The following is a 72089-nucleotide window of genomic DNA, read 5'->3' as shown; positions in this document are numbered from 1 at the left end:
TGGTGGATAGTTATGTTGCACCCCGTGCTTATGTTGATATCATGCTCATGCATTGTAATTGCATCATGTTATTTTATCATGGCTTAGCATATTGCATTCAAGTTTAACCGTATTAAATTGAACTTGAACAACTGTTGGCTGAGTCATGGTGCCACCATATCGAGCTGACCAGTGCAGACACGCTTACCTTTATGGGAAGGTCCTAACTGGGTCTATTGTCGTGCCTCTCGCCGGTGCCTCCAATGAGGGAAGGTTATGGGCACGCGCTACCCTGGTCAGATAGGCGGACATAAGCCTTGTGTTCCCGTTGTTGTTATATGTATCGTTGTCCCCGTTTGGGACCGTTTTGCCACGATGGTGGCCGTTTTGCCACGACAGTGGCCGTTGGTGTCTTTGGTAGGCACGGGGCCACCCAGGACTTAGCCCAAAGGGGAGTTGGTCGGAGTGGCCGGGAGAGTGTCATGGCAGTAGGACGGTTTTGTCGGAACGCCGTTGGTCCACCTGAATGGGAGTGCGAGGCCATGGGTTCCGTAGTGTGGGTACAGTGTACTAACCTTTGCAGAGTGTATATTAAATCCATCAATAGCCGCGCCCGCAGATAAGGGCCCAGTTCGTGTCGGTCACACTGTGAGTCAACAGTAATAATATTAATGATGTGCTTAATAACAACCAACCACGGTTCGATGATGAGATAAGTTGCTTATGTGATCCGTGGATGATCACCATTTGGTTATGAGGTAACCCGTTGAGCCCGAAGTGGTTCCGTATGTGATCCGTGAATGATCACCGTTTGGTTACGAGGTAACCCGTTGAGCCCAGAGTGGTTCCGTATGTGATCCGTGAATGATCACCGTTTGGTTATGAGGTAACCCGTTGAGCCCAGAGTGGTTCTGTTTGTGATCCGTGAATGATCACCGTGGTATCGAGGATATCGAGTTGTTGGATATTCGTGATGTTGTGCAAGAATCATGGGTAAAGATCAAGCTCCTTGTGGTCATTTAATGATTACTATGGTATTGTTTATACCAAGCTTGATTTGATCCTGAGATGATCATGTGATGTCCGAGGTTGGTAAGTGATACCCGTTATGGTTACGAGGTAACCCGAGCAGAATAAATGGTGCATACAGTGTCATCATGTTGCATGCTAGTATCGTCAGATTTATATGCCAGGCTCATATTTTTCTAGCTGTATCATGTTCATGTGGTTTGTGCCATGTTATTTTGATGATCTCATGATAAATTCCTGGTTAATCTATAATTGCCATGCTGTTGTTTGTCTTGAATGCTTCTGGTTATTGTGAGCTTGCAAGTACATTCAATGTACTGACCAGGCGTGTCATGCCAGTTTGCAGGTCATGTCATGATTGCTTGATTGCTTGTCGTGGTTTCTGTTCGTGCGAGCTAGGATAAGCATTCCAGCCAAAGTCCCTGCGGAGTGGAGTTCATCACTCTCGTCGCTGTTCCGCTGGTTCAAGTTGTTCTGCTGCTTGCATTGAGCAACTGAGGATGGCATAGTGTCACTATGCCGATGTTATTCCTTGTAATATCGGAGACCTTGTATTCATATTCATGTAATAATAGAAAGTTGGTTTGTTCTATGCTAAGCAGTGCCGTATTCCAGAAGACTTCTCCTCGATCTCTGGGCTGGAATACGGCGCGTTTTGGTTTCTCTGAGCCAGGGTGCCCCAGGCTTGGTATCAGAGCAGGTCTGGCTGTACAACGCCCTAGTCAACGTGAGCGGTAGAAACCGGTAGAAATCTGTAGTTTAAAATCCGGCTTGTTTATTGCATTTGGTTGCTGCATTTGTTTGTTGCATAGCATGCATATAGCCTTAGTATTTGTTGCTAACGGCTTACCTGGTGAGTGTAGCTGGCATCGGTTCGAATCCACTACAGCTCAGCCGTTGCATTTCTCCAGTTTTCTTTTCTTGCTCGTTCTTTGGTGTTTGGTGTCATTTCTGTCCCAGCAGAGTGATGCCAAGTGATCTCGACACTGTTTGCAGAAATGGTGCTCAGGTATCGCGCCGATGTCCTCCTTTCAGCCCCGCCTATCATTTCGGTGATGGACATGCTTCTATCCCGAATCTCTCTTCATTTTGTCACGTTGGCAACCCTTAATGATCTTAGTTATCAAGAAAAGGGTAATGCCAGCTGTCGGTGGGAACGACACCTATGGGACCACAAGAATCCCTACTACGATTGCGGGGCGCGGGGTCGTGAGAAGAGCAGATCAAACAGATAGCACATGGTTCGTTTATCCAGGTTCGGGCCGCGGGGATGTGTAAAACCCTACTCCTGCTTTGGTGGATTGTATATCTGTGTTCTTGAGCTAGCTATGGGGCGTGAGGAGCTCCATAAAGCCGAATCCTCCTCCTGGTCGCCTCGGGCCTCCTTTTATAGGAAAGGGGTTGCCACAGTAGCACCAGGAGGTGGAAAGGGAACAGTGATGCAAGGTTATCCCTCGCATCACATGACAAGGCGCATTTAATGCATCTTGCCCAGGTGCCCTTGCTTTATCGGGGACGGGAGAGAGACCTGTCTCGTCCGTCGCCGCTCCCTCTCGTGTCGACACGCGCCCTGGCCAGCGGCGTCCGCGGTGCCATGTAGGCAAGCAGGTAGCTGAGGTGGTGCAACGGTGGGTCTCTACAAAGATCTGCATGCCGCCACGCAGGTGCCTGCCCAGCTGGTTGGGTCGGCAGCTGCATGCGAACGGTGGTGGAGGTTTTGACTGGCGTGGGCCTGATGGTGGCCCTATGGGTGTTCTTGGCAAGGGCCTTGCCGGGGCCCCAGCAAGGGTCTTGCCGTGCCGCCTGCTGTCATCCCCGGCAAGGCTCTTGTCGGGGGCCTTGTGGTCCTCCTTGGCTGGGATCCCGCCGAGGATCATCATCTTCTGAAGGGTGTATCTGATCTTGAATGTCTTCACAAAGATCTGCATGCCACCACGGGGATGTCTCCCGAATCCTTGCCCCATGGGGGCAGTGGACTCAAGGGTGACTCACTCCATAGGTGTGGGGCGAGCTACCACGGCAAGGGTCTTGCCGGGTTATCTAAAACCGCCTCCCGGCAAGGATCTTGCCGGGGGGGTCTATTTCTTCCCCTTTGCTCTTTGTGGTCTTGGTCTTGGCATCGTTCTGCTTCTCCTGAGCTTCGGCCTTACCTTGGCTCACCTCCCTTACCTTGTTCAGTGTGGTGGTGCCCGTGGCTCAGACTGCCCGTGCATAGTTATAGGGGTACAAAAAGCGCACCCCTCCTTTTGTACACCGACAGGATCCCCCGGGCCTGGGCCACACGTAAGCGCAATCGCGTCGTTGGGCTAGGCCCAAAAACGGTGCGCGGGCAGGTGGGGCGGTTTTTACCGCGGTAAGTCTCTTTGTGCGCTGTGCTTCCCATGCTTCCCGCGCGTGGGGAGGTGTGTGTGACATGGGCGGGATGCGTGGGGTTGCTTCCCGCGGGCATGCGTCACATCATAGTTAATGTGAAAGGAGGCGGCCCGCGTTTTTCCCCCATAATAAGGAATAATTGTGGGCGCGCTGCTCACTTTCTCCTCTTCCCTCGTGCCTTTTCCGATCTTAGAGCCGTCGTTCCCTTTCTTCCTTCCTTCCTAAGCTTTCGCTATCGCCCACCGCCGCTGCTTTGCCACCCCCCTTCCTCAGCCCTCTGAACTTCTTGGTCGCCATGGCTCCCAAATTCGCCAAGGGCAAGGGGGTGGCTAAGGGCGCCGGAACGGTGGAGCCGCCGGAGAGCGCACTGTCGGGGGACCGGACGAAGTCCGCCTTCTTCTTCCCCTCGATGGTTGATGTTCAAGAGCTCCGGTCCTCCTTCAAGCCCCTATGGGGAGTGAAGACGAGGGGAGAGGATTCGGGACACCCGGCTACGCGCATCATTCTTGCTGCTTGCGCTGATCCTGCCTCAAATCGGTACCCCTTCTTCGTTGATTACTTTTCTTGCGGGTTATGCCCTCCTTTCTCCGATTTCTTCTACGACGTTATGCGCACCTTCGGCTTTTGCCTCTTGGATTTTACTCTGAATGCGGTGGCGTGCATGGCTTTCTTCGCGCATCTTTGCGAAGGCTTTGCCGGGGTGCAGCCCAACACGGCGCTCTTCCGCCATTACTTCTTCCCTCGAATCCAGCTGGGAGGAGCCATCTCCGGTTGCGTCACCTAGATCCCAAGATCCAAGGGGGCGTACCCGGACAGTGCCGTGAAGGAGAGGTGGGAGGAATGGCGTGGCCGGTGGTGCTGGATTGAAGATGAAAACCCGCCGGAATTCTGCAAGGTCCGCCGCGTGCCGCCGGTCCACGACAGCGATTGGAGCGATGTCGACGCCGCCGATGGGAGGCTCACCGTCGCCACCACCAGGATTCTCCGGCTCACCCAGGCCGGACTCACCCTTGAGATGATCGGGGCGGACTTCATTCGCCGCCGGATCGCCCCGTTGCACAGCAAGGGGAGGCCAGCTTGGCTCTTCACGAACCCGGCTGACATTATGCAACTTCGCCCCGGCCTCGATCACAACTTCACAGTGTTGGCGCATGCCCACTTCTGCCAACGGCTTTTCCAGCTTGATGTGTGTTGCGATGACGAGGTCGAGCGGACCGGCAAGGCCGCGAGGGCTGCCGCAAAGGTTGACAAGGCCCTCAAGGGGCCATTTTTCAAGCTGCCAGCGGGGGTGGTTCCGTTGTGCAACAATTCGCGTCGGTCAGAGATCATCGCCATGATGCCGGACTGTAATGCGCACGGCCCTGTCCTGAGCTGGAAGGAGCCGAAGGTCAAGGATGTGCAGCAATTCTTCGACACCCTGATCGAGGTGTACGTCAATGCCGATGCCGAGCGGTGGCTTATCATGGACACCACCCAGGCAAAGCTGGACTACATTGCCACTAGGGCGAGGGAGGCACAGCTTGCCATGGAGGCCGACAGCGCTGGGGGCGTGGAGGACATGGCCGCAACGGCGGCGGAGGAAGAGGAGCTCTCCCGGTGGGCGGCGGCCTCCGGGGAGGTCAGCAGCGCCAACACTGGATCTCCGCTCGTCGAAGACGCGGCCGACAAGTCGTCGGGGGAGGAGGAGGACGCGGCGGCGGGCTCGACGCCAACCAGGGGAAGAGGGTGAGTCCCGCGGCGGGCTGGCTCCGGTGAGCCGGTCCGGCCCGGCAGGGCTGCGCGGCCTCAATTGACCCTGGAGGGGTCTGGGTGCCACACGAGGGCCACGGCAGCCAAGAGGCTGACGAAGGCCGCTGAGAAGAAGAAGACAACAGCCCCTTCCTCATCCGGGCACGCACAAACCCCGCCGCCTCCTTCGCCTCCTCCGGCAGGCGTCGACTCGGATGATGATGCGGAGCTCCCTTTTGATCTCGGGCCTCTCAGCCCGGAGAGGAAAAGGAAACTGGTGGAAGAGGAGGAGACGGATGACGAGTAAGTTCTCCATTCCTTACTGTTATTTCCATTTCCTTGAATTGGGTCGCTTGTCTTGATCCATTTTTGCTTCCGTAGGGAGACAAAGACGTTGGCCCAGAGGGTGAAGAGGGCGAGGACCTCGGCGAGCAGCCAGCCCCCGGCTGGGGCTTCAAAGACACCACTGGTGGTGCTGAGCAGCCCGGACAGCAGCCCCCGGCGCAGCCCCCAGCGTAAGTTCGTCACCCTCTTCTTACTCGACACGTGGTAGGTGCTCGATGCTATGATGCTGACCTTGCCGGGTTTGCAGGAGGGGAGCGGTAGCAGGAGGAGCCACAGAGGGCTACTCCTAACACACCACCCCCATCGACTACGCCGCCGCGGGGGGCGTCCCCGGCAAGGGCATCAGGCACGGAGCCCACACCTATGGAGGAAGAGGGGAACTTGGGCGCTGGTGGCTCTGCCACGGCGCCAAATGCTGGCAGAGAGGGGACTTCTGCTTCACAGCCTGGCACTGGTGAGTCGCCTGTCCTTCGTCTCTGTTTTTCCCTTATTCTTTTCCTAGCTTCATTGCTCCCGTTGCTGCCCAGGACCTCTTTCAACAGGTATGGAGGACGTGGATACCATTGCTGGGAACATTAGTGAGGAGGCCGCCAAGGATGTTGCCGAGGACACCGCGACGGGGGCCGCCAAGGCGACCGGCGAGGCTTCTGCCGAGGGCGCCAGCGGTGGACCTGCCGGTGAGGTCGGCAAGGCCTCCGCCGAGGAAGAGGTGGTGGGTGACCAGCCTCCCTCCTCCTCAACCTCGGGCCCCGGAAGGTATCTGAAGGTGGGCGACGATCTCTTCGTCCACCTCCCAGGGGCGTCAAGCCGGGCGCCCGCCGAAGGGGAAGTTTTGGACGGCGAGGTGCTTGCCGCCACCGGGATCGAGGTGGTTGATGAGTCGGGCGTTGGTGGCGACGGTTCTCCAGAAGATCAGCTTTTCCGTGCCATGGGGGCCAATTCCGGAAGCTCCAAGTGCTCTACCGTGCTCGCCTGGACAAGGTCAAGTCCAGGATGGCAACGGTGGACAACGCGGAGGTGGACTTCAAGGCGCGCGTTGCCGAGACGCAGACCTGGTTCCACCAGGCTCGCGAGGAGCAGAGGGCCTTTCAGGAGAAATTGGCCGAGCGCGATGTGGAGCTCACCATGAAGATGGCCGACATCGAGAAGGCCCAGGAAAAGGCGGCGAACTTGGCTGCCGCGGCCGAGGCCGCCCGGAACCAGCATCAAGCCACCTTGGATTCCCAGGGAGAGGACCTCACCGCGCGTGAGGCGAAGCTTGCCGCAGCGCTCCATGGCAAGGATGAGGAGCTCGAGGTCCTTGTCGCGCGGCGGACTCACGAGCTGGAGCAGAGGCACAAGGAGGCGCTTGATGCCCAGGCTCTCGCCCATGCCGGCAAGGTAAGGGAGTTGGAGGTGGCGCAGGACGAGCTGAAGGAGCAGGCCCTCAAGCTGTCCAACGAGAAGAGCACGCTCAACAGCGCCTTGGTGGAGGCGCACGGAGCGGTCATCAGCAGGGATGGGGAGCTCTCCGAAGTGCAAAACTCCGTCAGAGACCTCAAGCTGAAGCTGGAGGATCTCAAGAAGATGCTGTCGGAGAGCAGGGCTCGGGAGGAGACCTTGACCAGGAGCCTGGAGGAGGAGAAGCAGCTAGGGGCGAACGAGGCTGCCTCCCACCAGGATTATGTGGCGGGCGAGAACAGATGGATCAGCCGTCTGGAGGAGGTCGCCGGCAGGGTCACCTAATAGTTGGCCACCATGGGGATGCCACACGTGAGGTACGCCCCTGAGCGCAGCGGGACTGTCAACACCAAGTTAACCCTGTTCTTCGAGGGCGTCCTTGGAGCCTTGGCGTATCTTCACTCCAACAGGACGGCCACGCTGGCCGAGGAGGCCCGGCGACTTTGCCGGAGGGTCGTGACCAAGGTCCTCACCAAGACGGCGTACTGGAATCCTGATCTTGACTTCGCGGCCGCGATGAAGAGCTTGCCGGATGGTGCTGACCTCACGGTGCTCAAGGAGCACATCAAGCCCATCACCGACTGCATCAACGAAATCAAGAGGGTGGAAGGCCAGCACCGGGATTAGGCATCCCGTTCTTCTTCACCGCTGCGGGTTCCCGACCAAGACAAATTTTATCTTTAGTTAGAACCGCAGCTATGATGTGATGTAATATAACTTTGAAGTACTCTTAATTTTCATGCATGTTATTTCCCCGTTCGATTCCTCTTTGTATGCGTGCCCTACGTCGATCGGGAAGGCTTGCCGGCACGGAAGCCCCTAGCGGCGTTTTGGGGACGGATCCCCATGGCCAGCCGGGTACGCGTGCTGCCGGATGAGCCACCTTTCCGTTCTGAACGCGGCCGCTCAAACTGTCGAGCTTGACTCGAGTCAGAATCGGGGGCGTTGCAGAACGCGGAAGGCTACTCTGCCATTCTCGACGCAGCCGCTTGAGCTGTTGAGCGGACTCGAAATAGGGCAAGGGCGTTGCCGATCGTGGTAGAGCCCCCTGGCGTGCAGGTTTCTCATACAAAGCAAATATCTCCGGGGGGGAATAACCTCAAATAAGAAGGGTAGCACAAATAAGGGTTCAGTGCAACTTAGCTTCTGTTTGCGATCGCTCGAGTGTCGATCTTCTGGCCTCCTTTCTTCTTCAAGGGTCACGAAGATGAAGGAGTGCCGGGCTAACTGCTAGAGCCGATTCTCACAACTGCGCCCCCTACCTGGCGCGCCAAAGATGTGGGTGGGAATGACACCTATGGGATCACAAGAATCCCTACTACGGTTGCGGGGGGCGGGGTCGTGAGAAGAGCGGATCAAACAGATAGCACACGGTTCGTTTATCCAGGTTCGGGCCGCGGGGATGCGTAGTTTAAAATCCGGCTTGTTTATTGCATTTGGTTGCATAGCATGCATATAGCCTTAGTATTTGTTGCTAACGGCTTACCTGGTGAGTGTAGCTGGCATCGGTTCGAATCCACTACAGCTCAGTCGTTGCATTTCTCTAGTTTTCTTTTCTTGCTCGTTCTTCGGTGTTTGGTGTCATTTCTGTCCCAGCAGAGTGATGCCAAGTGATCTCGACACTGTTTGCAGAAATGGTGCTCAGGTATCGCGCCGATGTCCTCCTTTCAGCCCCGCCTATCATTTCGGTGATGGACATGCTTCTATCCCGAATCTCTCTTCACTTTGTCACGTTGGCAACCCTTAATGATCTTAGTTATCAAGAAAAGGGTAATGTCAGTTGTCGGTGGGAACGACACCTATGGGATCACAAGAATCCCTACTACGGTTGCGGGGCGCGGGGTCGTGAGAAGAGCAGATCAAACAGATAGCACACGTTCGTTTATCCAGGTTCGGGCCGCGGGGATGCGTAAAACCCTACTCCTGCTATGGTGGATTGTATATCTGTGTTCTTGAGCTAGCTATGGGGCGTGAGGATCTCCATAAAGCCGAATCCTCCTCCTGGTCGCCTCGGGCCTCCTTTTATAGGAAAGGGGTTGCCACAGTAGCACCAGGAGGTGGAAAGGGAACAGTGATGTGAGGTTATCCCTCGCATCACATGACAAGGCGCATTTAATGCGTCTTGCCCAGGTGTCCTTGCTTTATCGGGGACGGGAGAGAAACATGTCTCGTCCGTCGCTGCTCCCTCTCGTGTCGACACGCGCCCTGGCCAGCGGCGTCTGCGGTGCCATGTAGGCAGGCAGGCAGCTGAGGTGGCGCAGCGGTGGGTCTCTATGAAGATCTGCATGCCACCACGCAGGTGCCTGCCCAGCTGGTTGGGTCGGCAGCTGCATGCGAACGGCGGTGGAGGTTTGACTGGCGTGGGCCTGATGGTGGCCCTACGGGTGTTCTTAGCAAGGGCCTTGCCGGGGCCCCGGCAAGGGTCTTGCCATGCCGCCTGCTGTCATCCCCGGCAAGGCTCTTGCCGAGGGCCTTGTGGTCCTCCTTGGCTGGGATCCCGCCGAGGACCGTCATCTTCTGAAGGGTGTATCTGATCTTGAATGTCTTCACAAAGATCTGCATGCCACCACGGGGATGTCTCCCGAATCCTTGCCCCATGGGGGCAGTGGACTCAAGGGTGACTCACTCCGTAGGTGTGGGGCGAGCTGCCACGGCAAGGGTCTTGCCGGGTTTGCTAAAACTGCCTCCCGGCAAGGATCTTGCCGGGGGGTCCGTTTCGTCCCCTTTGCTCTTTGTGGTCTTGGTCTTGGCGTCGTTCTGCTTCTCCTGAGCTTCGGCCTTACCTTGGCTCACCTCCCTTGCCTTGTTCAGTGTGGTGGTGCCCGTGGCTCAGACTGCCCGTGCACAGTTATAGGGGTACAAAAAGCGCACCCCTATTTTTGTACACTGACACCAGCAGACTCAGTTTCCCCGCTATCCTTATTTCTTGGAGAGTGCGGATATTTTCCGTCCGCTTGATAAAAATGTGGCAGCAACATTCGTGTCCCACTACATGATTACCGAGTGCGTCCTCACCTCCGAGCTCGTCCAGGTTGCTACCTGGCTAAGCTAACACTTGGTGTAGCGCTGTTTACACCAATTCTTCCACACATTTATTCGTCCTCGTGCACCTCATCACAGCATGCTAGATCGTAGAACCAGAGATCCCGCGAGATTTGTGTGCTTAAGTAGGCCTACATATTGTGTGACTAGCAGTACTATGTGACATTGATTGTGTGTGAATTGATTGTTGTTGTGTGCTTTTGTTTAGTTGAGTTTTCTTTTGCTTCTTTATTTTTGGGCCCCGGTGAAAGATCGTGGATGTCGCCTAGAGGGGGGTGAACAGGTGCTTTAAAATAATTACGGTTTAGGCTTGAACAAATGCGGAATAAACCTACGGTTAATTTGTCAAGCACAAAACCTACAACAACTAGGCTCACCTATGTGCACCAACAACTTAGGCTAAGCAAGATAAACTACTAGGTGATAGCAAGATATATGACAAGAAACAATATGGCTATCACAAGGTAAAGTGCATAAGTAAAGAGCTCGGGTAAGAGATAACCGAGGCATGCGGAGACGACGATGTATCCCGAAGTTCACACCCTTGCGGATGCTAATCTCCATTTGGAGCGATGTGGAGGCACAGTGCTCCCCAAGAAGCCACTAGGGCCACTGTAATCTCCTCACGCCCTCGCACAATGCAAGATGCCGTGATTCCACTAAGGGACCCTTGTGGGCGGTCACCGAACCCGTACAAATGGCAACCCTTGGGGGCGGTCACCGAACCCATACACTTTGTCAACCCTTGGGGCGGTCACCAAAACCCGTCAAATTGCTCGGGGCGATCTCCACAACCTAATTGGAGACCCCGACGCTTGCCTGGAGCTTTACACCACAATGACTGAGCTCCGAACAACACCAACCGTCTAGGGCGCCAAGGCACCCTAGAGGAACAAGCTCTAGGGTGTCCAAACACCCAAGAGTAATAAGCTTCTCAAACTTCACTTCCACGTATCACCGTGGAGAACTCAAACCGATGCACCAAATGCAATGGCAAGGGCACACAGAGTGCCCAAGTCCTTCTCTCCCAAATCCCACCAAAGCAACTAATGCTAGGGAGGAAAATGAGAGGAAGAACGAAAGAAGAACACGAAGAACTCCAAGATCTAGATCCAAGGGGTTCCCCTCACTTAGAGGAGAAAGTGATTGGTGGAAACGCGGATCTAGATCTCCTCTCTCTTTTCCCTCAAGAACTAGCAAGAATCATTGGAGGGATTGAGAAGCAAGCTCGAAGAAGGTTAATAATGGGGAAAGAACACGAGCTCAAAGGATAAAGTTCACTAGGGAAGAAGACCCCCTTTTAAAGGTGGGGGAAAATCCAACCGTTATGCTCACAGCCCACACCGAGCGGTACAACCGCTCCAAGGAGTGGTACTACCGCTAGGGCGGTATTAGCCCTTTGAAACACAACAACGAGTAGGCATAAAAGCCAGAAGAACCGTCGGAGCGGTAGTACCGCTTGACCTCATGGTACTACCGCTAGGGGTAGCGGTACTACTGCTAAGGGTAGCGGTACTACTGCTTGCGAGCGGTACTAAAAAATCACTTCCGTGCCTACCACCGCTGGACTTGTGACGAGTTTTTGGTCCCGAGCGGAAGTAGCCACGGAAGTAGCCGCGGTAGTACTGCTCCAAGCAGTAGTAAAAAATTACATCCGCTCCTATCTGCGGTAGTACCGCTACAGCCTTTTCAGAACACCAAAACTACCACAACTTCTGCAAGCGGACTCCGAATTCGACGAAACCAAGTTTGTTGGAAAGCTAGCGACAAGGGCTAACACAATCTTGAAGGAATTGCCAATAATAAGAAAATGAGAAAATGCCCAAAAGAAAATGGTGAGAACCCTTTCTTGGAAAAGACCGGTAAAACCTCCAACACCGAAAACATCATAGAAGACGCATGCAAACTCCGTTTTCGATGAACTCAAGCTTGTCATCAAGATGACCATAAGCTCTAAGACTCACAAAGAGAACAAAACAAGAACAAAGAAACATGATGCAAGGATGCAATGGTTTGAGCTCTCGACGAACGATACGATCAAGCTACTCACTTGAGAGCCCCCTTGATAGTACGACAATCGATCCTATAAACCGGTCTCCCAACTACCATCATGAGACCGGTAAAATAGAAAACCTATCAAGGGAAAACCTTTGCCTTGCACATGATCCACTTGAGCTAGATGATGACGATCTTGACTCCCTCAAGTTGGACCACCTTTCTTAATTGTGTTGGCTCGATGAAGACTAGTTGATTGCTTCCCCATACTCCACTATGGGTGAGCCACTCTTCCGCACATCTTCACAAGTCCATTGTCACCACAATGGACGGCAAGCTTCAAGCATTTGATCTCTTTGTGATGCTTCACTTGAATTTGCACACTACAACCTAACCCCACAAAGAACTCTCACGAAGACCATGGGTTAGTACACAAAGTGTAATGGACAATGCTTACCATACCATGGGATCACTTGATCCCTCTGTACATCTTGTACGCTTTGTGTGTTGATCAACTTGATTCACTCTTGACTTAGTCTTGATCAACCTTGATTCTTTCCAACTCTCTTCATTTGGATGATGTCTTGAAGGTAAACATGAATGATCAAACAATCTTCTTCTTCAAGACATGCTTGCAATAAGCTCAACTCTCAAATGACCAATCTTTGGATAATTCCTTGAATAGCACCATGGTCGACACAAACTCTCCTTGAAACCAACACATGTACTTAAAGAAAAGCCTATGGACAAAACCTTCAAATATAACTCAAGGCAACCATTAGTCCATAGAGATTGTCATCAATTACCAAAACCAAACATGGGGGCACCGCATGTTCTTTCAATCTCCCCCATTTTGGTAATTGATGACAATCACTTTCAAGAGAGTTTATACAAGGAATTATGCATCACCAAGCAATGCAACAACCAATAATGCATGCGTATGAGATGCAAATGCTTAGGAACAAAACCAAAGCAAGGAGAAAACTCTGAAGACTTCTCCACAAAACTCTTTTAAACTTCTCCCCCATTGGCATCGATTGCCAAAATGGGCGAAAAGCTTAGAAGGCCAATATAAATTGCGTATTTCTCAACAAGAGAGTGGAATGCAATACACATATCCAACGGTAATACTTGGAGGAAGACCAACTATATTGAGGCACCAAGATTGCTAAAGGAAGATATGCCACAAGGACATAACAAAGAGAGACGCAAGCAATCAAGCGATCAAAAGATACCAATTGAAGCAAGCAATCAAAGGATATCAATTGAACCAACTAGACCAAAGATCCTATGAGCCACAAGAAAAAAGGATATTATGATATGAGCATAGGAGTGTTCTAAAGAAACTAGAGAGGCTCCCCATGATTTGTGCACACATAAGAATATTTGTATCTGGATACAAAGTGCACAAAATAAGATCATAGCTCCCCCAAAATCAATAGAAACTTACAACAAGTGAAACTGAGCATATAGGAAACCAAGCTTAGTACTTGCAACAAACACATGGTTGAGCAACAAGTAAAAGAGGCAACTTAAGAATGGGCTCAACCAAAATGATGTGTCTGAGTCAAGGTAATGCACTTGAGAAGACTAATGTACGGATGAGCATTAAGCATCAATAAAGTCTTGAAAGAATGAGGCACACGGTGCAAGGCCTATCATTCCCACACACAACTAGCAAATGGGTTCACAAGCTTACTAATAAGCATATAAAGAACCTATGCTTGTGACAACCCGTGGTGAATATAGAGGATGAAGGCCTCATCAAGACGAGGGATACCAATTAAGATGGCAAAAGCCTCGTAAAGATAAGCATGAGGAAAATAATCTTCACCACACAAGAGTGCATCAAGATGCAACGATAAAAGACACGCACTCAAGGCAAAAGCTTTCACGGAGCCACCAAAGAAATAACATAAGAAAGACAAGGTGGATGTGAAAGAAAGGATATCAACTAGATATGCAACTTCTCTCAAGTGTATAAGATTCTAGGTAGAAAAAATCATGATGATATATATCTACAAAGAAGGATGTACACCCGAAATAGTTACAACACGAGGAACAAGATATCCAAAGGGAGGTCATACATATACCAATAAGATATTTGCTTGGAAGCATAGCACATGGCTAGATATGGTCTTATAGTATATAAATGAATTCCTACCACACACCCATCAAAGACATCACAACTAGCAACAAGAGATCATTGTTGGGATGCTTTGAGAAAGGGAACAAGTATCACAAGAATGAATGAATAACATGCCATGATACAACCTACACAAGGTTGATGCAAGAAATGTGTGCATGAAGAATATGAAGATACTTGTTACCGAGTTAACATTGGAAGGGTGTGGTAGATACCAATTGAAGGTAGATAGTAGTTCATTGATCATCCTAGCTCGACTCCAATAATCACATGATGACAACACCTTCCTTGTGAGTGAGCCGAGCATCCAATGTATCTCCAATTGTTCCTAGAACAACAACACAAACAAAATGGTACCCAAACTCATTGGGACCAAAGAGTTAGAGAACCAACAATACATAGGACAAACTCCACATAAAAATGTGCATATAGATACGAAAATGAATTTCATGCACATCTCATCCAATTTGAGACTTGGTGGAGTTTCCCCTATATATTATCTCAAAGAAAGAAAGCATGCCAAAGATACTACACGAACTTAATATGCATGCTCAAGACTTTCAAGAACTGATAACAAATGACAAAGAAATACCAAGAAAAGAAAAGATACCAAATGAATAACTCATCACTTGAAAGATATCAATTTAAAGATACATCAAGGAATGAGATATCCATTGATACACACAAAAATAAAGATGTCAAACTCCCAAAAGAGAGAATGGTTCCAAACAAACCAAGCCATCTACAAAGTTTCATAATGGCACAAAGTACCAAAAGAAACGGCTTGCCTTCCACAAACACACACTTGATAAGGATCACAATATGAGTGTTTTATAGAGAATAGGATAGCTCCCCCAAGACTAGTGCATTATAGAGAATTTGCATTTGAATACAAAATGCACAAGGTGGGATCACCACTTTCACTATATCTAGAAAACACTAGACAAGGTCAAGAAATAAACAAGATCCACAAGTGGTATGGAAGACAAAGGGAGTAGATACAATCCTTGGCAAGAGAAAAAGGCAAATAAAAAGCAAAATCCAATGTAAAGATGATCAATAAATTCTACCACAAAAGTGAGTACCAATTGTCAAAAGACAAGAAGTAAATGGAAATAATTCCCGATGGTAGATAGCAAGGATATCCGACATCATCTTCACACCAAACAAAAGGCAAATTGTAACTTGTAGAGCTAACATGCCACCTAGGAACAAGATAATTTACAATATCAACTCTAGGTGACAATATCTCAAATGTACACATTTTCTAGGCTTATAATATGCACATAGCATATTACTCCCCCATAATGTTATACCAATAAAAACTTAACAAGAGGCAATAAGAGAATCCAACAAGAGATAATTAATGGACTATTTAGAATTTGAATTTCTCATGAGAAGACATACCACATGGCGACTAGATAATCTTGAAATATCAATACTAGATGGTATTACTCATGTACACACATTTATAGGATTGTGAGGTGCACAAAGCACATCACTCCCCCATAATGGGATATTTCATTAATCTCTCACAAGAGCCAACTAAGATACAAACAAGATGCACAAAGGCTCAACGTACGACACACATGTACATGAAGTGCAAACCAACATACATAAACTTGATTACTCAAGATAAGCAATTTGGAGACACAACACATACAAACACATGCAAGGAACAAAACCAAAACATGCAAAGGGGCAAGTAACTTTCAATGTAAACAATTTATGTACAAGTTACCGCAAAGAGGCACATTGGATATAAGATAGAAACTTGATAACCCAATTGACTTGGCTTGAGACAATAAGAATGATGAAGTCCCCTTAATTCTTCATAATGTAGCCAAGTCTCCAATGACCTCCATCAACACCTATTGATCAAGTATGAGCTAGTTGGTCCCCAACCAAGTTGGGTCCTAAGAGGTTAGTCACAATAGGCTTGGATACCCAAATGGTTCTTTTATTGACACCACTTTGAGTACCAACAAATTTGGCAAACACATTGCCAACCTTATCCTTCCCAAGAGAATGATATCATCAATTAGAATAGGGTTGGATAAGGTACCATTCGTGCATGAAGAAGCGACATGACCTTTTTCACGACATAGGTAGCAACGTCTACTCTTCACTTTCTTCTCACTTGATTTCTCAACTTGAGAAGCATTAGCTCGAGTCTTCTTGGGAAGAGCCATTTCTTCAACTTGAGGTCGAGCATGAGAATGCACTTGTAGCCGCTTCCCTTGTTGCTTGTCACTAATGGCATTCTTCTTCAATGGGCAAGATCTAACATGGTGCCCTTCAATTTTGCACTTGAAGCAAATAATCTTGGCCAAATTCTTGACGCGTTCTTGGCCCTTCTTCTTGTTCATCTTGGACTTCTTCTTCTTGTTGGAGTTGAATCCAAGTCCACCTTTGTCATTGGGGGATTTTTGCACACTCAAGATATTGTTGAGTGTGGACTTCCCTTCATGACACTTTTCCAAGTATTTCTTCAAAGAAGTGGCTTGGGCCTTGAGCTATTTGATTTCCTCTACATGGTTAGTCTCAACACAAGTACTAGAGCAAGTATAAGCTTCATCATTGGAGCAACAAGGCAAGGAAAGCAATTCATCACAAGATGTACCAATGTTATGCATAGACGAATTATGAGGACTAGCACAAGGCAATATAGCATTTTGACTAAAAGTAGTGCTAATGTCCACATGAGGCTCACTAGATGTTACCTTAGCAATCATAGCCTCATGAGCTATTTTTAGCACATTACGGGATACAAGAAGATCATCATGAGAGCTAGAAAGCTTTTCATGGCTTTCTTCCAATTTCCCATAATTGCTAGATAGCAACTCAAGTTGAGCCCTTAGCTAAACATTCTCCTTCAAAATGGATGCTTCACAAGAAATAGAGTTAGTAGCACAAGCATCATCATTAACAATAAGAGGAGAAGGCAACTTGGCAAGCTCTTTTAAATAAGAAGCTTCAAGTTGAGCATGAGACTCGGTGAGTTTGATGAGCTCACCCTTGATGACCCTTGAGCCATTTTCGAGGTGCTCAAAATCCTCAAGGAGTCCAGCATGAGGAACTTCAAGCTTAGCATTTTTTGTTTCAAAAACATTGGCCACCTCAAGAGCTCTATCATGAGATTCCTTCACTCTAGATAACTCTAGAGCAAAAGTCTCCTCAAGAGATTCCTTGGTGGTTTGTTCAAGTTCAAGAGCTTGAGAGAGGTCCGCAATCTCATTAGCGTAATCATGCTCATGACCTTCCATTTTATCAATGGTGACCTCATGCTCCTCAAGACGAGATTCCAACTCATCAATATATTTCTTGCCCTCAATAGCAATAGACATGATTTCCATGAAGTTGGAATGAGCAATTTTATTCTTAAGAAGAGCTTTAAAAATTATTTCCCTCTTAACTTTTAAGGAGGCAACATCATCATTCTCTTCATCATAATCGACATCATCATCACTCTTGTCATCATCAATATTATCACAAGATATATTGGGATTCAAAGTGGGAGATACCTTTGAAGTCTTGGCCATAAGGCAAAAAGCAATCGATGATGATGTAGGATCCCTTGAAGCACCGTTCAAGACCACATCTTGTTCCATGGAGTGTTGGGTTTCCTCTACATTGTTAGCACAACAACTCGAGGAAATAGATACATTTTTATCATGGCAACAAGACATAGCAAGCATATCATCATGAGATTTGAGCAAGCAATTTCTACAAGATATGCAAGAACTTTTAACATAAGCATGTGAAACATTTAGAGTGCTCGAAGTGTTAAAGTCCAAAGGTGAAGCATTGAAATAATAAAGTGATGAAGGATCATCAATAATAAGCTCACTATAATCATTGCAATGAACACCACTACTCACCATATCATTACCTTGTGGCAAACCACATGTAGGTGAAGTAGAAGAAGTTGAGAAAACTATACGACCGGAGGTGGAAGGAGGACAATCATCTCCACAAATCTCGGACATGCCATATTTGTCTTGAAGATTTGTCCACAACTCATGAGCATCCCGAAACGACATGAGTTGAAATATAACTACATTGCTCAAAGCATCAAAAAGCACATTAGAAGCTTGAGCATTGAGATAAGAGTTTTTCTCATCCTCTAAAGATAATCTTTGTGGATTCTTTGGAGGAGAAAAACCCATATCTACAATTCGCTCTAAATTTGGGTCCATGACCCTAAAGAGACTAAGCATGCGAATTACCCAAACATCAAAATTTGTGCCATCGAAACAAAGAGTGTCAGAGAATCCTAAACCCCTAGTCGACATCCTTAATCTCTAGGCGGTTAAGCCCTATAAAGAGAGACGAGGCTCTGATACCAATTGAAAGATTGTGGATGTCGCCTAGAGGGGGGTGAATAGGCGCTTTAAAATAATTACGGTTTAGGCTTGAACAAATGCGGAATAAACCTAGCGGTTAATTTGTCAAGCACAAAACCTACAACAACTAGGCTCACCTATGTGCACCAACAACTTAGGCTAAGCAAGATAAACTACTAGGTGATAGCAAGATATATGACAAGAAACAATATGGCTATCACAAGGTAAAGTGCATAAGTAAAGAGCTCGGGTAAGAGATAATCGAGGCATGCGGAGACGACGATGTATCCTGAAGTTCACACCCTTGGGGATGCTAATCTCTGTTTGGAGCGGTGTGGAGGCACAATGCTCCCCAAGAAGCCACTAGGGCCACCGTAATCCTCACGCCCTCGCACAATGCAAGATGTCGTGATTCCACTAAGGGACCCTTGTGGGCAGTCACCGAACCCGTACAAATGGCAACCGTTGGGGGCGGTCACCGAACCCGTACACTTTGGAAACCCTTGGGGCGGTCACCAAAACCCGTCAAATTGCTCGGGCCGATCTCCACAACCTAATTGGAGACCCCGACGCTTGCCCGGAGCTTTACACCACAATGATTGAGCTCCGAACAACACCAACCGTCTAGGGCGCCAAGGCACCCAAGAGGAACAAGCTCTAGGGTGTCCAAACACCCAAGAGTAATAAGCTTCTCAAACTTCACTTCCACGTATCACCATGGAGAACTCAAACCGATGCACCAAATGTAATGGCAAGGGCACACAGAGTGCCCAAGTCCTTCTCTCCCAAATCCCACCAAAGCAACTAATGCTAGGGAGGAAAATGAGAGGAAGAACGAAAGAAGAACACGAAGAACTCCAAGATCTAGATCCAAGGGGTTCCCCTCACTTAGAGGAGAAAGTGATTGGTGGAAACGCGAATCTAGATCTCCTCTCTCTTTTACCTCAAGAACTAGCAAGAATCATTGGAGGGATTGAGAGTTAGCAAGCTTGAAGAAGGTCAACAATGGGGGAAGAACACAAGCTCAAAGGATAAAGTTCATTGGGGAAGAAGACCCCCTTTTAAAGGTGGGGAAAAATCCAACCGTTGTGCTCACAGCCCGCACCGAGCGGTACTACCGCTCCAAGGAGCGGTACTACCGCTAGGGCGGTAGTAGCCCTTTGAAACACAACAACGAGGAGGCATAAAAGCCAGAAGAACCGTCGGAGCGGTAGTACCGCTTGACCTCATGGTACTACCGCTAGGGGTAGCAGTACTACTGCTAAGGGTAGCGGTACTACTGCTTGCGAGCGCTACTAAAAAATTACATCCGTGCCTACCACCGCTGGACTTGTGACGAGTTTTTGGTCCTGAGCGGAAGTAGCCGCGGTAGTACTGCTCCAAGCGGTAGTACCGCTCCCAAGAGCGGTAGTAAAAAATTACATCCGCTCCTATCCATGGTAGGACCGTTGCAGCCTTTTCAGAACACCAAAACTACCACAACTTCTGCAAACGGACTCTGAATTCGACGAAACCAAGTTTGTTGGAAAGATAGCGACAAGGGCTAACACAATATTGAAAGAAATACCAATAAGAAGCAAATGAGAAAAGTCCCAAAAGAAAATGGTGAGAACCCTTTCTCGGAAAAGACCGGTAAAACCTCCAACACCGAAAACATCATAGAAGACGCATGCAAACTCCGTTTTCGATGAACTCAAGCTTGTCATCAAGATGACCATAAGCTCTAAGACTCACAAAGAGAACCAAACAAGAACCAAGAAACATGATGCAAGGATGCAATGGTTTGAGCTCTCGACGAATGATACGATCAAGCTACTCACTTGAGAGCCCCCCTTGATAGTACGACAATCGATCCTATAACCCGGTCTCCCAACTACCATCATGAGACCGGTAAAATAGAAAACCTATCAAGGGCAAACCTTTGCCTTGCACATGATCCACTTGAGCTAGATGATGATGATCTTGACTCCCTCAAGTTGGACCACCTTTCTTGATTGTGTTGGCTCGATGAAGACTAGTTGATTGCTCCCCCATACTCCACTATGGGTGAGCCACTCTTCCACACATCTTCACAAGTCCATTGTCACCACAATGGACGGCAAGCTTCAAGAATTTGATCTCTTCGTGATGCTTCACTTGAATTTGCACACCGCAACCTAACCCCACAAAGAACTCTCATGAAGACCATGGGTTAGTACACAAAGCGTAATGGACAATGCTTACCATACCATGGGATCACTTGATCCCTCTGTACATCTTGTACGCTTTGTGTGTTGATCAACTTGATTCACTCTTGACTTAGTCTTGATCAACCTTGATTATTTCCAACTCTCTTCATTTGGATGATGTCTTGAAGGTAAACATGAATGATCAAACAATCTTCTTCTTCAAGACATGCTTGCAATAAGCTCAACTCTCAAATGACCAATCTTTGGATAATTCCTTGAATAGCACCTTGGTCGACACAAACTCTCCTTCAAACCAACACATGTACTCCAAGAAAAGCCTATGGACAAAACCTTCAAATATAACTCAAGGCAACCATTAGTCCATAGAGATTGTCATCAATTACCAAAACCAAACATGGGGGCACCGCATGTTCTTTCACCCGGTGTTACATTATTTTTCCCCTATAAAGAGTTGCTCATCAACTGACACCGGACCCGAAGAAGTGATAAGGTTTTCAAATATTTGGAACCTCAGCTAAACAGAATGGAATTCTTAGTCGACTGCAGTGAAATGGGGAATATCTGATGTTGAGGCTGATAATCAAATTTGCATTAGTGTGCACTCCTCACAATATTACTGATAACTCAAGTCTACATCAGTACAAAATCCTCACAACAGTAATGATCAAGTCAGCAGCAAGACAAGTCAGGTACAAGATCAACGGTACATTTTCATTCAAATGTATGGATCATATACAAAACTTTGGCTCAGCCATGCATGATGCTTGAAATATGTTATCATCCGAAATAAAGTGAAAATGTGATATGCTCAAGATAGACAGTCAAACAAATTTTCTCATGCAAATAATCAGCCCCAAAATATTATGGACGTGTGTGTAGATTTCAGACTGAATATTAGTATGAAGTTTGGGATGTAAGAAATTCAGTCTTCTTCCACACGTTATCGGAAGAAATTTATGATGCAAGTCTCCTTGATTTTCCTCAGCCTGCTATGTGCACAATTTCCGGTCAAAGATACCCTGTCTTTCTCAGCAAGATACCTCGATAAAAGCTTCTCATAGACAGAAATGATTTTTTCTCAACAAGCAAACCCGAAGAGAAGCTTCTCAAGTATGAAACTCAGGCTTCTCCAGCACAATAATCAGGTCAAGCTTCTCGTGTGAGCTATTGAGCCTTCTTCTGCATGCTACCCAGACTAAAGCATCAAGCAGAAGCTAACGAGTCTTCCTCAGCAAGCTACTCAGATGGCTTCTCTCGTAAGTCACTCAGTCCACATCAATACCATAGTATTGCACCGTCCTCAGAGATTATGCGGTGAGTTGGCAATAGATGGTAGTACATTTCAAGGATCAGATTTGCAATAATTTTGTCAGGAGCACAAATCAGTCGAAACATATGACTACCTCAAGGATCAAGTGTTCGGTTGCATATGGTTCTTACACATATGGTGAGCATGCATCCCCAATCATATCAGTCACTCATACGAGATACGGCAAGGATCCAGAAGATATACCTAAGGAAAGTAAAGATCCCACAACCTCACGAGTCAGGCAAAGGAAAATAAGCAGAGATACATCTCATGAATTACAAGGATCTACAAGATCTGGGGATGACATCACAAAATCAACAATCTTAACAATGGTCATCAAGGTCATTATTCCCGCAACTGACAAGGAGATGTCCTAAAATCTTGTCACCTTCATGTATGATTGGCCTCAGCAATGAGCTTCGTACAGCTACAAACCCCGGTATATGTCATATGTGTGCGGACCCAGGTTAGAAAACAGGCACAGGGAATAATATCAAAAATATTGCACTAATCACGTCCCTGGTCATATGAAGAATCAATGACGTGTGTGGCCAAGTTATTCCAGTAAGGTATCCTCACAAAGAAAATCATGACCGTCATAGGGTGAGACCGACAGCAAAGTATGATGATTTTTGCATGACCATCAAGGTCCGGATACCCCAAATCAGTTGGAGTTCGTAATTCCATATGGATCCACAAAGGCATACCCTTAGTGGCCTACTCTGTTTTACAAGGATTTCATGTCCCGCTGAGCCGCTTGGAATGGTTAGGGTGGAAAATCTAAATGGGTATACGGACAAAATGAGAAAATCAAAATCCAAACAATCAGCTCAGACCCGGTATACTCACCGACGGAATCAAGTACACGGTCAATCTGTCAGGAAAAATCAATTGTCCGTCAGCCCCTGTCGCCTTCTGGTTTCAATAAATGCTGAGAATTAATCATGGCCATCTTCTGACGGGATCTGGCTGCTCATAGGTGGTACTGATTTATTTTGATTTACCCCTTTGGCTCGAGCATGAGATAGGTACCAATGATTCGACTGCCTTTTATCAGGAGCAATATAACAATGTATGGAGTTATAGTTCTGTCATACCTCAAATATTTACATGTTGAGACTGGTTGTATTTATTTGAAGCAACCCCATGACAGAAGTAAAAAGGTTTTCAGGACCAAAAGAAAATTTATGCTCAGATCCATTGGATATCACCACAGGTATGGAGAATCAACGTCAGTAAAAGAAATTGGTATATGAGAAAAGACCTCTCAGGATTTGGGGAAAGGTGAAGCAAACCACCCCAGAGCAAGGGAAGAAAATCATATGAAATTCTTGGGGGAACAATAAATAAAGAAAAAGGGATACCCGAGTTGGAAACGGTGTCCTAAAGTCATACTTGTAACCTGAGCAACCAAATCTCGAGGACGAGATTTCTTTAAGGGGGGAAGGTTTGTAACAGCCTGGTTTTTTGCCCTTTTCTTTTTCTTTTAATTTAATTGGTTTTTGCTCTATTTTTCTTTTTGGAGTGGTTTTGTGGCCTTGTCACCTGGGAAATCATCTTCATTTCCTCTCCCAAGTGGCTCATCATTCTCAAAACCTTGCCAAGATCATGTCACTTAACTCCTTGACCAAACCCTAATTTCCTTTCCTCGGGAATATTCCTTTTTTATTAAAGGAATAACCCTATCTGCCCTAGGTTGTGAAGCAACCTATATTTCTGCCCATCCAAAAATCCCCAAACAATTCTTATAAATTTTTGGGTCATATATTCCTCAAATATGGCAAAATATTTGACTGGCCATATTTATCATCATGCTCAATAAATTCATTTCCTATTCTGTCCTAAATGGCACATTTGTGAAGCAACTGCTATTTATCTTTGCCCATTTGACCCCAAACTTTTTGGACATCTTTTCCTGTCCAAATAATTGACATGTGCCAAAATTCAACTTTATTTGCCTAGCCAAACGTCCTCAGTGATTTTTCAAAGCTCTTGTCTGAGGGAAGCCTTTGTGAAGGAAGTTCTAGCTAGGGTTATCCAAATGAGTTGAAATTTTGCACACTACTTCATGTGCTAATATTATGACACTCCTCCAAATTTCAGCTCCATCCATTGAACTATGTGAGCACAGGACCAAATCTTTGCTTCTGTTAGTATTTTCAGGTTGTGAAGCAAGTATAATTTATATTGCTTCAAAACTCCTAATAAATTACCAGATGGTTCTCCTACCCAAACAATTTCTCTCCACCAAATTTGGCACCATTTCACCTAGCCAATATTTCTCTAGAAGTTTTGCATGTTTCTGTCCAGAGGAGATGTTTGTGAAGCAAGTACCACTTTGGCTTGTCCAATTGGTATGAAATTTTTGTAGCATCTTAGTATGGCCAAATCATTAAGCCTTGCCAAATTTGAGCTCAAGTGGAATCATCATGTGAGTGCATCATCCAAATCTCATTTCTAGACCAGATTTGTCCGTTGTAAAGCAATTATATTAAATCTTGGTCGAAATCTTCTCAAAGTTACTAGGATGAAAATCCTTCTTAACCTAAACCTCGCAGACAACTCCATTGCTCCCAGTCACCTCCCTCGTCCGGCTATATATAGCTGTCCCCGGTCGCTCCCGAGCTCACCAACCGCTCCCCCTCACTCCACTACTCCTCCCCAGCCCATCCATTTGCCTCCAGAGCTTCTCCTCGCTGCCTTATGCCGCCATGGCCGTCGGCCATGCTCGGCTAAATTCACTCGAGTCCGAGCCTTCCTCCCCTTCTTTCCACCTCTAGTAGACAGCCCAGAGCATCCAGACCTCCCCGCACCTCCCCCTTCTCCTCGGATGGACTGGAGCGCCTAGATCATCGGCGGCCGAAGCTCTCCTCCGCCGCGACCGTGTTCGCCCCCGTTTAAGAGCTCCCCAGCAGAGACGACCCCACCAGGCACTGCAGCTCTGTCCCCTGAGCGCTCTGATAGGTCGGGCGCCGCCTACGATGGTCGGAGTCGCCGGCGAGCCTCGTCGGGGCGGCCTCCTCCCTCGGCCAGGCGCGGGCAGGCACGCGAGGAAGAGGAAGGACCTGCCAGCGGGCCCCGCGTCTCTCCCAACCCCACCCGCCAGCCACACGCGTTGATCCCCTCCGTCCATGTCAGATAAGTGGAAACGTGTTTCGCTGAAATACGTTTTTGTTTAGTGAAAGCGTACTATGGTCTTAGTTCGGATGGAAATACGCTTTCTTTAAGAAAAGCCGTATTCCGATTTAACTATGGCTAGAAATACGTTTTCCCTACTGAGAAGGAATATTCAACTAAATGCGCTTTCTGTTTTTCAGCTCAGGGGCCTGTTCGTAGAGGGTCTTTTTACAGATTGGTCCCTGAACTTCGTCGGGCTATAACTTTTTGCTCACAACTCCGTTTGAGGTGAATCCAAAGCCCACTTCTTCGCCTCGTCGAGCCCTTTTTGTTGGTTTCATTTTCACTATGGGTTGAAACTGTGAAAATGACCTTTTGCCCTTGCATGTAAACAGCCCCTTCGAGAGAGAACTGTTTCCGGCAAATCTTTCTGCGGCTTCATCGCACTTCTCCCTGGTGCCTTCTTCATCCTCGGGCAATCCACAACCACTATTTGCATGATAGCCATGTAGTAGCATTCGTTTTCAACTTGAATCTTTAATAACTATATGATTGTTTTGCTACTGCTGTCGTTATTTCGGTCATGCTTGTGGATCGCTGATTACCGTCATGCTATGTGTTTCTTGCACTCTGTTATCATGTTCTGCCTGCTAGTATTACTTTCATATTGGTCATGCTTGATAGCAGTACATGTTGGGTTGGTCATGTTCTTCGGTGCGTGACTGACATCGGTTACCGATTACCGTTAATATGCATTGTTCCTTTGATGTTAGTTAGTTAAGTGTTTACTCGGTAATGTTATTGATGAGTTCTTGCATGGTATTTATGGTTGATGCTAGTGGTCATGTTATGCAATGAGTAGTGTTGTACTTGTAATATTCATGCTCGTCATTATGTTATGCTCAGTTGGGTATCATTCTTTGTTGATATGGTGGATAGTTATGTTGCACCCCGTGCTTATGTTGATATCATGCTCATGCATTGTAATTGCATCATGTTATTTTATCATGGCTCAACATATTGCATTCAAGTTTAACCGAATTAAATTGAACTTGAACAACTGTTGGCTGAGTCATGGTGCCACCATATCGAGCTGACCGGTGCAACCATGCTTACCTTTATGGGAAGGTGCTAACTGGTTCTATTGTCGTGCCTCTCACCGGTGCCTCCAAGGAGGGAAGGTTATGGGTGCGCGCTACCCTGAAAAGGTAGGCGGACATAAGCCTTGTGTGCCTGTTGTTGTTGTATGGATCCTTGTCCCCGTTTGGGACCATTTTGCCACGATGGTGGCCGTTTTGCCACGACGGTGGCCGTTGGTGTCTTTGGTAGGCACGGGGCCACCCAGGACTTCGCTCAAAGGGGAGTTGGTCGGAGTAGCCGGGCGAGTGTCATGGCAGTAGGACGGTTTTGTCGGAACTTCGTTGGTCCACCCGAATGGGAGTGCGAGGCCATGGGTTCCGTAGTGTGGGTACAGTGTACTAACCTCTGCAGAGTGTGTATTAAATCTATCAATAGCCGCGCCCGCGGATAAGGGCCCAGGTCGTATCGGTCACACTGTGAGTCAACAGTAATAATATTAATGATGTGCTTAATAACAACCAACCACGGTTTGATGATGAGATAAGTTGGTTATGTGATCCGTGAATGATCACCGTTTGGTTATGAGGTAACCCGTTGAGCCCAAAGTGGTTCCGTACGTGATCCGTGAATGGTCACCGTTTGGTTATGAGGTAACCCGTTGAGCCCGGAGTGGTTCCGTATGTGATCTGTGAATGATCACCGTTTGGTTACGAGGTAACCCGTTGAGCCCAGAGTGGTTCCGTTTGTGATCCGTGAATGATCACCGTGGTATCGAGGATACCGAGTTGTTGGATATTCGTGATGTTGTGCGAGAATCGTGGGTAAAGATCAAGCTCCTTGTGGTCATTTAATGATTACTACGGTATTGTTTATACCAATCTTGATTTGATCCTGAGATGATCGTGTGATGTCCGAGGTTGGTAAGTGATGCCTGTTTTGGTTAGAGGTAACCCGAGCAGAATAAATGGTACATACAATGTCATCATGTTGCATGCTAGTATCGTCAGATTTATATGCCATGCTCATAATGTTCCAGTTGTATCATGTTCATGTGGTTCATGCCATGTTATTCTGATGATCTCATGATAAATTCCTGCTTAATATGTAATTGCCATGTTGTTGTTTGTCTTGAAAGCTTCTGGTTATTGTGAGCTTGCAAGTACATTCAATGTACTGACCTGGCATGTCATGCCAGTTTGCAGGTCATGCCGTGATTGCTTGATTGCTTGTCGTGGTTTCCATTCGTGTGAGCTAGGATAAGCTGTAACACCCCGGATGTAACTTACCATATTTGTACTCCAACTCTTGCCATTTTCGGCTCTAAGTTATGATTTTCCTTCGTGGTTGGGTTTGCCTTCGTTTTGCATTTTGTCCATGTCCCTGTTTGCATTTATGGAGTGCCCTAGCATGACTCAATCTTGCTCTACTTTTGCTACAAAATGTTCCTGGCAGATTGTTTACATGTTAATCAATTTTCCCAAGGTTGTTGTAGTTGATCCATACATGCTATGAGATTGTTCTTGCCTTGGTTAGCTTCATGAACAGGTCTTCTTGCTATTGCTATGCTTATATTGTCATGAAATGCCTTGTGGTGAGTGAATCGAACTCGCAAAGATGCCTTCATAATTCTGTTGATGCCATGCTCTGTTTTCTGCTAAGTCTGAATCTGTTAACGAAACTTGCTATGTTTACATGGGTGCCATCATATCTTCTGATCCTTTTTGTCTTATGGTCAGCAAGGGACTTTTGTTCTATGATTTGAGTACATTCATGCCGTGCCTTTGTTTACTGTGATCTGTTCCTGTAGCATATTGTTATCCTGCTCTAAACATTGATTCCTGATGTTAATTCCTGACATGTTAGTATTTTCACTAAGTCTGTGAAGCTGATATCTTTTGCACTTTTGCCATGCTTGTTTGAACCTTCTCTTGTGTGTTTTAGCCGTAGCCCAGTGTTCATCTTTTGTCAAGAATCTTGAGTAGATCACTGCTAGGTGCTTTGTTGCTATGTTGGAGTGCAGTAGCTTAGTTTCTTGTTGCATTCTAGATGGCATTGTGCTGTTAATCACAGATTTGTGCCGTTATTGTTTTGCTTGCCATTTGCAAATCGTGCATCCGATTCCGGTGATCTTTATATCGATTTTGACCGAAATCAACTCATCTTTCCAGCGGCACACTTGGTTTGACAAGTTGAGTCCTGGTTCAATATTTTCCTTCTGGAGCACGCATATGCATTGCATATCACATCCCGCATGTCATGCCATGTTTTGCATCATGTTGCTTGCGCATTACACCATGGTTGATTGTTGTTTCCTTTGCTTGTGTTCTTGCTTTGGGTAGAGCCGGGAGATGAGTACGTGATCAAGGAACCCATTGAGTACGCTTACGAGGATCAAGCTTTCGTCAACTCAGAGGACTTTGCAGGGAAGATGACCATACCCTCGAAATCACTTCTATCTTTGCTTGCTAGTTGCTCGCTCTTTTACTATGCCGCGATACCTACCACTTTCTATATCATGCCTCCCATATTTCCATGTCAAGCCTCTAACCCACCTTTCCCCGCAAATCGTTGTTTGGTTATGTTACCGCTTTGCTCAGCCCCTCTTATAGCGTTGCTAGTTGCAGGTGAAGATGGAGTTTGTTCCTTGTTGGAACATGGATATTGTTGGGATATCATTATGATATCTTGTTTACTTTAATGAATCTATATACTTGGTAAAGGGTGGAAGGCTCGGCCTTATGCCTGGTGTTTCGTTCCACTCTTGTCGCCCTAGTTTCCGTCATACCGGTGTTATGTTCCTTGATTTTACGTTCCTTGCACGGTTGGGTGTTATGGGAACCCCTTGATAGTTCGCTTTGAATAAAACTCCTCCAGCAAGGCCCAACCTTGGTTTTACCATTTGCCTACCTACCACCATATACCTTCCCTTGGGTTCTGCAGACTCAAGGGTCATCTTTATTTTAAACCCCCCCACCCCCCCCCCCCCTGGGCCAGTGCTCCTCTGAGTGTTGGTTCGAAAAGGGCAGCATGCCGGGCCACCTCGGGGCAACTCGAGGATTGGTTTTACTCGTAGCTTGACCTATCCGGTGTGCCCTGAGAACGAGATACGTGCGACTCCTATCGGGATTTGTCGGCACATCGGGCGGCTTTGCTGGTCTTGTTTTACCATTGCTGAAACGTCTTGTAACCGGGATTCCGAGACTGATCGTGTCTTCCCGCTAGAAGGAATATCATTTGTTGACCGAGAGAGCTTGTGATGGGCTAAGTTGGGACACCCCTACAGGGTTATCAACTTTCAAAAGTCGTGCTCGCGGTTATGGGCAGATGGGAATTTGTTAATGTACGGTTGTAGAGAACTTGAAACTAAACTTAATTAAAATGAATCAACTTCTTGTGTAGCCGTGATGGTCTCTCTTCGGCGGAGTCCGAGAAGAGAACACGGTCTCATGTTATGCTTGAACGTAAGTAGTTTCAGGATCACTTCTTGATCTTTATGGCATTCTCGACCGTGCTTTGCTTCTCTTCTCTCTCTCTTTTGCGTAAGTTAGCCACCATACATGCTAGTGCTTGCTGCAGATCCACCCCACTACCTTTTCCTACCCATAAGCTTAGATAGTCTTGATCGCGAGGGTGTGAGATTGCTGAGTCCCCGTGACTCACAGGTTACTTCCAAAACCAGATGCAGGTGCCGATGATGCCAGTGCAGGGGACGCGACCGAACTCAAGTGGGAGTTCGACGAGGATTCGAGACGTTACTATGTTTCCTTTTCGGACGATCAGTAGAGGAGCCCAGTTGGGGCGATCAGGGATCTGGCATTTGGGGTTGTCTTCCTTTATCTGGTTCTGTAGTCGGTCCTTGATTGTATTCTGGATGATGTAATGCTATATTTATGTTTTGTGTGAAGTGGCAATTGTAAGCCAACTCTTTATCCCTTTCATATTCAGTACATGGGATGTGTAAAGATTACCCCTCTTGCGACATGCCTACTATGCGGTTATGCCTCTAAGTCGTGCTCCGACACGTGGGAGATATAGCCGCATCGTGGGTGTTACAAGTTGGTATCAGAGCCTTCCCCGACTTAGGAGCCCCCTGCTTGATCGAATCGCTAACATTGTTGAGTCTAGAAAAAATGTTTTGAGTCTTATAGGATTATACATATCGGAGAGTAGGATTCTTTTTACTCCTCAGTCCCTTCATCGCTCTGGTGAGGCCTCCTGACGTAGAGTTTTGACTCTTCTATTCTCAAATTTCACTAAAAAAAATTAGGATCACGCGGGTATCTTGGAATCGTTCTGATGGTTTTGTGACGAGAACATTGTTCTTGGTTCCTCCTGACATTTAGGGGTTGTGGCAGTGTCCCGGGGAGTTGAGCTCCGAGGTGTTGTCGTCACAATTTTATCATTGCAATTCAGGAATACCTGAGTTCGCCGACATCGAAAATCTCCTTTATGCAGTTGTTGGTGAGATAACCTCGACGCCACGCAGTACTGGGGTGGGAGTTCGGGAGTATTGCCATAACTCGTATAACGGATGCTTTTCAAAGGTTGAGGTAAATGATTTCCGAGGGTTTCTGATGTCTATTACGCAACCTTCTTCTTGACGTTGTTGGGCCTCCAAGTGCAGAGGTTTGTAGGACAATAGCAAATTTCCCTCAAGTGGATGACCTAAGGTTTATCAATCCGTAGGAGGCGTAGGATGAAGATGGTCTCTCTCAAGCAACCCTGCAACCAAATAACAAAGAGTCTCTTTTGTCCCCAACACACCCAATACAATGGTAAATTGTATAGGTGCACTAGTTCAGCGAAGAGATGGTGATACAAGTGCAATATGGATGGTAGATAAAGGTATTTGTAATCTGAAAATACAAAAACAGCAAGGTAACTAATGGTAAAAGTGAGCACAAATGGTATTGCAATGTGTGGAAATAAGGCCTAGGGTTCATACTTTCGCTAGTGCAAGTTCCCTCAACAATACTAACATAATTGGATAACATAACTATCCCTCAACATGCAACAAAGAGTCACTCCAAAGTCACTAATAGCGGAGAACGAACGAAGAGATTATGGTAGGGTACAAAACCACCTCAAAGTTATTCTTTCCAATCAATCCGTTGGGCTATTCCTATAAGTGTCACAAACAGCCCTAGAGTTCGTACTAGAATAACACCTTAAGACACAAATCAACCAAAACCCTAATGTCACCTAGATACTCCAATGTCACCTCAAGTATCCATGGGTATGATTATACGATATGCGTCACACAATCTCAGATTCATCTATTCAACCAACACAAAGGACCCCAAAGAGTGCTCCAAAGTTCTACCGGAGAATCACGACGAAAACGTGTGCCAACCCCTATGCATAGGTTCATGGGCGGAACCCGCAAGTTGATCACCAAAACATACATCAGGTGAATCACGTGATATCCCATTGTCACCATAGATATACACGGCAAGACATACATCAAGTGTTCTCAAATCTTTAAAGACCCAATCCGATAAGATAACTTCAAAGGGGAAACTCAATTCATTACAAGAGAGTAGAGGGGGAAGAAACATCATAGGATCCAAATATAATAGCAAAGCTCGCGATACATCAAGATCGTATCATGTCAAGAACACGAGAGAGAGAGAGAGAGAGAGAGAGAGATCAAACACATAGCTACTGGTACATACCCTCAGCCCCGAGGGAGCACTACTCCCTCCTCATCATGGAGAGAACCGGGATGATGAAGATGGCCACCAGAGAAGGATTTCCCCCTCTGGCAGGGTGCCGGAACGGGTCTAGATTGGCTTTTGGTGGCTACGGAGGCTTCTGGCGGCAGAACTCCCGATCTATTGTGCTCTCAGATGTTTTTAGGGTATATGGAGATATATAGGCGGAAGAAGTACGTCAGGGGGGCCACGAGGGACCCACGAGGGTGGAGGGCATGCCCAGGGGGGTGGGCGTGCCTCCCTACCTCGTGGCCTCCTCGAAGCTTCCCTTACGTGCACTTCAAGTCTTCTGGGCTTCTTTCCTTCCAAAAATGAGTTCCGTGAAGTTTCAGGTCAATTGGACTCCGTTTGATTTTCCTTTTCTTCGAAACCCTAAAACAAGGTAAAAACAGAAACTGGCACTGGGCTCTGGGTTAATAGGTTAGTCCCAAAAATGATATAAAAGTGTATAATAAAGCCCATAAACATCCAAAACAGTAGATAATATAGCATGGAGCAATCAAAAATTATAGATACGTTGGAGACGTATCAGCATCCCCAAGCTTAATTCCTGCTCGTCCTCGAGTAGGTAAATGATAAAAACAGAATTTTTGATGTGGAGTGCTACTTGGCATAATTTCAATGTAATGCTTCTTAATTGTGGCATGAATATTCAGATCCGGAAGATTCAAGACAAAAGTTCATATTGACATAAAAATGATAATACTTCAGGCATACTAACTAAGCAATTATGTCTTCTCAAAATAACATGGCCAAAGAAAGTTCATCCCTACAAAATCATATAGTTTAGTCATGTTTCATTTTCATCACACAAGAATGCTCTCATCATAAACAACCCCGATGACAAGCCAAGCAATTGTTTCATACTTTAGTAATCTCAAACTCATAAACTTTCATGCAATACATGAGCGCGAGCCATGGATATAGCACCATGGGTGGAATAGAATAATGAGGGGGTTATGTGGAGAGGACAAAAAGGAGAAAGTCTCACATCAACGAGGCTAATCAATGGGCTACGGAGATGACCACCGATTGATGTTAATGCAAGGAGTAGGGATTGCCATGCAACGGATGCACTAGAGCTATAAATGTATGAAAGCTCAACAAAAGAAACTAAGTGGGTGTGCATCCAACTTGCTTGCTCACGAAGACCTAGGGCACTTGAGGAAGCCCGTCATTGGAATATACAAGCCAAGTTTTATAATGAAAGATTCCCACTAGTATATGAAAGTGACAGAATGAGAGACTCTCTATCATGAAGATTATGGTGCTACTTTGAAGCACAAGTGTGGCAAAGGATAGTAGCATTGTCCCTTCTCTCTTTTTCTCTTTATATATTTTTTTATTTTTATTTTATTTTTTGGGCCTTCTCTTTTTTATGGCCTTTCTCTTTTTTTGGTCCTTCTCTTTTTTTATGGCCTTTCTCTTTTTTTATTCTTTATTCCTCACTTGGGACAATGCTCTAGAAAATGATGATCATCACACTTCTATTTATTTACAACTCAATGATTATAACTCGATACTAGAACAAAGTATGACTCTATATGAATGCCTCCGGCGGTGTACCGGGATATGCAATGAACCAAGAGTGACATGTATGAAATAATTATGAACGGTGGCTTTGCCACAAATATTATGTCAACTACATGATCATGCTAAGCAATATGACAATGATGAATGTGTCATGATAAACGGAATGGTGGAAAGTTGCATGGCAATATATCTCGGAATGGCTATGGAAATGCCATAATAGGTAGGTATGGTGGTTATTTTGAGGAAGATATATGGAGGTTTATGTGTGAAAGAGCATATCATATCACGGGGTTTGGATGCACCGGCGAAGTTTGCGCCAACTCTCAATGTGAGAAAGGGCAATGCACGGTACCGAAGAGGCTAGCAAGGATGGGAGGGTGAGAGTGCGTATAATCCATGGACTCAACATTAGTCATAAAGAACTCACATACTTATTGCAAAAATCTACAAGTCATCAAAAACCTTGGCACTACGCGCATGCTCCTAGGGGGATAGATTGGTAGGAAAAAACCGTCGCTCGTCCCCGACCGCCACTCATAAGGAGGACAATCAAATAACACCTCATGTTTCAAATTTGTTACATAACGTTTACCATATGTGCATGCTACGGGACTTGCAAACTTCAACACAAGAATTTCTCAATTTCACAACTACTCAACTAGCAAGACTTTGATATTATTACCTCCATATCTCAAAACAATCATCAAGCATCAAACTTCTCTTAGTATTCAAAACACTCATAAGAAGATTTTACTAATCTTGAATACCTAGCATATTAGGATTTTAAGAAAATTACCATGCTATTTAAGACTCTCAAAATAATCTAAGTGAAGCATGAGAGTTCATCTATTTCTTCAAAATAAAACTACCATCATGCTCTAAAAGATATAAGTGAAGCACTAGAGCAAATGACAAACTACTCAGAAAGATTTAAGTGAAGATCGATGAGTAGTCGAATAATTATGCAACTATGTGAAGACTCTCTAACATTTAATAATTTCAGATCTTGGTATTTTATTAAAACAGCAAGCAAAGCAAAATAAAATGACATCTATGAATAGCAAACATCATGTGAAGAAGCAAAACTTAGGATCAACCGAAACTAACCGATAGTTGTTGAAGAAGAAAGGTGGGATGCCAACCGGGGCATCCCCAAGCTTAGATGCTTGAGAATTCTTGAAATATTATCTTGGGGTGCCTTGGGCATCCCCAAGCTTGAGATTTTGTATCTCCTTAATTCCTCTCATATCAAGGTATCCCTAAATCTCAAAAGCTTCATCCACACAAAACTCAACAAGGACTCGTGAGATAAGTTAGTATAAACCATTGCAAAAACCTTATCATACTCTACTATAGCAAATCACTAAAATTATTATTCAACATTGCATACTAAATTCCTCTGCATATTTAATAGCCATATCCTCAAATAGAATCATTAAAGAAGCAAACATACGCAAACAATGCAAACATAACAGCAATCTGCCTAAACAGGACAGTCTGTAAAGAATGCAGCAACATCCATACTTCCCTAGCTACAAAAATTATTAAAGAAAATTCCCACTGTAGTAAATTTATCAGAGCTTAATATGCAAAAGGTTTCAACATTTTATCACATTCTTACTTTTCTAGGGAATTATTGCAACAGCGGTAAACTTTCTGTTTTCAAACAGCAACATGTGGACTTCTAAAATAGGCATAGTAAAGGCTATCAATGCCACTTTTATTGAAATAAAAGATGCAAAACATTGTTCTAAATAAAAGCAAGAAAATCCTAACAAAATAAATTAACGCTCCAAGCAAAACACATATCATGTGGTGAATAAAAATATAGCTCCAAGTAAAGTTATCGATGAACGAAGACGAAAGAGGGGATGCCTTCCGGGGCATACCCAAGCTTAGGCTCTTGGCTATCCTTGAATATTACCTTGGGGTGCCTTGTGAATCCCCAAGCTTAGGCTCTTGCCACTCCTTATTCCATAGTCCATTGAATCCTTACCCAAAACTTGAAAACTTCACAACACAAAACTTAACAGAAAACTCGTAAGCTCCGTTAGTATAAGAAAATAAATCACCACTTCAAGGTACTGTAATGAACTCATTATTTATTTATATTGGTGTTAAACCTACTGTATTCCAACTTCTCTATGGTTTATAAACTCTTTTACTAGCCATAGATTCGTCAAAATAAGTAAACAACACATGAAAAACAGAATCTGTCCAAAACAGAATAGTCTGTAGTAATCTGGATCAAACGTATACTTCTGGAACTCATAAAACTCTCAAATAAATTTCTGGACCTGAGGAATTTATCTATTAATCATCTGCAAAAGGAATTAACTAAATAGCACTCTCCAAATAAAAATGGCAGCAATTCTCGTGAGCGCTAAAGTTTCTGTTTTTTACAGCATGATCAACAAGACTTTCCCCAAGTCTTCCCAAAGGTTCTACTTGGCACAAACACTAATTAAATGCATAAAACCACATCTAAACAGAGGCTAGATTAATTATTTATTACTAAACAGGAGCAAAAAGCATGGGACAAAAATAAAGTTGGGTTGCCTCCCAACAAGCGCTATCGTTTAACGCCCCTAGCTAGGCATGATGAATTCAACGATGCTCACATAAAAAATAAGAACTGAAACATAAAGAGAGCATCATGAAGAATATGACTAGAACATTTAAGTCTAACATACTTCCTATGCATAGTAATTTTGTGAGAAAACAACTTATGGGAACAATAATCAACTAGCATAGGAAGGCAAAACAAGCATAACTTCAAAGTTTTAAGCACATAGAGAGGAAACTTGATATTATTGCAATTCCTACAAGCATATGTTCCTCCATCATAATAATTTTCAGTAGCATCATGAATGAATTCAACAATATAACCAGCACCTAAAGTATTCTTTTCATGATCTACAAGCATAGAAAATTTACTACTCTCCACATAAGCAAAATTCTTCTCATGAATAATAGTGGGAGCAAACTCAACAAAATAACTATCATGTGCTTGAAAAATTAAGATCAATATGACAAGTTTCATGGTTATCATTATTCTGTAAAGCATATGTGTCATCACAATAATCATCATAGATAGGAGGCATGCTTTCATCATAATAAATTTGCTCATCAAAACTTGGGGGACAAAAAATATCATCTTCATCAAACATAGCTTCCCCGAGCTTGTGGCTTTGCATATCATTAGCATCATAGATATTCAAGGAATTCATACTAACAACATTGCAATCATGCTCATCATTCAAATATTTAGTGCCAAACATTTTATAGATTTCTTCTTCTAGCACTTGAGCACAATTTTCCTTACCATCGTACTTACGAAAGATATTAAAAAGGTGAAGCGTATGAGACAAACTCAATTCCATTTTTTTATAGTTTTCTTTTATAAACTAAACTAGTGATAAAACAAGAAACTAAAAGACTCGATTGCAAGATCTAAAGATATACCTTCAAGCGCTAACCTCCCCGGCAACGGCGCCAGAAAAGAGCTTGATGTCTACTACGCAACCTTCTTCTTGTAGACGTTGTTGGGCCTCCAAGTGCAGAGGTTTGTAGGACAGTAGCAAATTTCCCTCAAGTGGATGACCTAAGGTTTATCAATCCATGGGAGGCGTAGGATGAAGATGGTCTCTCTCAAGCAACCCTGCAACCAAATAACAAAGAGTCTCTTGTGTCCCCAACACACCCAATACAATGGTAAATTGTATAGGTGCACTAGTTCGGCGAAGAGATGGTGATACAAGTGCAATATGGATGGTAGATAAAGGTATTTGTAATCTGAAAATATAAAAACAGCAAGGTAACTAATGGTAAAAGTGAGCACAAACGGTATTGCAATGTGTGGAAATAAGGCCTAGGGTTCATACTTTCGCTAGTGCAAGTTCCCTCAACAATAATAACATAATTGGATCACATAACTATCCCTCAACATGCAACAAAGAGTCACTCCAAAGTCACTAATAGCGGAGAACGAACGAAGAGATTATGGTAGGGTACGAAACCACCTCAAAGTTATTCTTTCCAATCAATCCGTTGGGCTATTCCTATAAGTGTCACAAACAGCCCTAGAGTTCGTACTAGAATAACACCTTAAGACACAAATCAACCAAAACCCTAATGTCACCTAGATGCTCCAATGTCACCTCAAGTATCCGTGGGTATGATTATACAATATGCGTCACACAATCTCAGATTCATCTATTCAACCAACACAAAGGACCTCAAAGAGTGCCCCAAAGTTCTACCGGAGAATCACGACGAAAATGTGTGCCAACCCCTATGCATAGGTTCATGGGCGGAACCCGCAAGTTGATCACCAAAACATACATCAAGTGAATCACGTGATATCCCATTGTCACCACAGATATACACGGCAAGACATACATCAAGTGTTCTCAAATCTTTAAAGACTCAATCCGATAAGATAACTTCAAAGGGGAAACTCAATTCATTACAAGAGAGTAGAGGGGGGAAGAAACATCATAGGATCCAAATATAATAGCAAAGCTCACGATACATCAAGATCGTATCATCTCAAGAACACGAGAGAGAGAGAGAGAGAGATCAAACACATAGCTACTGGTACATACCCTCAGCCCCAAGGGAGAACTACTCCCTCCTCGTCATGGAGAGCACCAGGATGATGAAGATGGCCACTGGAGAAGGATTTCCCCCTCCGGCAGGGTGCCGGAACGGGTCTAGATTGGCTTTTCGTGGCTACGGAGGCTTCTGGCGGCGGAACTCCCGATCTATTGTGCTCTCGGATGTTTTTAGGGTATATGGAGATATATAGGCGGAAGAAGTACGTCAGGGGGGCCACGAGGGTGGAGGGCGCGCCCGGGGGGTGGGCGCACCCCCCTACCTCGTGGCCTCCTCGAAGCTTCCCTTACGTGCACTTCAAGTCTTCTGGGCTTCTTTCCTTCCAAAAATGAGTTCCGTGAAGTTTCGGGTCAATTGGACTCTGTTTGATTTTCCTTTTCTTCGAAACCCTAAAACAAGGTAAAAACAAAAACTGGCACTGGGCTCTGGGTTAATAGGTTAGTCCCAAAAATGATATAAAAGTGTATAATAAAGCCCATAAACATCCAAAACAGTAGATAATATAGCATGGAGCAATCAAAAATTATAGATACTTTGGAGACGTATCAGTTTCTTGGTTATGTGTTGAAGGATGGATACAGTTGGATGTAGGATTTTCTAGTTTTGGGTGTGATATTATGCTTCCACTGTATCCCCAACACATGATTGCATAACCAGAAAGTTTTGGGAGTTTCATAGGTGGGAATTCATGTAGCTCTAGTATTTCTTTCCGCAGATATTTGGTTTGTGATTGGGTAATCCTTACCAATTATTTGTTCATGTTCGTACCTTGTTGTTTTATTCATCTATCTCTATCTTAGTGGCTTCTCAATTTATGGAAGTGTGACCATTTACTTTGGAATTCATTCGTTCATCCTTGTTTGAATGTTAAGGCTATATGTTGCAATTTCGATCCATTGATTCAGCTTGAATATATGTCTTTCAAGATGCTAACGGATGTCAACCTCTTCAGGATGGCTCCTCCAACGCGTTAGAATCTGGAACCTCCGCCACCACCTCCGGAGGCATGGCAAGCTGTCATGGCCGCCACCAATGCCAACACGCAGATGCTTTTGCAACTCTTGCAAGAGCGCAACCAAGGAAATCAAGGCCAAGGCAACAATCAAGCTCATTTTGCTACTCTCAATCAGTTCCTCACAAACCAGCCGAAGTCCTTCAGTAACTGTGTCGAGGCCACAGACGCCGACGACTGGCTCGTGGATATCTGCAAACATTTTGAGTGTAGTAATGTCAGGCCTGAGGACTTTGTCAAGTTTGCTTCGTTCCAACTCAAAGACCAAGCTGTTAAGTGATATCAACAATACAAAGATTCCAGAGGAGGTCGTGTGATTACCTGGGATGATTTCCGCCGAGACTTCAAAGCTCACCACATTCCTCAAAGTGTTGTTGAGGGTAAGGGCGAGGAGTTCCGCAATCTGAAGCAAGGCACCATGTCTGTTTACCAATACAACATCCTGTTTCAGAGGCTCGCTCGCTTCGCTAAACAAGACGTCCCTGATGAGAAGAGCATGATTTATCAATTCAGAGGTGGCCTCATAGAAGATCTGCAACTAGCTCTCGTGCTTTTTGAGCCGACCAAGTATGATGAATTCTACAACATGGCACTAAAGCAAGAAGCTGCTCAGCTCAAGTGCGATGCTTCTAAGAAGAGAGTCAGGGATGCAACTCCATCGTCTTCTTCAACTCAAGTGGCAGCTAAGCAACAGAAGTTCTGGTTGCCTCCTCCTCCTCCGTTCCGTCGGTCTTATCAGTAGAAGAGTAAAGGTGGCAATGGATCTTCGCACCCACCCAACCCAGGCTATCAGAACAAAGCTCCGTCTCATGCTCCAAGGTCAAGTGCTCTGTATCACCGTCCACTCTCAGAGGTTACTTGCAACAAGTGTCAGCAGAAAGGGCACTATGGAAACAAATGCTTCAACCAAAGGCGCCTTCCGCCTCCTCCTCCTGTGAGGTCTGCCAACAACGCAGTGGTCAAGCATAATCCCAAGCATGCCAAGGTCAACATGATGAACGCAGCTCAGGCAGAGGACTCTTCAGAAGTGATCATGGGTAACCTTCCAGTTAACTCCATTCCTGCTAAAGTCTTATTTGATATCGGTGCATCACATTCTTTCATGTCATTCCCATTTGCATCGGAGCACAACTTTGACACTAAGGCATTACCTAAAGCATTGCAAGTTGTTTCTCCGGCTAAGCGTTTGAGATCTACCATGATGGTTCCGAATGTCGGTATTGAAATGGGCGACTACAAATTTCTGGCTTCTCCAATTGTTCTTGGCGACTCTGACATTGATCTAATTCTCGGCATGGATTGGCTTTCTAAGCACAAGGCTATGCTTGATTGTGCTGCCAGAGAAATTCAATTGACACACTCTTCTGAGGAAGTGATCATCTATGTCGCTCGTGATGAAACCATTCGACTGTTTTCTCTCAATGAGAAGGGCGAGTTGAATACCATCTCTCAGATTCCAGTCATTTGTGAATATCAAGACGTCTTACCAGAAGAGCTTCCAGGAATGCCTCCTCACCGGCCAGTTGAATTCGTCATCGATCTTGAGCCTGGCACGGAACCTGTTTGCAAACGTCCTTACAAGCTTGGACCAAAGGAATTGAAGGAATTGAAGAAACAGCTCGATGAACAAGAGCGTCTGGGTCTGATCAGACCAAGTTCATCTCCATGGGGTTGTGGTGTTCTTTTTGTCCAGAAGAAGGATGGAACGGAACGACTCTGCGTCGACTACCGTCCATGGAACAAGAAGACCATAAAGAACAAGTACCCACTTCCCAACATCAATGAGCTTTTCGAACAAGTCAAAGGTGCTCAAGTATTCTCGAAGCTTGACCTCCGTATGGGCTATCATCAGATTCGCATTCGTGAACAAGATATCCCCAAGACAGCATTCAGAACAAGCTATGGTTCTTATGAATATACTGTCATGTCTTTTGGCCTTGTCAATGCTCCTCCAACGTTCTCTCACATGATGAACTTCATCTTCAACCCTTACACAAATGATTTTGTCTTGGTGTATCTCGATGATATTTTGGTCTTTTCCAAGAACAAGGAGGATCATGCCAAGCATTTGAGATTGGTACTCGACAAACTCAGAGAGCATCAGTTCTATGCGAAGTTCTCAAAGTGTGAGTTTTGGCTCGATGAGGTTCTCTACCTTGGGCATATCATCTCTGCCAAGGGCATAGCTTTTAATCCTGAGAAGGTGTCTGCAATTGTGAATTGGGAACCGCCTCAGAATGTCAAGCAGCTCTGCAGTTTCCTTGGGCTTGCAAGCTATTGTCGAAGATTCGTTGAGAATTTCTCTAAGATTGCAAAGCCTCTTTCCAACCTCCTTCAGAAGCATGTAAAGTATGTCCGGACGCCTGAATGTGACATCGCTTTCAACACCCTGAAAGAGAAGTTAGTCACAGCTCCAGTTCTGACTCCTCCTGATGAATCCAAACCATTCGAAGTTTTCTGTGATGCCTCCCTGCAAGGTCTCGGTGTTGTGTTAATGCAAGAGAAGAAAGTTGTGGCCTATACCTCTCGCCAGTTGAAGCCCAACGAAAAGAACTACCCCACTCATGACCTCGAGTTGGCGGCAGTTGTCCATGCTCTTTTAACATGGAGACATCTCTTGTTGGGAAGGAAAGTGGACATCTTCACTGATCATAAAAGCCTCAAGTACATCTTCACTCAGCCCAACCTCAACCTCAGGCAGACTCGTTGGGTCGAAATGATTCAAGAGTATAATCCGAGTATTGAATACACTCCAGGCAAGGCCAATGTCATTGCAGACGCTTTGAGCAGGAAGGCTTACTGCAACAGCTTAATTCTCAAGCCCTTCCAACCGGATCTTTGTGAAGCTTTCCGCAAACTTAATCTCCAAGTTGTTCCTCAAGGATTTCTTGCCAACCTCCAAGTCTCTCCTACTTTGGAAGATCAAATTCGTGAGGCACAACTTCTTGATGCAATGGTGAAGAAGGTGAAGAATCGGATTGCCAAGAGCCAACCCAAATACAAGTGCCATCGCCTTGATGACAAAGATACTCTATTCTTTGAGGATCGAATTGTTGTTCCTAAGGGTGATCTACGTAAAGTCATTATGAACGAGGCTCACAATTCACTCCTATCTATTCATCCTGGAAGTACAAAGATGTACCATGACCTCAAGAAGTCGTATTGGTGGACTCGAATGAAGCGAGAAATTGCTCAGTTCATGAATGAATGTGATGTCTGCAGAAGGGTGAAAGCAGAACACCAACAGCCAGCTGGTCTCCTCCAACCTCTTGCCATTCCAGAATGGAAGTTTGACCATATTGAGATGGACTTCGTGACTGGATTTCCCAAGTCCAAGCGTGGAAATGATGCTATCTTTGTCGTCATCGACAAGCTTACTAAAGTGGCTCATTTTCTTCCTATCAAAGAATCTACCACAGCAGCTCAGTTGGCAGAGCTATATACCTCTAGGATTGTCTCCTTGCATGGCATTCCGCAGTTGATATCTTCAGATCGTGGAAGCATCTTTACTTCTAAGTTCTGGGACTCCTTCCAGAAGGCTATGGGCACCAACATTCGCTTCAGCACAGCCTTCCATCCTCAAACCAGTGGACAAGTCGAGCGAGTCAATCAAATTCTTGAAGATATGCTCAGGGCTTGTGTCATTTCCTTCGGTATAAAGTGGGAAGATTGTCTTCCATATGCCGAGTTCTCCTACAATAACAGCTTCCAAGCGAGTTCGGGCAAGGCCCCATTTGAGATTCTCTATGGCAGAAAGTGCGGTACTCCTCTTAATTGGTCAGAGACTGGTGAACGCCAACTTCTTGGCAATGACTTAATCATAGAGGCTGAAGAAATGTGTAAAGTCATCCGTGAAAATCTCAAAGCTGCGCAATCGCGTAAGAAGAGTTACTATGATAGCAAGCATCGTGACTTGGCTTTCGAGATCGGAGACCATGTCTACCTCCGCGTCTCTCCAATGAAAGGTACTCGTCGCTTCGGTATCAAAGGGAATCTTGCCCCTAGATACATGGGTCCTTTCAAGATCGTTGGCAAAAGAGGCGATCTCGCCTATCAACTTGAGCTTCCATCCAACTTTGCAAATGTGCACGACGTGTTTCACGTATCTCTGCTTCGCAAGTGTTTCAAGACTCCTAACCGCACCATCAACTTCGAAGAGATTGATCTCCAAGAAGACAAGTCTTATCATGAGCATCCCGTTGCTATTCTTGAAGAAACCGAGCGCAAGACTCACAACAAGTCTATCAAATTCCTGAAAGTGAAGTGGCCACATCATCCCGACCGAGAAGTCACCTGGGAACGCGAGGATCACCTCCGTTCTAAATATCCGGAGTTCTTTCAGTCCTAGATCTCGGGACGAGATCCTTTTGTAGTGGTGGAGTGTTGTAATGCCCCGGATGTAACTTACCATATTTGTACTCCAACTCTTGCCATTTTCGGCTCTAAGTTATGATTTTCCTTCGTGGTTGGGTTTGCCTTCGTTTTGCATTTTGTCCATGTCCCTGTTTGCATTTATGGAGTGCCCTAGCATGACTCAATCTTGCTCTACTTTTGCTATAAAATGTTCCTGGCAGATTGTTTACGTGTTAATCAATTTTGCCAAGGTTGTTGTAGTTGATCCATGCATGCTATGAGATTGTTCTTGCCTTGGTTAGCTTCATGAACATGTCTTCTTGCTATTGATATGCTTATCTTGTCATGCAATTCCTTATGGTGAGTGAATCGAGCTCGCAAAGATGCCTTCATAATTCTGTTGATGCCATGCTCTGTTTTCTGCTAAGTCTGAATCTGTTAACGAATCTTGCTATGTTTACATGGGTGCCATCATATCTTCTGATCCTTTTTGGCTTATGGTAAGTAAGGGACTTTTGTTCTATGCTTTGAGTAGATTCATGCCATGCCTTTGTTTACTATGATCTGTTCCTGTAGCATGTTGTTATCTTGCTCTAAACATTGCTTCCTGATGTTAATTCCTGACATGTTAGTATTTTCACTAAGTCTGTGAAGCTGATATCTTTTGCACTTTTGCCATGCTTGTTTGAACCTGCTCTTGTGTTTTTTAGCTGTAGCTCAGTGTTCATCTTTTGTCAAGCATATTGAGTAGATCACTGCCATGTGCTTTGTTGCTACGTGCTACGTCTTGAGCTTGCGTTGGTTTTCCCCGAAGAGGAAGGGATGATGCAGCAGAGTAGCGTAAGTATTTCCCTCAATTTTTGAGCACCAAGGTATCAATCCAGTAGGAGCCCATGCTCAAGTCCCTCGTACCTGCACAAAGCGATAGCTACCCGCAACCAACGCGATTAGGGGTTGTCAAGCCCTTCACGGTCACTTACGAGAGTGAGATCTGATAGATAGAATACTTTTGGTATTTTTGATATAAAGATGCAAAGTAAAAAGTAAAAGCAAAGTAAATAGCAAAACAATATAAAAGTGATGGAGATTGATATGATGAAAATAGACCCGGGGGCCATAGGTTTCACTAGTGGCTTCTCTCGAGAGCATAAGTTTTCTACGGTGGGTGAACAAATTACTGTTGAGCAATTGACATAATTGAGCATAGTTATGAGAATATCTAGGCATGATCATGTATATAGGCATCACGTCCATGACAAGTAGATCGAAATGATTCTGCATCTACTACTATTACTCCACTCATTGACCGCTATCCAGCATGCATCTAGAGTATTAAGTTAAAAACAGAGTAACGCTTTAAGCAAGATGACATGATGTAGAGAGATAAATTCATGCAATATGAAATAAACCCCATCTTGTTATCCTCGATGGCAACGATACAATACGTGTCTTGCTGCCCCTTCTGTCACTGGGAAAGAACACCGCAAGATCGAACCCAAAGCTAAGCACTTCTCCCATGGCAAGAACTACCAATCTAGTTGGCCAAACCAAACGGATAATTCGAAGAGACTTGCAAAGATAACCAATCATACATAAAAGAATTCAGAGAAGATTCATATATTGTTCATAGATAGACTTGATCATAAACCCACAATTCATTGGTCTCAACAAACACACCGCAAAAGAAGAAGATTACATCGAATAGATCTCCACAAGAGAGGGGGAGAACATTGTATTGAGATCCAAAAAGAGAGAAGAAGCCATCTAGCTACTAACTATGGACCCGAAGGTCTGAGGTAAACTACTCACACTTCATCGGAGGGGCTATGATGATGTAGAAGCCCTCCGTGATGACGGCCCTCTCCGGCAGAGCTCCGGAACAGGCCCCAAGATGGGATCTCGTGGATACAGAAAGTTGTGGTGGTGGAATTAGGTTTTTGGCTCCTGTTCTGATCGTTTGGGGGTACGTGGGTATATATAGGAGGAAGGAGTATGTCGGTGGAGCACCGAGGGGCCCACGAGGCAGGGGGGCGCGCCCCCTACCCTCGTGACCGCCTCCGGTACTTCTTGGAGTAGGGTCCAAGTCTCCTGGGTCTTATCCGAGAAGAAAATCACGTTCCAAAAAGGATTTTTCTGTTTGGACTCCGTTTGATATTCTGTTTCTTCGAAATACTGAAATAGGCAAAAACAACAATTCTGGGCTGGGCCTCCAGTTAATAGGTTAGTCCCAAAAATAATATAAAAGTGGAAAATAAAGCCCAATATAGTCCAAAACAGTAGATAATATAGCATGGAGCAATCAAAAATTATAGATACGTTGGAGACGTATCAGGCATCCCCAAGCTTAATTCCTGCTCGTCCTCGAGTAGGTAAATGATAAAAAGAGAATTTTTGATGCGGAGTGCTACTTGGCATAATTTCAATGCAAAATTTCTTAATTGTGGTATGGATATTCAGATTAGAAAGATTCAAGACAAAAGTTCATATTGACATAAAGAATAATAACACTTCAAGCATACTAATAAAGTAATTATGTCTTCTCAAAATAACATGGCCAAAGAAAGTTATCCCTACAAAATCATATAGTCTGGCTATGCTCTATCTTCACCACACAAAGTATTTAAATCATGCACAACCCCGATGACCAGCCAAGCAATTGTTTCATACTATAACTTTTTCAAAACTTTTTCAATCTTCACGCAATACATGAGCGTGAGCCATGGACATAGCACTATGTGGAATAGAGGGGTGGTTATGGAGAAGACAAAAAGAGGGGAAGATAGTCTCACATCAACTAGGCATATCAACGGGCTATGGAGATGCCCATCAATAGATATCAATGTGAGTGAGTAGGGATTGCCATGCAACAAATGCACTAGAGCTATAAGTATATGAAAGCTCATTAAAAGAAACTAAGTGGGTGTGCATCCAACTCGCTTGCTCACGAAGACCTAGGGCAATTTGAGGAAGCCCATCATTGGAATATACAAACCAAGTTCTATAATGAAAAATTCCCACTAGTATATGAAAGTGACATAATGAGAGACTCTCTATCATGAAGATCATGGTGCTACTTTGAAGCACAAGTGTGGTAAAAGGATAGTAACATTGTCCCTTCTCTCTTTTTCTCTCATTTTTTTATTTGGGCCTTTTCTCTTTTTTTATGGCCTCTTTTTTTTCGTCCGGAGTCTCATCCCAACTTATGGGGGAATCATAGTCTCCATCATCCTTTCCTCACTTGGGACAATGCTCTAAAAAATGATGATCATCACACTTCTATTTTTCTTACAACTCAACAATTACAACTCGATACTTAGAACAAATATGACTCTGTATGAATGCCTCTGGCGGTGTACCGGGATATGCAATGAATCAAGAGTGACATGTATGAAAGAATTATGAATGGTGGCTTTGCCACAAATACGATGTCAACTACATGATCATGCTAGCAATATGACAATGATGGAGCGTGTCATAATAAACGGAAAGGTGGAAAGTTGCATGGCAATATATCTCGGAATGGCTATGGAAATGCCATGATAGGTAGGTATGGTGGCTGTTTTGAGGAAGGTATATGGTGGGTGTATGATACCGGCGAAAGGTGCGCGGTATTAGAGAGGCTAGCAATGGTGGAAGGATGGGAAAAAGTGCATATAATCCATGGACTCAACATTAGTCATAAATAGCTCATATACTTATTGCAAAAATCTAGAAGTTATCAAAGCAAAGTATTACGCACATGCTCCTAGGGGGATAGATTGGTAGGAAAAGACCATCGCTCGTCCCCGACCGCCACTCATAAGGAAGACAATCAATAAATAAATTATGCTCTGACTTCATCACATAACGGTTCACCATACGTGCATGCTACGGGAATCACAAACTTCAACACAAGTATTCTTTAAATTCACAAATACTAAACTAGCATAACTCTAATATTATCACCTCCATATCTCAAAACAATTATCATGCTTCAATCTTCTCTTAGTATTCAACGCACTCAAAAGAAAATTTCACATATCTTGAACACCAAGCATATTTATATTAAGCAAATTACCATGCTATTAAGACTCTCAAAGTATTTTAAGTGAAGCATGAGAGATCAATAGTTTCTTTAAAACAAACCACCACCATGCTCTAAAAGATCTAAGTGAAGCACATAGAGAAAAATTATAACGCTCAAAAGATATAAGTGAAGTGCATAGAGCAAAACTACATAGCTCAAAAGATTTAAGTGAAGCACATAGAGTATTCTATCAAATTTCAATTCAAGTATGGCTTTCTCAAAAGGTGTGTACATCAAGGATGATTGTAGCATACTAACAAACAAAGACACAAATAATACAAGACGCTCCAAGCAAAACACATATCATGTTGGTGAATAAAAATATAGCTCCAAGTAAATTACCGATGGAAGTGGAAGAAAGAGGGGATGCCTTCCGGGGCATCCCCAAGCTTTGACTTTTTTGTGTCCTTGGATTATCTTGGGGTTACCATGGGCATCCCCAAGATTAGGCTCTTTCCACTCCTTGTTCCATAATCCATCAAAAGAACTCACCCAAAACTTGAAAACTTCACAACACAAAACTCAATAGAAATCTCGTGAGCTCCGTTAGAGAAAGAAAACAAAAGACCACTTCAAGGTACTGTAATGAACTCATTATTTATTTATTTTGGTGTTAAACCTACTGTATTCCAACTTCTCTATGGATTATAAACTATTTTACTAACCATAGATTCATCAAAATAAGCAAACAACACACGAAAAACAGAATCTGTCAAAAACAGAACAGTCTGTAGTAATCTGTATCTAGCGCAAGATATGGAACCCCCAAAAATTCTAAAATAAATTGATGGACGTGAGTAATTTATTTATTAATAATCTGCAAAAAGAATTAACTAAATATCACTCTTCAAATAAAAATGACAGCAGTTCTCGTGAGCGCTAAAGTTTCTGTTTTTTACAGCAAGTTCAACAAGACTTTCCCCAAGTCTTCCCAACGGTTCTACTTGGCACAAACACTAATTAAGCACAAAAAACACAACCAAAATATAGGCTAGATAATTTATTTATTAAATATCAGCAAGGAAAAATATTGGGATGTCTCCCCAACAAGCGCTTTTCTTTAAAGCCTTATAGCTAGGCATTGATAATTTTAATGATGCTCACATGAAAGACAAGAATTGAAGCACAAAAGGAGCATCATAAAGCATGTGAAAAACACATCTAAGTCTAACATACTTCCTATGCATAGGAATCTTATAGGCAAACAAATTATCAAGGCAAGCAAAAACTAGCATATGCAAGGAAGAGGAAAGAAACAATAGTAATCTCAACATAACGAGAGGTAATTTAGTAACATGAAAATTTCTACCACCATATTTTCCTCTCTCATAGTAATTACATGTAGGATCATAAGCAAATTCAACAATATATCTATCACATAAAATATTCTCAACATGATCCACATGCATGCAAAGTTGGCACTTTTCCGAAATAATGGGATTAACATTAACTAAAGTCATGACCTTCCCAAACGCACTTTTATCAAAAACTTCATAAGATTGAACATTCTCTAAATATGTGGGATCTAAAGTTGACATTCTTCCAAACCCACTTTCAATATTATTGCAAACATTATAATCAATCTCATATTCATCATGGGGCTTAAATAAATTTTCAAGATCATAAGAAGAATCACCCCAATCATGATCATTGCAACAAGTAGTAGACATAGAAAAACTAGCATCCCCAAGATTAGGGTTTTGCATCTAATTAGCACAATTGACATTAAAAGAATTTATAGTAGAATCATTGCAATCATGCTTTTTATTCAAAGATCTATCGTGAGTCACTTTACGGATTTCAGGCAAAACCTTATAAAGATAATCTAGTGCATCCAAATCACTAGGAATTGGTTCATCATAATTGGATCTCTTAAAAAGATTGGCAAGTGGATGAGGATCCATAGATCTTAGCTTCTCTATTTAGTAATAAATAAACAAATATTCCAACCATACAAGCAAACAAGAAACGGGCAAAAAGAGGCAAATAGAGAAAGAGAGGGAGGATAGAGAGAGAGGGCGAATAAAACGGCAAGGGTGAAGTGGGGGAGAGGAAAACGAGAAGCAAATGGCAAATAATGTAATGCGAGAGATAGGGATTGTGATGGGTACTTGGTATGTTGACTTTTTGCATAGACTCCCCGGCAACGGCGCCAAAAATCCTTCTTGCTACGTCTTGAGCTTGCGTTGGTTTTCCCTGAAGAGGAAGGGATGATGCAGCAGAGTAGCGTAAGTATTTCCCTCAGTTTTTGAGAACCAAGGTATCAATCCAGTAGGAGCCCACGCTCAAGTCCCTTGTACCTGCAAAAAGCGATAGCTACCCGCAACCAACGCGATTAGGGGTTGTCAAGCCCTTCACGGTCACTTACGAGAGTAAGATCTGATAGATAGAATATTTTTGGTATTTTTGATATAAAGATGCAAAGTAAAAAGTAAAAGCAAAGTAAATAGCAAAACAATATAAAAGTGATGGAGAATGATATGATGAGAATAGACCGGGGGGCCATAGGTTTCACTAGTGGCTTCTCTCGAGAGCATAAGTTTTCTACGGTGGGTGAACAAATTACTGTTGAGCAATTGACAGAATTGAGCATAGTTATGAGAATATCTAGGCATGATCATGTATATAGGCATCACGTCCGTGACAAGTAGATCAAAACGATTCTGCATCTACTACTATTACTCCACTCATCGACCGCTATCCAGCATGCATCTAGAGTATTATGTTAAAAACAGAGTAACGCTTTAAGCAAGATGACATGATGTAGAGAGATAAACTCATGCAATATGAAATAAACCCCATCTTGTTATCCTCGATGGCAACGATACAATACGTGTCTTGCTGCCCCTTCTGTCACTGGGAAAGAACACCGCAAGATCGAACCCAAAGCTAAGCACTTCTCCCATGGCAAGAACTACCAATCTAGTTGGCCAAACCAAACGGATAATTCGAAGAGACTTTCAAAGATAACCAATCATACATAAAAGAATTCAGAGAAGATTCAAATATTGTTCATAGATAGACTTGATCATAAACCCACAATTCATCGGTCTCAACAAACACATCGCAAAAGAAGAAGATTACATTGAATAGATCTCCACAAGAGAGGGGGAGAACATTGTATTGAGATCCAAAAAGAGAGAAGAAGCCATCTAGCTACTAACTATGGACCCGAAGGTCTGAGGTAAACTAATCACACTTCATCGGAGGGGCTATGATGATGTAGAAGCCCTCCGTGATGACGGCCCTCTCCGGCGGAGCTCCGGAACAGGCCCCAAGATGGGATCTCGTGGATACAGAAAGTTGCGGCGGTGGAATTAGGTTTTTTGCTCCTGTTCTGATTGTTTGGGGGTACGTGGGTATATATATAGGAGGAAGGATTACGTCGGTGGAGCACCGAGGGGCCCATGAGGCAGGGGCGCGCCCCTACCCTCGTGACCACCTCCGGTACTTCTTGGAGTAGGTCCAAGTCTCCTGGGTCTTATCCGAGAAGAAAATCACGTTCCAAAAAGGATTTTTCTGTTTGGACTCCGTTTGATATTCTGTTTCTTTGAAACACTGAAATAGGCAAAAACAACAATTCTGGGCTGGGCCTCCGGTTAATAGGTTAGTCCCAAAAATAATATAAAAGTGGAAAATAAAGCCCAATATAGTCCAAAACAGTAGATAATATAGCATGGAGCAATCAAAAATTATAGATACGTTGGAGACGTATCACTACGTTGGAGTGCAATAGCTTAGTTTCTTGTTGCATTCTAGATGGCATTGTGTTGTTAATTGCAGATTTGTGCCGTTATTGTTTTGCTTTCCACTTGCAAACCGTGCATCCGATTCTGATGATCTTTATATCGATTTTGACCGAAATCAACTCATCTTTCCAGTGGCACACTTGGTTTGCCAAGTTGAGGCCTGGTTCAATCTTTTCCTTCTGGAGCACGCATATGCATTGCATATCACATCCCGCATATCATGCCATGTTTTGCATCATGTTGCTTGCGCATTGCACCATGGTTGATTGTTGTTTCCTTTTCTTGTGTTCTTGCTTTGGGTAGAGCCGGGAGACGAGTACGTGATCGAGGAACCCGTTGAGTACACTTACGAGGATCAAGTTTTCGTCAACTCGGAGAACTTTGCAGGCAAGATGACCATACCCTCGAAATCACTTCTATCTTTGCTTGCTAGTTGCTCGCTCTTTTGCTATGCCGCGATACCTATCACTTGCTATATCATGCCTCCCATATTGCCATGTCAAGCCTCTAACCCGCCTTTCCCCGCAAACCGTTGTTTGGCTATGTTACCACTTTGCTTAGCCCCTCTTATAGCGTTGCTAGTTGTAGGTGAAGATGGAGTTTGTTCCTTATTGGAACATGGATATTGTTGGGATATCATTATTATATCTTGTTTACTTTAATGCATCTATATACTTGGTAAAGGGTGGAAGGCTCGGCCTTATGCCTGGTGTTTTGTTCCACTCTTGCCGCCCTAGTTTCCGCCATACCGGTGTTATGTTCCTTGATTTTGCGTTCCTTACGTGGTTGGGTGTTATGGGAACCCCTTGACAGTTCGCTTTGAATAAAACTCCTCCAGCAAGGCCCAACCTTGGTTTTACCATTTGCCTACCTACCACCATATGCCTTCCCTTGGGTTCTGCAGACTCAAGGGTCATCTTTATTTTAAACCCCCCCGGGCTAGAGCTCCTCTGAGTGTTGGTCCGAAACGGGCAGCCTGCGGGGCCACCTCGGGGCAACTCGAGGGTTGGTTTTACTCGTAGCTTGATCTATCCGGTGTGCCCTGAGAACGAGATACGTGTGACTCCTATCGGGATTTGTCAGCACATCGGGCGGCTTTGCTGGTCTTGTTTTACCACTGCCGAAACGTCTTGTAACCGGGATTCCGAGACTGATCGGGTCTTCCCGCTAGAAGGAATATCCTTCGTTGATCGTGAGAGCTTGTGATGGGATAAGTTGGGACACCCCTGCAGGGTTATGAACTTTCGAAAGTCGTGCCCACAGTTATGGGCAGATGGGAATTTGTTAATGTCCGATTGAAGAGAACTTGAAACTAAACTTAATTAAAATGAATCAACCGCGTGTGTAGCCGTGATGGTCTCTTTTCGGCGGAGTCTGGGAAGAGAACACGGTCTCGTGTTATGCTTGAACGTAAGTAGTTTCAGGATCACTTCTTGATCTTTATAGCTTCTCGACCGTGCTTTGCTTCTCTTCTCGCTCTCTTTTGAGTAAGTTAGCCACCATACATGCTAGTGCTTGTTGCAGATCCACCCCACTACCTTTTCCTACCCATAAGCTTAAATAGTCTTGATTGCGAGGGTGTGAGATTGTTGAGTCCCCGTGACTCACAGATTACTTCCAAAACCAAATGCAGGTGTCGACGATGCCAGTGCAGGGGACGCGGCCGAACTCAAGTGGGAGTTCGATGAGGATTCGAGACGTTACTATGTTTCCTTTCTGGATGATCAGTAAAGGAGCCTAGTTGGGGAGATCGGGGATCTAACATTTGGGGTTGTCTTCCTTTATCTGGTTCCGTAGTTGGACCTTGATTGTATTCTAGATGATGTAATGTTATATTTATGTTTTGTGTGAAGTGGCAATTGTAAGCCAACTCTTTATCCCTTTCATATTCAGTACATGGGATGTGTAAAGATTACCCCTCTTGCGACATGCCTACTATGAGGTTATGCCTCTAAGTCGTGCTCCGACACGTGGGAGATATAGCCGCATCGTGGGTGTTAAATAAGCGTTCCTGCCAGAGTCCCTGCGGAGTGGAGTTCATCACCATCGTCGTTGTTCCGCTGCTAGAAGTTTTTCCGCTGCTTCGAGTTGTTCTGCTGCTTGCATAGAGCAATTGGGGATGGCATAGTGTCGCCGTGACGATGTTATTCCTTGTAATATCGGAGACCTTGTATTCTTATCCGTGTAACAATAGAAAGCTGGTTTGTTCTATGCTCAGCAGTGTCGTATTATAGAAGACTTCTCCTCGATCTCTGGGCTGGAATACGGGGCATTTTGGTTTCTCTCAGTCGGGGTGCCACACATGGCAGGATGGCGTTGACGGTACATTCACCATCAGTGCCACCCTTGATGAAAAATAGGAAAGTGCGCTCATTGCCTTCCTGCGGGTGAATATTGATGTGTTTGCTTGGCAACCATCTGACATCCCTGGTGTTCCCAGGGAGGTAATCGAGCACCACCTTTCTATTTACCCTCATGCTTGGCCCGTCAAGCAGAAGGTCAGAAAGCAAGCTTTAGAGCGGCAGCAGTTTATTGCCGAGGAAATCAAGAAACTTGAAGCGGCTGGTTTGGTCAGAGGGGTACTACATCCAACTTGGTAAGCCAATCCAGTGGTAGTGCGCAAGGCTGACGGGAAATGGAGGATCTGCATTGACTTCACTGACTTGAATAAATCATGCCCGAAAGACCCTTTCCCCCTGCCGCGCATTGACCAAATTGTTGATTCCACTTCCGGATGTGATCTTTTTTCCTTCTTGGATGCATACTCTGGGTACCATCAGATATTTATGGCCAAGGAAGATCAAGATAAGACTGTGTTCATAACTCCATGTGGTATGTACTGCTTTGTACATATGCCCTTAGGGTTAAAGAGCGTCGGATCCAGTTTCCGAGAGCAGTACAGATTGGTTTTGAACCCCAGCCGCATAGAAATGTAGAAGCTTATAAGGATGATATAGTAGTCAAGACCAAGGATAGATCAACACTCATTCATGACTTGGAAGAGACCTTTACAAACTTGCGCAAGATCAATTTGAAGCTAAACCCTGAGAAATATGTGTTTGGTGTCCCATCCGGCAAGCTCCTGGGTTTCTTTGTGTCCCAACGGGGAATAGAGGCCAACCCCGAGAAGATCAGGGCAATCGAGGAGATACAAGCACCCAAGATTGTCAAGAACGTAAGGAGTTTGGCTGGATGCATTGCCGCACTAAGTAGGTTCATCTCCAAGTCTACTGAGCGTGCCTTGCCTTTCTTCGAAATCTTGAAAAAGGTTGGCCCAATGAAGTGGACCCCGGAAGCAGAAGCAGCGCTACAAGACCTAAAAACTTACGGTTCCTCTACTCCCACCTTAGTCGCGCCTAAACCGCAAGAGCCATTGTTGCTATACTTAGCTGCAACAAATCAAATGGTTAGTGCAGCACTGGTGGCATGACGAGAAGTGGATGAAGAAGCAGCCGCAGCAACTATTTCCTCCGGAGATGGAGCCGAAGCACCCGCGGCAGGACTCGACACAAACTAGGGGGAGACGAGGCAAGCCACGAAGGCGATCCTAAAACCGCGTCAAGGAAGAAAGTGGCGCAGCAGCGAGTGTACTTTGTCAGCTCCCTGTTACAGGGGGCTAGGTGAAGATAATCTGAAGTGCAAAAGCTGATCTTCGGCCTTGTCATGGCCTCGAGGAAACTGCGCCACTACTTCCAAGTCCATGAGATCACAGTTGTCACCCGTTTTCCAATACAGCGCATATTGAGGAACCCCGAAGCCACAGGCAGAATAGTTGAGTGGGCACTAGAGCTGTCAAGCTTTGGCTTAAAAGTATGAGAGCACCTCAACTATTCACAGCAGGGCATTAGCGGAGTTCATTGCAGAATGGACGCCCACTCTCGATGAAGAAGTACCAGAGACAGTTTTCCCCGGCAAAGAGGTGCCTCGGGAGTGGATCATGTATTTTGATGGTTCATTCTTGCTGTAGGGCGCCAGAGCCGGCGTGCTTCTTGTCACTCCCACTAGAGAGCATCTCAAATATGTGGTTCAAATGCACTTCCCCCGAGAGAAGGCCACCAATAACACTTCTGAGTATGAGGAGCTCCTTGCCGAACTCGGAATTGCAATGGAGTTGGTAATCAAGAAACTGGTTATCCGCGGAGATCATCAACTCGTGGTGAGGCAAGTCAATAAAGATTATCAGAGTCTGTTGATGGAGGCATATGTGGAGGAGGTGAGAAAGCTGGAAGAGCACTTTGATGGATTACAAGCAGAGCACGTGCCACGTGTGGAAAATGGCATTGCTGATCACTTGTCAAAGTGTGTTGCACAAAAGCTTCCTGTGGAACCAGGGTCTTTTGTCCTCCATCTAACTCAACCATCAGTGTCCCCATCAAACATGACCAGAAAAATAAGAAAGTTGAACCCCAACAAGCATTTCCCGGCAGAGCTTCCTGGAGCTGCTAGTAAAGAGGCTGCCAGGGGTAACCTCGCTTCAGTCGGTGAGCAGCACCCTCCTGCAGAACCACAAGTTCTTGCGGTCGAGGAGAGCGCTCCCACGAATGAGGAGGTGCCTTTAGTCCTTGTTGTCGAGCCATAGGCTCCAACTTGGGCACAACACATAGTCCATTTCCTTCAAACAAGAGAACTTCCCAAAGGGCAAGAAGAAGCTGAAAAGGTAGCTCGACGGTCCAATATGTACCAGTTTGTCGATGACGCACTGTACAGATAGAGGCCAATCAGGGTGAAATTGAAGTGCATCTGCCGGGAAGATGGGCTGAAGCTGTTGGTAGAGATACACATGGGTATGTGTGGCTCTCACATTGGATCGAGAGCCCTAGTCGGAAAAGCCTTCCAGCAGGGTTTCTATTGGCCCACGACCCTCTAGGATGCAACTGAGCTAGTCACCAAGTGTGAAGCCTGCCAGTTCCATTCCAAAAACATTCATCAACCAGCTCAAGCTCTCCAAACGATCCCTTTGTCCTGGCTATTCTTAGTCTGGGGGCTCGATATCTTGCGCCCCTTCCCCCGTGCTGTCGGGGGCTTTGAATTCTTGTACGTGGCAATCGACAGGTTTACAAAGTGGCCTAAGGTGGAGCTAGTGAAGAAGGTGACCGCACAATCAGCTGTCAAGTTCTTGAAAGGATTGGTGTGCCGCTTTGGAGTACCCAACAGAGCGATTATCGATAATAGCACCCAGTTCACGAGCCGCACCTTTATGCAGTACATCCAAAGCCTTGGAAGCAAGGTCTCCTTCGCCTCTGTTGCTCATCCATCGAGCAATGGGCAAGCTGAGAGGATGAATGCTGAAGTACTGCGGGGGCTCAAGACGAGAACTTTTAGTAAGTTGCAAAAATGCGGCACGCGATGGATTGATGAGCTGCCGATGGTTCTTTGGTCCCTTCGGACGACACCAAATCGAGCTACCGGCCAGACTCCCTTCTCCCTAGTACACGGGGCGGAAGCAGTGCTCCCCACTGATAGAGGCAAAGGTGTCCCATCTTTTGATGAGATGGTAGCTATCGTTTTAGAGGAAGTCGACTTTTGACAATCAGACTACGAACGTGCGAGGACGTCGCGCCTTAGCAATCGCTAAACCAACTCCGAGGGGTTATTGACCACGCCGGAGCACGATCAACCTGACCATGAGAGCCTGTTTCCTGCGAGCAAACGAAGAACAAGCAAGAAACTGAGATTGCAATCTGGATATTGCGAATATAAGATAATAGCTTTATTGATCAAGGTGGGGTTCTGTGACGTCTTGGTCTGGTTGTTGGACACAAACGAAGTACGCGAAGTTGCAGCTATGGCGAACTTTTAATCTAAACAAAACCCAAAGTCTAAACGATGCCCTAAGGGCTGTATATATGGAGGAGAGAGGGGGAATTTCGTGGCCCTTGGTGGAGGCGTCCGAAACCAACCCTAACTCTTGTTTCCCCACACATACGGACTCTAAAAACAGCCTATACTTAAGTACTTCAAAAATACATGGGCCTGGCCCAATAATAAGGTGATGTAGTACCTAGAATAGCCTCTGGACGAAACTTATGAAGTGGCATCGTGTATATTTCGTCCAAGGCTTCATGCACTCATTATGGTGGCTTCAAAGTCCTGGAATCATCACTTGTAACTCCGTTCTTGCTCCCCTTGCGCATGCCATCATCTCCATGCTTGAACTTGCTCCAAGGTTCATCTTTCTTGTCCAAGCTAGGCCCTTCATTTGTAAGCAAAACAAATGTATCCAATTTAGGCAGCATCATATTCTCATGAACATTCGAATCATTACCAAGAAACGAAAGTACCTGATAACTCAATTGGCGTGCGCAAGCTCTAGTAATTGGTCCAGTATGTATAACAGCAGGGGCTGTGGGTGTAACAATGGTATTGACGTCCTCATCACCCACGGAACTCATAGACAGGTCACCTCGAGTACTTTCCTACAACGAAGTAGAGCAAGAGCAGCTACGGATGATGGCGTGCTCCTCGAGGAAGATCATCTCTGGGTTGCTGTGTGTGCTGCACGCTACCAGCAAGCCTTGCGCTGCTATCATAGCCATAGGATTCATGCCGGGAGCCTTGGGGAAGGCAACCTTGTCCTTAGGCGCGTTCAGTCCGCCAAGGGTTCCAACAAGTTGACGCCGAAGTGGGAAGGCCCTTACCGGGTAGTACAAGTCACCAGACCTGACGCGGTCTGTCTAGAGACCGAAGATGGCATCAAAATGCAAAACTAATGGAATATTAAGCATCTTCATAAATTCTACCCGTAAGGCGCAACTGTCGGGCTTAGCCCCGGCGACCACCTTTCGTACAAGCCTTGCCGATGTGCATGTAACCCTTTGTACGAAGTCAGGCGCAAACGTTGTGCTAAGATAATAAAACGACTTAATTAGCACCTAAGACTTGCATGCCTAAGACTTGCTTTTTGAAATTATATGTGATGCTAGTGATTATGTTGTTGGTGTTGTTCTAGTACAGAGAGTTGATAAGAAGTTAAATGTTATCCATTATGCTAGTAAAACTCTAGACAGTGCTCAACGGAATTATGCTACTACTGAATGTATTTGATAAGGACCATCAGCACGTGGCATTAGCTTTGATTTGCGCAAATTAGGAAATCTATCCTTACGCAAATGTAACCAAACAAGATCTCCAGGTGCAAGCACAACATGTATTCTACCCTTATCTCCAGCAAGTTTATATTTAGCATTCATACGCTCAATGTTTTCCTTAGTTAACTCATGCATTTTTAAAATCAATTCAGCACATTCTTTAACATCAAAAATAATTTTCTCCGAAGATGGAAGAGGCAAAAAATCAATAGGTGCACGAGGTAGGAAACCATACACAATTTCAAAAGGGCACGTCTTAGTAGTAGAATGCAATGAATGATTATAAGCAAATTCAATATGAGGCAAGCATTCTTCCCACATTTTCTTATTATTCTTCAAAACAGCCCTAAGCATAGTAGACAATGTTCTATTGACTACTTCAGTTTGTCTATCAGTTTGGGGGTGACAAGTAGTACTAAAAAGCAGTTTAGTCCCCAACTTAGCCCATAAACATCTCCAAAAGTGGCTAAGAAATTTAGTATCACGATCTGAAACAATAGTATTTGGCACACCATGCAAGCGAATAATTTCACGAAAGAACAAATCAGCAACATTAACAGCATCATCGCTTTTATGACATGGTATAAAGTGTGCCATTTTCGAGAACCTATCCACGACAACAAATATGCTATCCCTCCCCTTCTTTGTTTGAGGTAAACCTAAAACAAAGTCCATAGATATATCCTCCCAAGGAACACTAGGTACAGGCAAAGGCATATATAAACCATGAAGATTGAGTCATGACTTTGCTTTTTGACATGTAGTGCAGCGAGCAACAAAACGCTCAACATCCCGTCTCATCTTTGGCCAAAAGAAATGTGTAGCAAGTATGTCCTTTGTCTTCTTCACGCCAAAGTGTCCCATTAGTCCTCCTCCATGCGCCTCCTACAACAACAAAAGACGAACGAAGCTAGCTGGAATGCATAGCTTGTTAGCACGAAACACAAATCCATCGTTAAGAACGAACTTGTTCCAAGTTCTCCCTTCCTTACAATTCTGCAATACATCTTTAAATTCAGCATCATGCACATATTGATCTTTGATGGTCTCCAAACCAAATATTTTAAAGCCAAGTTGTGAAAGCATAGTATAACGATGAGACAATGCATCAGCAATAACATTTTATTTACCCTTCTTGTGTTTAATGAAATAAGGGAAAGTCTCAATGAATTCAAACCATTTAGCATGTCTACGGTTCAGTTTTGCTTGACTTAGTGTGTTTCAAAGATTCATGATCAGAATGTATAACAAATTCCTTTGGCCATAAATAATGTTGCCATGTTTCTAAAGTCCGAACAAGACCATATAATTCTTTATCATAAGTAGAATAGTTCAGACTAGGCCCAATCAATTTTTCAGAAAAGTATGCAACAGGTTTGCCATCTTGTAATAACACACCTCCTAGTCCAATTCCACTAGCATCACATTCAAGCTCAAAAGTCTAATTAAAATCAGGAAGTTGGAGTAAAGGAGCATGTGTCAACTTATCTTTCAATATCGTGAAGGCTTCTTCCTGTGCGGTACCCCAAACAAAAGGCACATCCTTCTTTGTAAGCTCGTTGAGAGGTGCAGCAATGGTGCTGAAATATCTCACAAAACGCCTATAGAAACCAGCAAGGCCAAGGAAACTCCTCACTTGTGTGACCGTTTTGGGCTGCGGCCAACTCTCAATAGCTTCAATCTTGGCTTTATCGACTTCAATTCCCTGTGGAGTAACAACATAGCCAAGAAAAGATACTCGGTCGGTGCAAAAGGTGCACTTTCCAAGGTTACCAAACAAACGTGCATCACGTAGAGCAATAAAAACAGCACATAAATGTTCCAAATGTTCCTCCAAAGATTTGCTATAAATCAATATGTCATCAAAGTAAACTACCACAAATCGTCCAATGAAAGCACGTAAAACTTCATTCATTAACCTCATGAAAGTACTAGGTGCATTAGTTAACCCAAAAAGCATGACTAACCACTCATATAATCCAAACTTAGTTTTAAATGATGTTTTCCATTCATCTCCCAATTTCATACGAATTTGATGGTATCCACTACGCAAATCAACTTTGGGGAATATTGTAGAGCCACTCAATTCATCAAGCATATCATCTAGCCTAGGAATAGGATGACGATAACGAATAGTAATATTATTGATGCCTCTACAATCAACGCACATACGCGACGTACCATCCTTTTTCGGCACTCAAATGATAGGAACAGCACAAGGACTAAGGGATTCACGTATATAACCTTTGTCGAGCAGTTCTTTGTTGGGGAACGTAGTAATTTCAAAAAAATTCCTACGCACACTCAAGATCATGGTGATGCATAGCAACGATAGGGGAGAGTGTGATCTACGTACCCTCGTAGACCGACAGCGGAAGCGTTATGACAACGCGGTTGATGTATTCGTACGTCTTCACAGCCCGACCGATCAAGCACCAAAACTACGGCACCTTCGAGTTTTAGCACACGTTCAGCTCGATGACGATCCCCGGACTCCGATCCAGCAAAGTGTCGGGGAAGAGTTCCGTCAGCACGACGGCGTGGTGACAATCTTGATGCTCTACCGTCGCAGGGCTTCGCCTAAGCACCGCAACAATATTAGCGAGCAGTATGGTGGAAGGGGGCACCGCACACGGCTAAGAAAACGATCACGTGGATCAACTTGTGTGTCTAGGGGTGCCCCCTGCCCCCATATATAAAGGAGCAAGGGGAGGAGGCCGGCCGGCCCTAGGGCGCGCCAAGGAGGAGGAGTCATCCTCCTAGTAGGAGTAGGACTCCCCTCTTTCCTACTCCTACTAGGAGGGGGAAAGGAAGGGGGGAGGGAGAAGGAAAGGGGGGCGCCGCCCCCCCTCTCCTAGTCCAATTCAGACCAGAGGGGGAGGGGGCGCGCGGCCCACCCTGGCTGCCCCTCTCTCTCTCCACTAGGGCCCATGAGGCCCATTACTTCTCCTGGGGGGTTCCGGTAACCCTCCGGCACTCCGATTTTCTCCGAAATCATCCGGAACACTTCCGGTGTCCGAATATAGCCGTCCAATATATCAATCTTTATGTCTCGACCATTTCGAGACTCCTCGTCATGTCCGTGATCACATCCGAGACTCCGAACTAACTTTGGTACATCAAAACTCATAAACTCATAATATAACTGTCATCGAAACCTTAAGCGTGCGGACCTTACGGGTTCGAGCACTAATTTACCAAAGCTTTAAAGAGAGATTGGGCACTTCAAGAGAATTCCAAATGAAATTTGATCTAGCCAATATTATCAAAAAGCGTAATGACCTGGATCAGCTGACAGTACCATTCACTAAAGAAGAAATTGATGCTGTCATTAAGGAATTGCCTGCGGATAGAGCACCAGGGCCGAATGGTTTTACTGGACTTTTTCTTAAATCTTGCTGGCACATTATCAAGGAGGATTTCTATAAATTGTGCGACCAGTTCCATGAAGGGACTTTAAACCTTGAGAGCATCAACGATGGGTACATAACCTTAATACCTAAAATCTCCTCTCCGGCCACAGTCAATGATTTCAGACCCATCACACTCCTCAATTGTTGCCTAAAGGTCGTCACTAAACTGCTTGCCAACCGACTCCAAAAACTCATTCTAAAGATCATACATAGAAACCAATATGGTTTCATCAAGGGCAGAGCAATTCAAGATTGCCTTGCATGGGCGTTCGAATATATACATCAATGCCAAACGTCTAAGAACAAAATTGTCCTCCTTAAATTGGATTTTGCAAAAGCTTTCGACACCATTGAGCATGATGCAATGCTAGACATAATGAAGCACATGGGTTTCAATGATAAATGGATCCAATGGATTCAAACAATATTTTCCACGGGGAAATCTTCAGTTCTTCTTAACGGAGTGCCGGGCAGACAATTTCTTTGCTGCATGGTGAAAAATGTAATTCCTTAGCTGCATGGGACAGAGTATGCAGACCAAAAAAATGCAGAGGGCTTGGGATAATAAACCTCTGGATACAAAGTGATGCGTTGCTATTAAAGTACTTACACAAATTCTACAATAGATATGATCTCCCTTGGGTTGAATTGATCTGGTCCACTTATTACACTGACAAAATTCCACATGCCTCTGACCCATGTGGATCATTTTGGTGGAAAGACATTCTTAAACTAACTCCTATCTTTAGAGGGATCTCAAGGGTTCAGATGCTTGTTGGAGATAATGTGCTATTCTGGAAAGACCTTTGGCTGGATGAAATTCTCACAGACACACATCCCAGGGCATTTTCATATGCAAGAAATGAAGATTGTTCGGTCAAAGACTTCCTGACCGTCAAGTCCCTAGAGGAACAGTTCTATCTGCCACTCTCCAGCCAAGCCCTAGAGGAGGTACAAGATATGCAAGGCCTTATGGCACAAATAACTTTTGACAACAGTCAAAACGCAAAAGATGTATGGTCTTACACTTGGGGGAGTAGAGAATTCTCTGTGAAAAAATATTATAGCTTCTACTTCAGAGACATGAGGGCCCACAAATCGTACCAGTGGTTATGGAAATCAAAAGTCATGACCAAAATCAAAGTTTTTGGCTGGCTGGTACTTTCGGATAGATTAAACACAAGAAACATGCTGAAAAGAAGACACTACAATATTGGTACTAACCTTAACTGCCTACTCTGTGGACAAAAAGAAGAAGATATTGATCATATGATCCTCACATGCCCATTCAGTAGAAGCTGCTGGGCCACTTTTGGTTTGGACCCTGGACCACAAGCCAACGGATTGTCCTGGATGGAACAAGCAAAAATTAGCTGGAATCGACCTCTATTCATGGAAATTATACTACAAGCTTCCTGGAGTATATGGAAAGAGAGGAATAACAAGCTGTTCAGAAATATCCAACCTACATACAAATCCTGGCTAAACAGATTCAAGGAAGATTTTGGCCTTTTACAGTATAGGGTTAAAGATATTAAGAAAGACTTTATCTTCTTACTTCTAGATTCATTGCCCTCTGATTAGCACACCCCCTTTTACTCTTTACCCCATCACCACAAAGTGGGATGGGTGCCATGTACATGATGTAACACACTATGTAAATGTGTTGTGATAATTAATATATGACAGTGGGGGCCTCCCCCACTGTCTCAGTTCCTCAAAAAAAAGAACAATGTAGACATGACTGAGACATGTCTCCGGTCAATAACTAATAGCGGAACCTGGATGCTCATATTGGCTCCCACATATTCTACGAAGATCTTTATCGGTCAGACCGCATAACAACATATGTTGTTCCCTTTGTCATCGGTATGTTACTTGCCCGAGATTCGATCGTCGGTATCTCAATACCTAGTTCAATCTCGTTACCGGCAAGTCTCTTTACTCGTTTCGTAATACATCATCTCGCAACTAACTCATTAGTTGCAATTCTTGCAAGGCTTATGTGATGTGCATTACCGAGAGGGCCCAGAGATACCTCTCCGGCAATCGTAGTGACAAATCCTAATCTCGAAATACGCCAACCCAACATTTACCTTTGGAGACACCTGTAGAGCTCCTTTATAATCACCCAGTTACGTTGTGACGTTTGGTAGCACACAAAGTGTTCCTCCGGCAAACGGGAGTTGCATAATCTCATAGTTACAGGAACATGTATAAGTCATGAAGAAAGCAATAGCAACATACTAAACGATCGGGTGCTAAGCTAATGGAATGGGTCATGTCAATCACATCATTCTCCAAATAATGTGATCCCGTTAATCAAATGACAACACATGTCTATGGTTAGGAAACATAACCATCTTTGATTAACGAGCTATTCAAGTAGAGGCATACTAGTGACGTTTAGTTTGTCTATGTATTCACACAAGTATTATGTTTCCGGATAATACAATTCTAGCATGAATAATAAACATTTATCATGATATAAGGAAATAAAATAATAACATTATTATTGCCTCTAGGGCATATTTCCTTCATTCTTGTACTTGACGCATAATCTCTTCGTCTCCTCTGGATTGGTACGGTATGGTGCACGATTGGGTAATGATGCACCGGGAATTAAGTCAATTTGATGCTCAATCCCTCGAATAGGTGGTAATCCCGATGGCACGTCTTGTGGAAAGACGTCAACGAACTCTTGCAAAATGTTAGTGACAGCAGGAGGCAAAGAGGAAGGCACGTCCTCGAATGAAAATAATGCCTCTTTGCACACAAAAGCATAGCAAACAGATTTTCTAAAATCTAAATTATCAATATCAGATTTGGTGGCAAGTAAACATGCACTTTTCAATTTAATTTTAGAAGCAACACTAGATGGTTTATTATTAGGCTGCATTTTTTGCTCAAATTCTTTTGCCACAATCTGATTTTCACTTTTATTTTTCTCCTTTTTGCTTTATTAGCTCTATTAATATCATCTTTCAAAATGGAATCAGGAGTCATAGGAAGCAAAGTAATATTTTTATCCTTATGAACAAGAGTATACTGATTGTTTCTACCATGGTGTACAGAATTTTTATCAAATTGCCATGGTCTACCAAGTAATAGGGAACATGGTTGCATAGGTACCACATCACAATCAACATAATCAGCATATGTAGAGATACTAAAATGCACACGAACAGTACGTGTTACCTTAACCTTGCCGCTGTTATTGAACCATTGGATGTAGTAAGGATGTGGATGTGGTCTTGTGGTGAGAGATAGCTTCTCCACCATCTCCATGCTAGCCAAGTTATTGCAGCTCCCTCCATCTATGATGACGCGAACAGAACGTTCCTTCACAACTCCCTTTGTATGGAACAGATTATGCCTCTGATTTTGCTCAGCTTGTATAACCTGCACAATCAAAACATGTTGAGCAACTAAACATTCATACCTGTCAGCATCTTCAGCAGCCATGTATTGCGTCTCATGATCAGAATCCTCTCCACCGTGTTCTTCATGTGTAATAAGAGCCAAAATCTCCTCATCGTAGTCACTAGCGGACTCATACCCACCATCCTCAGCAGCAATCATCACATGCTGAGATTGGCATTCTCTCACAAAATGTCCTCTTCCCTTACAGCGACGACAAATAATATCACTGGTGTGCCCTGTTGATGCCATGGAAGAAGAAGAGCTCTGCGTCGGTCCGGCAGGTGTGCTATAGGCAGATAGTGGTGGTTATGCCTGCTTTCTTGTATCACGGTTGGAGGTGGCACCTGATGGAGGTGCTGGTGGAGTGGAAGTAGAGGATGCATGTGGTGTCCATGATGAAGATCGACCTACAGAAAAGTTAGTTCGCACCAATGCCTGTCGATCCTGCACTTCACGTTCAGCTTTACAAGCAAGATGGAATAAACGAGTGATATTAGTATACTCCTTATACTCTAGAATGGTCTGAATCTATCTATTTAATCCACCCATAAAATGTGCAAGCATAGCTTCATTCTCCTCAACAATACCACATCTAATCATGCCAGTTTGTAATTCCTGGTAATATTCTTCTATAGAATTTTTTTCCTTGTCTTAAACGCTGCAATTTTTGAAGTAATTCACGTTGATAATATGGTGGAACCCAACGAGTACGCATAGCAGTTTTCAAAGCAGCCCAAGTAGTTGGAATAGGATATAATCTACAATGTTCGGACCACCAAACACATGCAAAGCTAGTGAAAGCACAGACAGCAACAGGAACACGTCTCTCCTCAGGATATTGTAAACATGTAAATCGTTGTTCAGTTTCTAACTCCCAAGTAAGATATATATCAGGAACATATCTACCCTCAAATGGTGGAATATTCAATTTTAGTTTAGGAAGATGGTCATGTACCTCGGGTGGTGGTGCAGCCCTACCGTTGCGATGATATGCATGAGGACGACCTGGTGGTGGTGGTGCTGGTGGTTGCACGTAGTTTTGATTTTGGTCAACCTCATCCTCATAATGGTCCTCCACCTCTGCAGTAGCAGCAGGAGCAGCAGAAGCATCAACAGCGACACCAGAATTTTGCCCAGGGTGAATGGGAACGCGCTGTGCTCGTCCCACTTGATTTGGAAAGCGACATTGTTGTTGTTGAGGTGTGTTAGGGGCAGCCGGTGGTGGTGGTGGAAGACGCGTGAGCAATTCATTAAACTTGTTATCGAGCTTTGTTTCGAACGTATTCTCCATGCCATCTATCTTCTCCATGGCCTCTTCAAATCTGTTTAGCACATCTTGCACCTGTCCACTCATCGTTTGCTGAAATTTATCATGCAACTCCTTATTCGTCATGTTCTCCCAGTCAGTCTCATCGGCTTGTGATCCTGCCATGGTTAGCAGCAATAGAAACACACAAGAATATGATCCTACAGACTACTAACAAGAGGTGGTGGTGGATGTCACAAATCCGTCAAGCAAATCTCAAATTCTTACCAGTTCTTACCCAGCAGCAGGCGGTGATCAGCAACCGTCGTAGTCAAAACTCTCAAAACTTGGATAGAGCGATTACCAGGGAGAGTCAAATGCACGACGTAGATGTATGTGGAGCTGGGAAGGCTTATAATATGGTAGCAAAAAGGGCCAGCAATAATCAATTCAGAGATGCAAAGTTGAATAAACGCTCAACGATGGTACTGTGCTGGTCCTAGGCTAGACCGTGCTAGAGACGCGAGCCTAGAACACTAACAAAATCACGGCGCTGCACGTAAACAAGGCAGGAGCACGCTTTGATTTTTTTTATCTTTTTTTGCACTTTTTTCCTCTTTTTTTTGCTCCGCAACAAATTTTTTTCGAAGAAGTCTACAAATGGTCTAAAAATTGCCTAGCCAGAATTTTCTAGACTTAGTTTTTTTTAGTTTGGAACTATTTTTCTTCTGCGGGTAGCACGGAATCTCAGGAGTCCTACTCTGTCACGACTCGAAGTATCGCGTGATCTGGAACTCGAAAACAAAGCAACAAATACTAGACTCGGACTAGGACTGGTAGCGGAGATGAATCTGGTGGAACTCGGACTGGTGGCGGCGATGAATCTGGTGGAACTCGGACTGGTGGTTCTATATGGCGATGGTATATGTGGACTCGGATTGGTGGTTGTATATGGCAGCGGCGATGTATATGGTGGGGTGGTGGTATATGGCAATGATGATGACGATGGTGCGGCGGCGGCGTGACAACCTATGAATAGAACTCGAAACTCTAAGGGACTAGACGCTAAGACCAGCAACTCGACACGATGATGCAACTGCAAATTCAACAAAGCAAAACTCTAAAAAGACTATGCAAAGGCTCAGATTGGTTCGGATATGATGAACTAACCCTAATTTTTTTGTTGGCTTTTTCGTGGACTATAGGTATGAAGAACAGACTCGATCTAAACTATGAAAAACTGGAAAATCTCACCGAGCAACCTGAAAATCGGATACCACTTGATAGAGGCAAAGGTGTCCCGTCTTTCGATGAGATGGTGGCTATCGTTTTAGAGGAAGTCGACTTTTGACGATCCGACTAAGAACGTGCGAGGACGCCGCGCCTTAGCAATCGCTAAACCAACTCCGAGGGGTTATTGACCACGCCGGAGCACGATCAACCTGACCACGAGGGCCCGTTTCCTGCGAGCAAATGAAGAACAAGCAAGAAACTGAGATTGCAATCTGGATATTGCGAATATAAGATGATAGCTTTATTGATCAAGGTGGGGTTCTGTGACGTCTTGGTCTGGTCGTTGGACACAAACGAAGTACGCGAAGTTGCAGCTATGGCGAACTTTTAATCTAAACAAAACCCAAAGTCTAAACGATGCCCTAAGGGCTGTATATATGGAGGAGAGAAGGGGAATTTCGTGGCCCTTGGTGGAGGGGTCTGAAACCAACCCTAACTCTTGTTTCCCCACACATACGGACTCTAAAAACAGTCTATACTTAAGTACTTTGAAAATACATGGGCCTGGCCCAATAATAAGGTGACGCAGCACCTAGAATAGCCTCTGGACGAAACTTATGAAGTGGCATCGTGTATATTTCGTCCAAGGCTTCATGCACTCATTATGGTGGCTTCAAAGTCCTGGAATCATCACTTGTAACTCCGTTCTTGCTCCCCTTGCGCATGCCATCATCTCCATGCTTGAACTTGCTCCAAGGTTCATCTTTCTTGTCCAAGCTAGGCCCTTCATTTGTAAGCAAAACAAATGTATCCAATTTAGGCAGCATCATATTCTCATGAACATTCGAATCATTACCAAGAAACGAAAGTACCTGATAACTCAATTGGCGTGCGCAAGCTCTAGTAATTGGTCCAGTATGTATAACAGCAGGGGCTGTGGGTGTAACAATGGTATTGACGTCCTCATCACCCACGGAACTCATAGACAGGTCACCTCGAGTACTTTCCTACAACGAAGTAGAGCAAGAGCAGCTACGGATGATGGCGTGCTCCTCGAGGAAGATCATCTCTGGGTTGCTGTGTGTGCTGCACGCTACCAGCAAGCCTTGCGCTGCTATCATAGCCATAGGATTCATGCCGGGAGCCTTGGGGAAGGCAACCTTGTCCTTAGGCGCGTTCAGTCCGCCAAGGGTTCCAACAAGTTGACGCCGAAGTGGGAAGGCCCTTACCGGGTAGTACAAGTCACCAGACCTGACGCGGTCTGTCTAGAGACCGAAGATGGCATCAAAATGCAAAACTAATGGAATATTAAGCATCTTCATAAATTCTACCCGTAAGGCGCAACTGTCGGGCTTAGCCCCGGCGACCACCTTTCGTACAAGCCTTGCCGATGTGCATGTAACCCTTTGTACGAAGTCAGGCGCAAACGTTGTGCTAAGATAATAAAACGACTTAATTAGCACCTAAGACTTGCATGCCTAAGACTTGCTTTTTGAAATTATATGTGATGCTAGTGATTATGTTGTTGGTGTTGTTCTAGTACAGAGAGTTGATAAGAAGTTAAATGTTATCCATTATGCTAGTAAAACTCTAGACAGTGCTCAACGGAATTATGCTACTACTGAAAAAGAATTTTAGCAGTTGTGTTTGCTTGTGATAAATTCAGATCTTATATTGTTGATTCCAAAGTAACTATTCAACCAAGGACCATCTCATACCAGCATGGTGCATAAAATAAAAGGAGATATAAAAACAAAAGGCACTCCAAGAATTTGCGCATATCATGTGACGAATAAAAATATAGTTCCAAGTAAAATTACTGATAGTCGTTAGAAGAAAGAGGGGATGCCTTTCGGGGCATCCCCAAGCTTAGTTGCTTGGGAGTCCTTAAATATTACCTTGGGGTGCCTCGGGCATCCCCAAGCTTAGGATCTTGCCACTCCTTATTCCTTCATCCATCGTGATCTCACCCAAAACTTGAAAACTTCAATCACACAAAACTTAACAAAACCCTCGTGAGATCTGTTAGTATAATAAAGCAAATCGCTACTTTAAATATTGTTGCAAACCCATCCATGTCTACTTTTGCATTATAAATATTGTACTCTAACTTCACCATGGCTTATATCACCGATACAATCCATAGATTCATCAAAACACGTAAAACGATGCATCAAAAACAGAACAATCTGTAGAAATCTGAACATTGGCCATACTTATGTAGCTCCAAAAATTGTGAAAAATAGGACAAAATAAAAAATTTGCATAGCACTACTGTGTAAAATTTTCAGAAACTTTTGACATTCCAGTAAAAAATGTAAATTCACGCACCACAGACAGAGTTTCTATTTTTGCACTGCACATACCAAACAAGCAACCTAATCATCCTAAAGGCAAATCTTGGCACATTATTTTTATAATACAATGGATTTGTACAAGGTGGTAATTATTTTTGTTGAAAAGTTTCTGTAATCTAAGATTTGCAAAGTTTTCATGGGCATGAATAAACTTCAAGGAGCTCCCCCACTTCAACAGTGCTCGCCTTTTTTACGTCTACTTTTCTTTTTGAAAAAGTTTTAGATTTCCCTCTATATTTTTTTGTTTTTAAACTTTATAAAAGCACTCAATAGAATATAATGACTCTCTAAAACTTCTGGATTGTCTCCCGGGCAATGCTTTCTTTAAAGCCGCTAAGTTAGGCATAAAGTGCTCAAGCAATGGATCCACCCGGATCCCAAGGTATATCAAAGCCAATTTTAATTAGCAATGATTTGTAATTTATTATTGAGCACAAAGAAACTTATATCATGCAAAAACAAAGTCTAACTCTCTTCATATGCATCATCATGTCATAAAAGAACAATTCATGCACATCAAGTAAAGGCCAATGCATAGCATAAATAGTTTCTTCAATTTTATCGTATTGGAAACATAGAGAGGCGGAGATGTGGTTCCTCTCTAATAATAATTGCAAGTAGGACCAACAAGCACATGCATATTATATTCATCAAAAAATCATCATGTGTAGTGGTAAAACGCAACCCATCAATATCATCCTTAATAAGAGCAAACTTCTCCGATATAGTGTAGTTGGGGGAATTCAAAAAGATAATACGACTATCATGTGTGGGTGCAATAGAAACAATTTCTTTCATAACATAAGGACCTATAGCAAGTTCATCTCCATAAGCATCATTCATATTGGCATCATGGCCACAAGCATAGCAAGCATCAATTTCATCAAAAAGGGATATTTCAAACAAATCAATGGGATCATAGCAATCATCATAACACTCACCCTTACTAAAAAAGGCTTTGGCCCCGCTTTATACATAAAGCAACCACTGAGCACAAAGTCAACATGGTACCAACCGAGCAACACACACACACACACAACGCCACCGTAGTCAAGGTCCAACACACAAGCACACAAACACTACACGGGTTCAGCTGTGGGCACAACACAACAAGCCCAACACAGACGCAAGCACGCACAACACATAAGCGGCGGTGGCGAGGTAGAGAAGATCTAATCTGGCTCCGGTGGTGGAGGGGGAGGCGGTCGAGCCATCCGAAGAGCCATCGTGTGAAGCTGGATGATGATGGAGGTGATGGCGTCTCTCTCCCTAGGGCGGCTAAGCGGCCGCCAAAGCTGCAAGTAACCAGACCATTTGAACAAAGCGTCAGTAGCGCGACGAAGAGGAAACGCTGAATCACAAGCTTATTCCTAACAGTCCACAGCATCCAGGCTAGCACACTAATAGTCAACCACCTAATGTGGTGAGATGAGGATGGTAACGCCTGGAGTTCGGCGAAGAGAGCGGGGAAGTTGTTGTGGTCCCAGCTTCCACCCACTATTTCACGGAAACAGCTCCAGAGGAAGTGCACGGACACGCAGGTGAAGAAGATATGGTTCGAATTCTCTTCAGGCCCGCAGAGCGGGCAACGCCCATCAACAGGGCCGTTGCGTTTCAGGACCTCCATGCCAGACGGGAGGCGGCCGCGAATCCATTGCCACAAAAAGATCCTAATCTTCAAGGGGAGCCGGATCTCCCAGATGGTGGTGAGAGCCTCAGGGCCCGGCGAAGGGGCTATAGCCTGGTAGAGAGATTTCATGGAGAATTGCACAGATGGCTCTAGTCGCCACCTGGTGCGGTCATCTCCCATATCAAGGTCAGGCTCATGCAGAGTGATGCAGTCGAGCAAGTCCTGCCAATCAGCATTCTCCGCCGGTCCAAATGGTCTCCGGAACGTGAGTTGCCCTATGTCAATAAGGGCCATCGCGACAGAAATCTGCGGATCAACCGCGATGGTGAACAGGTCGGGAAAGCAAGCCACAAAGGGGATGTCCCCAGCCCAACTATCGAACCAGAACAGAGTGGTGGTGCTAGATCCAACCGCAATCGAGGTCCCGATGCGGAGGACTGTGGGGAGTTGTATGATGGATTGCCAGAACTGGGAGCCACCGGACCGCTGGCAGAAGGCGAGTGGCTGGCCAAGGAGGTATTTCTGCTAGATGATGCG

At 44.6% G+C, this 72089-nt stretch overlaps 1 protein-coding gene across 1 annotated transcript; it reads right to left on the bottom strand.

Moving 5' to 3' along the window:
* Positions 1-65051: 65051 nt before the first annotated feature.
* LOC147959723 (uncharacterized) lies at positions 65052-71846 on the bottom strand. Its single transcript, XM_087532870.1, has 2 exons — positions 71234-71846; positions 65052-65065 (listed from the first exon to the last, which is right to left on the bottom strand). Exons 1-2 carry the CDS (start codon positions 71844-71846, stop codon positions 65052-65054), a joined length of 627 nt encoding a protein of 208 aa, XP_087388996.1.
* Between the last annotated feature and the right edge of the window lie 243 nt (positions 71847-72089).

Source organism: Triticum urartu, chromosome 7A, assembly GCF_056163025.1.
Source record: "Triticum urartu cultivar PI428250 chromosome 7A, HENAU_Tu73, whole genome shotgun sequence".
NCBI classification, from domain to species: Eukaryota; Viridiplantae; Streptophyta; class Magnoliopsida; order Poales; family Poaceae; genus Triticum; species Triticum urartu.
Note: the sequence above shows the minus strand (reverse complement) of the source record. Positions and strands in the feature narration are given on the sequence as shown.

What these genes read in the sequence shown, in the direction of transcription:
- LOC147959723 (XM_087532870.1), bottom strand. Translation starts at nt 71,846, where the DNA reads ATGGCCCTTATTGACATAGGGCAACTCACGTTCCGGAGACCATTTGGA.